This window comes from Molothrus aeneus, chromosome 3 (genome assembly GCF_037042795.1).
Source record: "Molothrus aeneus isolate 106 chromosome 3, BPBGC_Maene_1.0, whole genome shotgun sequence".
NCBI lineage: Eukaryota > Metazoa > Chordata > Aves > Passeriformes > Icteridae > Molothrus > Molothrus aeneus.
Genome location: NC_089648.1, coordinates 93,822,986 through 93,895,074, shown reverse-complemented (window position 1 = coordinate 93,895,074; position 72,089 = coordinate 93,822,986).

Here is a 72,089-nt window from a genome sequence, read left to right as displayed (position 1 = left end):
TTTTAAGTCATCAGAGTATTTATGCAGACACTTAAGTCCATTCCTGCTTAGTGAAGCATATGAGTATTTTAGAGTTTTATTTCTACTTTTCTATTCATGCTGGCAATATGAGAAGTGGGCCTGGATGTTAACACAAGAAGGAAACAAGTTTCAGAATTTTCCGTTGTGGAAGCAGAACATCTGACAAGTTAATGCAAATAGAAATTGGACAAACTAAGAATGCCAGTCCCTCTGAAGTAAGCAATTAGTTCTGGGAGCAGAACTAAAGAAGCTTATAATTTTTAGAACTTGGACACCTAACAAGGTAGAGGTTTGTATGGGTGATACAGAAGTGCAATTCCAAGATCCACTTCAGTAAGAATAATAGTAAAAAAAAAAAATTGCTAGAACTTCCAGTACTCTGCCTCCTGAATATAGCCTCTCAAAAGAAAACTACAAAGGATTTCCTAATATTTTGGTGAAATCTCCCTGAATAACTAACTATGACTTGTCCTAGGGAACTCTGTAGAGCTCTTTAAAATATTCCTTATTTTAGTCTTCTGTATATAATCCAGTGAAAGCAATTCCTTCTGTGTATCACAGCTGACCTACAGTACCACTTCAGTTTGGGAGCAATGCAATAAAAACAGCTAAAGAATGTGCTGATGAGAAAAGTTATTGAGGGAAGTGTCATGAGGTTTATAGCACCTTCTTAGTTTCCTGGTGCTTAAAATCAGCTGAGCTAGCAAAGCAGAGAACTGCAGCTGGGAATCAAAACCAGCTTTCAAATGCAAGTGTTACTGATATTACAGAGGAATACATCTGAAGAGAAAAGCAGAATATGCCTCTCCAGCACCAAAAATCTGTTCATCATATTATTTTGCCTATACCTAGGCTTTCTGTGCTCCAATTGAAGTATTTGAAGGGATTACAACAACTATATATTTATATACACATATATATACCTATATACAGTCAGGGGTATATATAGATATATATGCAGGTATATTTCAGGTTAAGAAGAACTTATTTTTAAAAATTCCATATTGTGTTCAGTGTGAAATGGCTGAACTACTTTGATTTCAAGAAATTAAAAGGAATCTTGCAATGAATTTGTGGCTCTCCACTGAGGTTGCATGCACTTCTATAGTCAACATTTGAATAAGATTTTGCAGCTCACTAAAATGACTGATTCCTCTACCCACATGGCTTTTTTTCCAAATAACTTTCTAGTCAGTGTGTCAACAAGGTTTTCCTGCCATGATTAACAGTGATGAAGAAACAGTTATCTGACAAAGCTATTATATTTTACTGTTTCACGTGGGTCAGAAACACAGAGTTCAGCTGTAAATTTCACTTTCTCACATGTCAGTGGTAAAATCACATTGTCAGTAGAAATAAAGCACCTGAAAAAAGCTTCGAAGATTTCTATTTGTAATGTATACATTGGCATATCAAATACCAATTATGCAAACACTGTCAATTCAGGAGTTTAATAAATTGTGCACTATTAAGGGCACACATTTAAATTATACAAGTAATAGGTACAGTAGAAGGGAAGAAAAAGAGAAATAGGGAAATGATCACAGTAATCACAAAGAATTGCTGGGACCTTTCAAAGAACTGCTAGGAACTTTTCCTGTTATACCATGGTATTTTTGAGATATAGTATTGTAACTGTTTTAGTAATGCAAATAATAAACAAATAAAAGAAAGAGAAGGAAATATTTATTGTGTTCACTTTAGTCACACATGTAGCAGACCATGCAGAGGATCATCATCAGAGAAATTAAGCTTTCCTTCTTCACCTGGGACAGATCTTCTGTGGATCATCCAAGACTTAGTGGATGTCAATGGTTATTTGATCAGTGTCTTTGTTCTGTTATATTGTATTGTTATATAGGAAGTGTACAATATTCTTCTATGCAAAAAAGTTCTTTGAGAACCTCGAGGTTGATTTGCATTGATGAATGAAATTAAATACGTAACTGCAGTTGTAAAAGAAGATTTTAAATACAAATGCACACTAAGGTAAATGCTGTTTTCATCGGCATAATGTTCTGGAGAGCATTCTTTGCACAGAAGACTTTCATTATTTTCCTATAAAAGCTTTTTGTCACTCAGTAACAAATTAAGATTCCTATACTCACTCTATTTTTCTTTCTTTACTGTTATTTTTTTATAGCCTGATGCAGAGGAATTTTTGAATCATAAAGAAAGACAAGAGCTATTGCTTCATAGCTTTGAGAATCTAAAATAGCAAAGATATTTGGATATGCTTCCACTGTACTAAACCCTGGATGACAACATTAGCTCCTTTCTATTGTGAATTCCTTTGTTTGTGTTGCTAAGTATAAATAATGTGAAGGAGTATGACTACAAATAATATAATCATGCATTAGTTCACTGGCAAGAGGAATCATAGGACTGCCTTACTAAGGCTGACATCTCCCCTTTTTCCCTTGGACACCCTCCATTTAACAAAGGGCAAATCCTGTATTTATCTTTCAGACAGCCCTCAGCACAAAGCCCAATGTCTGCAGGAGCTGGCCTTTGGGCTGGAGAGGCCTCTGGGAGTGGGTAGTCTCTGTTTTGAGACAACTTGTTAATGTAATTCTTTTCACACTTTAACAAAATATTTCCCTGTGAGATGTTCAAAACATTCTTAAAAGGAGGTGGAAACTTTCTCTAAAACAGTAGAAACCTGCAGATAAAGGACTGCACATAAATTTTTTGTAAATTGGCTATTTTGCTAAGTTCTTTTTGGTGACTCTGTCACAATGGCAGATATGAGGATGTGAGGCAAAAAGAACTTAAGAAGCAAAAGGCAAACCTTTTTTCACAAGAAATTGTATTACTCCACTGGCCAGCACGAGCTTTCAACACCTCCACACAGAGTTGCAGACATTACTTGATTTAAAGAATTTTGGAATTATCTAGGTTGAAAAAGGCTTTTAGGACCATTGAGTCCAATCATCACCAAACACACCACTAAACCATGTCCCTAAGCACCACATCTACATGATATTAGAACACTTTTAAAGAGCTTGTCAGGACTGCCAGTCTCATACACACTATATGGTTGACAGTGGCCCTGCATTAAGCAAAGTATTGCATAATTTCTGTGCAGAAAAACACACACAAGGGTTACTGAGCCACACCCACCTGTGTCTTCAGGAGGTGGTCACACAATAAGCAGGGTCTGTGTCCAGAGGAACTCCTGGCCCGTCCAGAGCTGTTGTGCCATTTCAATTGCCAGCTACAAAGCAGACAAGAAAGAAAGAAAGAAAAAAGCAAGGTGAGTAAGCATGATGGAGCAGAGATAAAATGGAGTAACAAGTGTACTTGGAGTGTGAGAGGGTGCTCAGTAAGGGAAAGAAAGAAAACCACAAGACAGAAACCTGCACCAATGATCAAGTGGAAAAGCAACACAAAACTGAAAGAATAGCAGAAAAATACTGTTGGGGAAACAAAGCTCAACTGAATTGAGGTACAAAACATTTGAAGAACAACAGCAGCCAAAAAGGAAAATATATATTGTGTGTCCATGATGACATTCACCACCAAACTTTCTCATGACATGACCAATTTCATACTTTTGAACACACTTTTTCGAGTAAATTGTTTTGCCATGTTGCAAATCCCAACAAATTAAAAAAAATTTTAGGGCCATTAAAGATAAAACTAACAATAGAAGTGAGGCTGTCCTGAAGAACAAGCAGTTTCCCTCTGACAGTAAAGCAAAAAAAGTCATGAAGTTTCTTTAAACATTATTCTTCTAAGAAGTTTTACACTAAAAGCATGAAAATACTGTAGTGTATAGGGGGAAAAAGAGTTAACAGATGTTTTTTCCCCACAACAGATAATTCCTGTATTAGAAATAGACAATTTGATATTTAAAGAAAAGTGCCAAGGAAAAGCATTGTGCCTAATCCCATATGGAACCTCATCTCATAAACAATATCCTAATTTATAAATATTGGGAATCTGAGGAGTCCTCCGAGATTTTAACAGGGGAGTTAATTTCTCAAGTATAACCTGCTACAGGGACACAGCCCCAGTTTCCATCAAATATTTTTGATTTTTTTCTCCACTGGTTATAATTATTGTCATTTCCTGCTGGGCACATAGTGCAGTGTGTGTATAAGTGTAGAGTTAGAGGCAGGATGGAAGGAATTAAAACAGAAAAAATAAAGTACACTTGATGCTTTTCCACCTGAAAAAGCCTAGTTACTTGCCTAAACTTTAGGACTCATCTCTTTTAATTTTGCTCCACTGTTCTATTGATGTCCATGGAAATTCTAAGCATGGAATGAAAACAGAATAGAGCTTATTATAATTTGGGAACAAAACAAAATATAAAGCAGCCATTCGTAAAGTATTTCTAATTGCAATCATTGCAGATCACACCATTCATAATATGCTTTCACAAGCATGAAGACAGAAGTCATCCAAGTTGATAAACAGAATTCAATGCAAAATAATATAAATTTGTATTTTCAAGGTTTCAAAAGCTGTATATCTCTTCAGTCTCTTGGCTGTATATCTCTTCTTCACAAGTGGCAGCCAGGAATTGTCAGATGATGCATGTTATCTCTGCTAATGATGTCACCAGTGTACTTTTTTATGTGCAATATAGTAATCATTTTGTTTATAAGCTGACTGTCCAGGAAAAAAAAAGGTCAAGTTGCCTCACTAAAAACCCAAGAAGATAAAACAAATGGACAGAACAGATATTAAACAGTTATTAAAAAAGATCTTATCAGTCATTAATGGGTTTTGGTGGTTTTATCTGATTGCTGTACCAGCTAATATGTCTGGAACTCTTATAGCATAAAAAAAAAAAGAAAAGGGAGAGTTGAATCATTTATATATGTCTATTTCCAGCCAAAACTAATCCAAAATCAAGAAAGGAGGCAGATTTTAACCTGACTTCAAATGCACATGAACTAATTTCTTGGATGTTCTTTTCAATTTTCTTTTTGGTATGAAGCAGAGAAGTGTGGGATGAAAAAAATAGAAAATATTGAACTGCAAATTTGACTAATTTCTTTTGCTTCAGCTTTATTTGTTCAGTGGCATATTGTCTCTTTCAGAAATTTTGTAAACTCTCAATAATTTTTCTCTAAAGACCTGGCAAATATAGCCATGTCTGGTCTTCCAGGTGGGTTGTCCATACTGTCAAATTAAATGGCTTTTGGATATGGAAAATTGTAGCTAATAGTGATCTAGACTGGAATATGGGAGAAGAAAGGACTTTGAGCCAATCTGATGTTGGATACAGCATAAGCAAGATCCAGTGATATGGCACTGGAGAGATTTCTAACCATCATTAGATGATGTAACTCCTGAATAGGCAGTAGTCAGTGAATCTATTAATACTTTTTACTAAGTGTAAAGTTTTTCAGTTGACAGTGTACCTGAGTCTGAGCAGATTTGTTGTTGCTGGCTCTGTCTCACAGCTCTATTTTGCATTCACCACATGCTAGTGAGATTTAATAGCCCATCACTGCATCCACTCAACATCAAGGCAATGATGAACTTGATTACTGAGTGAAGAAGGTACATGCAAATCAATCTTTTCCAAGCATTTGTAATGAAAAAATTTGCTCACAGGCATGGGCCCCAAATAAATTCATTTATTTGGTTACAATGATACCTACAATGGTCCCTGACACCTAGTATTTGTGGTGAGATTTTACACAAATTACCTTTTTTTAACGATTATCTCTGACTGGACAATGTTCTGAGTAACCTGATATATTTTATGAGTCTTTAAGCAGAGCTTTTGACTAGAAATGGACTAGAGGTCCATTTCAATCTCAAGACTTCTTTGATTTTGTGATTCTATTATTATGATTAATTGTGAGAAATTATAATTACATATGTTGATAATTATTAAGGAGGTATATGCAAACATTTAGTGTTCATGGGTGTGTGGATCAGTGTGTGTGCAGGTACAGATGTTTTGTGCATAGACCCCTGAAGAGATTCTGGTCCCCTTCACTGGCATTCCTGAAATGCAGACAGGGATATTGCCATAAAAGTTTGGGTTACCAAAAGGGCTGATGTGGCTGGCGAGACAGACTTGGGGATGAGAAATTAGAGGCTCTCTGTTTTCTGACATTCTGGGAGGAACCTTTCCCTGCAGTTTTCAGGCCAAGCGAGACCAAGTGCCTTGCTGCTGAGACAGTCTCCCCTGTGTGAGGCATAGTCCAGCTTCCCCATCTCCATCAGGCATCATTCCCTCCTTCCTCCTCAATATGTGATGGTGATGGAAACAATGAGGCAATACATAAATACCAGAAGAATTTTTTGTCCAAACCTAAATAAAAATTGACTTAATCTGTCTCCTGTCTGTGTCTCATTATAATTAAGCTGTATTGAAAATTCAAAATGTTTAGCAATGTCAGAGTTTAATTACTATTTAGTGGGAATGAAACTGGGTATAAATGCACAATTTTCAGGGAAAGTCAGCTTTTGGATGGTATGCTAAGGGCTGGGTGATTTTCAGCATTTACTCTGTGGAAAGAGAAATTCATTACAGAATGGAAAATCGAGCATATTTTGAGAATGTGCAAAGGTATACCACTAAGTAGAAAGATACACTGAAAGCAATAATTACACTGAGCTCCAGTTTCTAGCCACAAGTGTGAACTTTCTCCAAAATACTTCCATGGCTGCACAATCCCTAAACCTCAGCATTCCTTTTTTGTTCAGCAAATCACTGTGAAGTCTATTGCCTAATGTACCCTTCATGCTTTTCAAACACTTTGTCCTCATAGGAAATAACTACTTCATCCTTCCAACTGATGAGCTAGACTGGATCATTGTTCCAGCTGAGTTCAAAGAGTAATTACATCCTGAAAAGGAAAAGCTATAAAACATCAGCCCTTTGAAAAAACAGGAAACTTCTCAGTCATCATGTAAGGATGCTCTATGTGCACCATGAATAGGCATCAAGAGTTTTGATGTGATGTGTTTTGATAATTTATGGCAGAATTTTATGTCCCACATACCCGAGCTCCCAAATGTTCACTTCTCACTTTTCCTCAGATGACTTTTGCCTTCAAAGCATCCACTGTTGAAGAAAGAGCTTGTGGCTCAGGTTCATGTGGGGAAACCTGCAGCTGGATTCAAATAAGTCATTTTATCAGTTGTCTTCTTTATCTGCCAACTAATAAAGTACTTTTCTGTTTCAATTTTCTTTTAACATGAGAAAGCAAATCTGTCACTTTAAATAGCTTAAGTAAAGGTGAAATATATGCTATCTGGAAGAACTTAAGTCAAAAATGGGCATGTGCACTACATATGCATTCCAAAAAGAGCGTATGATTTTAAAATCTAGAAGTCACCTAATCTTGGAGTCCTCTGATGGAGGCTTCAAATTAATCTGAGAAAATAATAAATAATATTTAAAATAATTTGAGAAGTCATCTGCTCTGGAATATTTTAGTATTTTCTGTCATTAATTAGAGCAAATTCAAGCATTAATTAACCTGCATTTCCAGAATTATTTTGTCATGTTTTTATATTTCTTTCAGCTTTCTGTAGTTCCTAACCACTGAAAAGTTAAGCATTGAAATTTTCCTTTGCAAATATTGTTCACTATATATCGGGTCCATTATAATAACTGCTCACATTGGGACAGTGATGCAGGTGTGATCATACAACCTACATTCAGATCTCACCTTTGAGAACTAGGCTCCCCGGACAAAATTCAGTGCTACTATCATTCCTTTAGTGGTTTGATATGTTCTGCATTTACTGATATTCAAAGTTCAATGATCACAACATTATATCATCTTCTCAGAGGACATTAAACCAAATGCAAATAGAGTGCAAGTCTGTATGTTTGGTCTGAAAAGATTTTGAATTTTCTTTATGTATTATTCAATAATTGATTCAGGATACTACTTTACTGCTGCAGCTTGTGTCCAAAAAATTGAAAATGCAGATGTACAGAAGTTAGTAGAAATATAAGAAAGAATTGCTTTCAACTCAAGGATTAAATAAGTTAATAACTTTATGTTAAAGAATTTCTGCTACTTCTGGGTTGTGTGAACTCATTCCCTAGGCTAGTTCAGGCCAACAGGTCTTGTTATTTTCACTATATTTCATTATGGAAGCATTTTCAGACACATTATCCATGATCAGTGGACTATATTAGTCTACTGGTTTACTGGTCTACTTTATTAGTCTACTGGTTTATTAGTCTACTAGTTTAGTGGCCCTTGCTTTAAATGATGCGTTGCACGTGAGTATTTCTGTATAAAAGCTACACACAAACAACATTACTGAAGCACTTCCACCTGTGTCTGCAGGATACACCCTCACAACAACCAGTGCCAATGCCCAAAGAGACTCCTGGCTTTCCAGAACTGCTGTGCCTTTTCAGCTCTCAGCTACAAAGAAGGACTCAGATTTCTGTCTTGGCCAAACAGTGCCACGTAATATTATCTTTATCTGTTGCAGAAGATAGAATCAAATCTACCCAAAAGAAAAAGTGAATTGATGGATCCAGAGTCACTGTATTTCCAATGCAGGGCTTACATGGCTTTTCTCACATTAATTTTGTTTGGTAAAATATCTGTTACAGGCCTGGGTTTTAAAAAACTAAATTGGAAAGATATGGATAGGAATCACACAATATATATTTACAATCAGCAGAATAAAAGTTTATTTTATAATAACTATCTGCAAGATGAATATCTTAAAATATTTCCCTTTTTCTGTACAAATAACACTTCTCAGATTTTTCTTAGCTCCCTGAACGTAATTTCCTAGAATCTTAGCCATCTCATAATAACATAAACACAATTTATCCTGTTCTGCCTCAAAATGGGCACTGTACAGTGCTTTCTTAAATGCTCTAAACTTATCCAACTAAAAAAGTCTGAAACCAAAAGGAAATCCTTTACAGTGACACAGAAATTAAAAGAAAATAACTTATTAGGCCTTGGTCCAAACTATCCTAACAACTATACAGACTTTCATTGCACCACTGAGCTTTGCATCCAGTCTTTGGGGCTACAAACAGTAGCAAACTGAAGCAAATCATTACCCCTTGATAGAAATTCACTAATGCTTCCTCTAAACGTCTTAAAATTAAAATTATTATTAAAATTACCAAGCACTATAGTGCTTGCTATTTTGCTCAATCAGAATCCCACCATGAGAATTTTGTGTACTGAGTTTTTTATCAGTACTTTGAAATACTAAAATGCTTTCTGGTATTGAATCTTTTAAAAATTAATTATATTGAAGCATTGTGGAACAAAAGTCAGAAAACTTGATTTTAAAATTGCATGACAAAACAAACCGTGGTATCTATCATAAGCTTGATTTAATAAAATTTTTTCTTCTGTTTTTGTTTTTTTTCCCCAGCATTGTAATAAGCTAGAGAGCTAGCTGTGCTTTTGAGAATTAGGCACATGTGGGTTACTAAAAGGAAAATGGTCAGGGCCTTTCAATTTTGATGAGACAAGAATTAGATATTGTGAAGCTTGTTAAGAGAAATTGCAGAGCATGGCATTTCTGTTTTCCATGATTAGTGAGTTGTCCTGTTGGACATGCTGCAAGAGCACCTTCACGTCCTGTGACACTCTGGTCAGTTATTTCCTTTGGTTTTAATCAAGGTTATTAAAACAAAGCAAACTTTGGATGACTTGCTTTGGATTATATGCCAAGAAATGTACAATTAAAAGAGTTCTGGCCTAATATATATAGAACATATCCTATTTCCCCTGTCTTTTATAAGTTGTCTCAGCTAGGAGAATAGGGAACTTTAAGTTCTCTTGCAAGATACCATATATATTTTGAAGAATGATGATTTTCTTTTTAACTGAGGGTTTAATATATTAAAACACCACACATATTATTCAAGTCACAGCATAAAAATAAATTCAAAAGCAAACTTCAAGGTCAACATGCTAGCATTTCAGGAATTCTGTATTATTCATAGCAACGACAAGAAGGAAATATTTCACTCATTTAAAGTGAGATGTTGGCTTGCTTGAGAATGATATAGAACACTAAAATCCCCTAAAATATATCCACACAGCTCCTGGATCTGCTGTGTAACAGAAAATATTTTTATTAGCACCCATCACACAAAATATACCTTATCCTGTCAGGAAATTAAACCAAATAATGTGATAGAGCTTTTTATTTTTACACTGGCACAAGTTCTGCACAAAGTCTGATTCATTTGGAGTGTAGCAACTTGCAAACATATGGCCCTTTCACCAAAGTAGACACAAGGATGTTTTTAGAGCCATAATGTTCTAAAAGCAAGGCAAATATTCTTTGGAATATATATATAGCAGAAAATCCAACATTGCTACTTCAAATAGTTCTGTCAAGCAAGATGATATTCTTGCCAAAGCAGCACCAATGCTTTTATAAGCACCACCCCAGAACTATCACTGATTTATACAAATGTTGTGTTGTTTATTTGTGTCCTGGTGAACTACCCAGTTCAAGTTGGAAGTAAAAAACATTCACCATTATGTGGACAGAAGGACCCTAATTAGGACCCTAGTTCTACCAGCTCTGCTCTCTTGAAGCTTTGCTCTGTCTTCAGGCTGTAAAATTGGCTTGTGCCTTTCTTTGACCCCCTCTGTTAATCCAGCCAGCTCCCTAGGCCTGAGATCCTCATAAAACATTTACTTATGTCCTAAAAATGCTCTGTATGAGAGAAACCTGCAGCAAAGACTGCAATCCTCTGCCAAAATTCTGTAAGGAGTTAAGAGCTGACTGTGAGGCCTTGTCTGCTTCCAGAGCCAGGAGCAAAATCTTGGTCACAGGAAATAAGAAAATGCATCAACAGCTTAAACTATCTTCCAACAGAAGTGCTTTGCCATAGGGAGGTAATTTATCTTCCAGCAGGAGTGCCTTGCCATGGGGAGATACACTGAATGCCAGACACTGTCACACCAAAATCTGAAGCAATTTCATTGCTAGCTTTTCAATAAGCAAAAATGATATATTCAATCTTTTGTTCAAGTATCTATTTCAGGAGTCCCTCTTAGGGATTTACAGAAAAAGTGGAGTCTGGAATGCTCCTGATTGAGACCACAAGTCTCAAGGGCAAAGAGGTAGCAGGATGTCAGAGAAATAGAATGTCAGTGATGTCACCTGAAGGCTTCTGCTGGCCCCTGGCCATGGCACCAGACCTGTCAGCCCCTGCCCCAGTGATGCCCCAGCAATGCCAGCCTCCAGCTTCACCTCCATTCCTGTAGGCAGGTGACCTCCTGGATGAACCCCCTCCTCCCACAGCGTGTGCTGCAGCTGGTCTCCATCCCTGCCTCTGGCTTCCACTTTTTGTCCTGTGTGGAGCCTGGCCCTTGTTCACTGCTCAGTGTGCCTGGCATGGCTATAGATAGTCATGGCCAAAGGTTAAACCAAGTCTGCAAACAACAGCCTTCTTTCCTTAAAATCATTGTTGCAATGGGTATATTTCAGGACACTCTTTGTGTTTGTCTATTAAGTGGAAGAAGCTTAGAAAACATTTTCCAAAATCATAAGGTGATGTAAAATTATTCAAGGCAACTCTCAGTAAAAATCTCAATGGTTAGTAATAACTTAGACTGCTTATTAGTGCAAGCAAGAAAGACTTCTTTCAGAGGATGAAGGAGAAATTCAACAAAAGCTGACTGATAGTTGAATTAATCTGCCTGTTATATAGTCCTTTGACTCAGATCAACAAATTTCATAGTCAAACTAACAAATGTGTATTTTAGACTGTTTCTTTTTATAGTAGAATAGATAGAAACTGAAGAAGTGGAGTACAAAGGGAGGAGTAGTAGTAAATGAAAAAAAATTGACCTAGAATTAAGTGGTGAGGGGGTGAAGTTGGCACAAACTTTATTAAAAGTTTTTGGAAATTCATAGCAGGAAAAAACTACATAGCATTAAATGCATTGATCATACCAATATAATAGATACCATAACTATTGTACCACAGAAGGGAAAATAATTCAAGGAGGAGAAGTTGGGGCAACAGAGTAATAAATTAATTTAGTGCTACAACTTAAAAACTCAGTTGAAGAAAATTAACCAAGAATGCATTGTGAGGGAGATGAATGGGATGAAATAAGAAGCTAAATAATTAAGAAATTTGATGCTCATGAGAATTCAGCAAAAGCAGTAATAAAGAAAACAAGAAGTTGGTAGAAAGATTAGTCATAAAGGTACTAAGACAACATCTTGGTTTTTATGTGTGTCACAGCTTAGGCTTTGGTTGAAACAGAGAATGTAGGTGTTGATTGATGATCCAGTAAATCACTGGAAATATTCCTTGTGAGTAATAAAGACTTTTGGGACAGGAGTTCAGGTATTGGGCTATGCCCAAATGTCAAAGAAAAGTCTTATTAGGAAAAATGGTTCAAGAATTAAATCAAATGGAAGATAAATAATTGCCCTTCCTAATTACAGATTATGGAGCCTTGAGCAGTGCCACAATTATTGGGTGTTCTAGTGGTAAAACCCAATGTGTAAGGACATGTTCTGGTTAGAGATCAGATTGCATGTTTCTAACCAGAAATGTTTCCATTTAGAAGTGGGAAAAGATGATTACTGCTAAAGTAGAGACTGTCAGTATTAAGTGTTGTGTAAACCAAGACTAGTGCAAATATTAATTCATATAGTCATATATAATTATATGCATAGAGAACAGGTTTCCAGGGGATAGATTTTTCTTTCAATCCAAATAGTTTTCTCTAAAATAAATGGAAAAGTGTTTCTATGAATCTCCATTATATGAGATTCTTTGACTCCCCATTATATAGAGATTACACAGGCTTTTGAAGTTTGCTAAATTCTGCACTTTTCTACTCTTATTGGCTGATAATAGTATTTTTAATTTAACATTGCTTTTTCCAAAAGGGAATATTATTCCCAAGTCCTCTTTTTTTTCCCTGTTAAAAGGATTTGAATGGTATAGGTTTGTTAAGAAAAACATAATGCTAATACATGCATAACTAGTTCATTAGCTATTTTACAGTTCTTTTGGCTTCTTTTAAGGTTCTAGGTTATAATTAAACATCCCCTAGTAAATATTTGGATGTCAGTAGATTATTTATATGTCATTTCAAGTGGTCAGAGTTTTATCACAAGTCTCACAATATGTTGTATGAGAGTCTACTGCTGAGAAAAGTCACTGCACGGAAAAACTGAAAGCTTCAAACTCTTATGAATGTTGAAGATATCTTGAGCTCCTCAGCTGACATCTTCTTCCTCAGAAACCAGCTAATAGGTGAAATAATTCCCCAGTTTCTTTTTAAAAAGCTTGAGCACACATTTTAACACATCTGACCATATGGTATGATTCTGATTTTCCTTGCTGAACGACCTCAATTCAGCAGATAAAAGTATTAGAAAATTGCCAGTGAATATAATTTATTCACTGATTTTCTGAATTCATCTTCCAAGGAATATAACCAAAGTATAGTGAAGCAAAAGTTATCCTGAATCTATGGCTTATTTTCGTAACCACCTAGCTTTATGAAAATTGTACTCATAATTGTACTCTTTTGCAAAGTACAAGCCTAGATTTCTTTTTCTAATAATGGAAAATATTGTCTTTTATTATCAAAATAATATTAGGAATAATCTGGGAAATGTACTATTCTCTTTTGCATGTTTTGTCCTCTTGATGCTTTTACCCTCAAGACCTTTTTTCTACCTGGGTCTCTAATACTATTTTTGCAAGCTCCATATGATAACTAGTTGTTGGGCACTGACACTTTTCCTTTACTCTGATGCCATGTGCAATGATTAATGTAGAACTTTTCTTAAAGTCTTACAAACTGTTTGTTTCTAAGGGCCAGTAGCTGAAGTAAGAGTTTTATCCCTGTATTTTTAACTGTTTGCAAACTTTTTTTCTTGTATGTTTTACCACATTCTCTGCCCAGATAGAACTTGGAATGACCATCCTGCTGGGAACTCAGGTAACTCATTTTCTTCTCTACTACAAAATTAACTGGACTTCTTATTCCTTTCTTTTTTTCTTTCCCACTAACTGTGCTTTTAATATAAAAGTTGCAGCCATTATAGACTTGTGCTGAGGGCAATTCTCTTTTCAGTTTTCTTGCAGTCCAGTAGAACTGCTCCCAGACTCTTGAGAAGTTCAAGTTTCACAGATATTCTCAGTGCCTTGCACCACAGTAGGCACCAAGATGTTGCTCTTGAGCATTGACATAGCCATTCATTCCTTCAGACTGGTTGCAATGGAGAATTACACTATTTTCATTTTTTATATCTGAAAACATGAGAAGAAATATATGTTGAAAACTGCTCATGCAAAAAACCTTGAAATGCAAACCCAACTGGGATTCTGAGCCAGAGAAAATCCTAACAATCCAATCAGTAGTGCTTCCTGTTTTAGAGTGTTACTAAAATGTATTTTATTTACTGTGTAGCTTTATTCAGAGCCCTGTCATCTGAGGTGCACTTTAGCAATGAAATTTGCAAAGATAATTTGCTAGCACATTCCTTACTTAGAACAAGTTCTTCCAAGCAACTGTTAAGCAATTCACCAGTGGGCAGAGAAGCAGATGCTCTGAACTCAGATACCATAAGCATCAGTCCCCATTCTCTAGCTTATGGAATGTTTCTGCCTCATCTTCTGTGTCAGGTCAGGTTATAGAACTTCTGCATCAGGGGACTTGCTTGCTAGATTTTACTTCTGCCAATGAATCTTTATCAGGCAAGTGGTTGTTTCCTGTACAGGTAAGTTTAATTTGCAGCACAAACCAAGATATACAAAGCAGTAGAAGAACATGAAAAACTGCCTGACCACTGAAAGAGGAAAACTTACAGGTCTTTCTGTAAAGGAGATGAATCTTGACTGTGGATCAAAAAAAAAGAAATGTGTGTGGGTAGATTTTAGTGGTGTATGAGCATGAAGACTAGCAATGGGAGATGAATGTGGAAATCTGAAGATGATTACAGAGTAGAGTAGATTATGGATCGTGGAACAGACTGGATTATGGGCAAGAAGGTAGGGAGGGAGCTGTGAGAATTGCACATGGCTCAATTGATGAGAAATAGACTGATGGGATATAAAGTGATAGAAATGGGTACCCTCATATGCTCAGCCCAAACCATGCTTCATCTAAATATGTGGTTGAACTGAGCTGTGCTGGACACTTAGGAAAAGGGTGCAGGTGACATCAGATGACAGGAAGGAAGGCAGATTCAGTGCAGGCTATGCCTCTACTACTGAAATGAATCCACATCCCTGTCATGGCACAGGCTGTGGTGTCTTAGATGACCACCCTCAGTCCTGCACACCTTACACTTCCACTGACAATCTAAGTGCTACGACACAGCCTTTCATCATACACATTCAACTCACAGCCTCCTTCTTCTTCTGCCTTACATCCTTAACCCACAGCTGTCCCAACTCATTCTGCACATAACCCATTTGTTGGGACAATAACCTAGCCCACAAATCTTTGTCCCTTTGGTGTATCTCCCTTCCAACTCTCTTCTTCCCATTCTCACCCTACTGATTCTATAAGATGGATAGGCTGGGAGTACCAGTCTTTTAATATCAGGTGCACTCAAAGTTTCTGAGTGCATAATTCTTAGAAATGAATAGTGGAATTAGAGCTGGGTTATGGTTGATCTGTCAGCATTCATCAAAAAACAGGAAATACCGGCTATACAGAAGACACTGACTGCAACCCTGTAAATCAGATTCAATTTTGTCCTCAGAGTTTGCATGAATTGTTAATATTTGAAACCAATGTAAAATAGAGAGGAAAAAACTCTTCCAGAACGAGTTCAGACCAATAATAGAAATATTTTCAGTGCATTTTTTATATGTTGTGAGAAGCTTGCTTGTAGATCAACCCTCATTATAAAAAGGAGTTGCCACATTTTGTTACCTTTACTAGAGAGAGGCATGTAACATCATTCATTCTATGATTTGTTAAATTTCAGGTTTATTTTGGTTTGCTCAGGCAGTTTCCAACATTTCAGATTATTGCCCGTGACTCTTCATTTTAACATCACTCTGTGGAGCTTGAGAACTGGATTGCTACACATTGCCTGTGACACTCATTAGCCTTCTCAGGGCACTTGGCCCAGTGCCTGTGCATCCTGTGGCTGTGAATCAAACACAGGTCACTGGACTCAGTGTGAATCTGCTGTGTCTTGCTTCAGAATAGCCATGTTGAAATAAACCACTCGCTGATTTTTCTTATCATTTGGAAAGGGAAGACATAGACAGACCAAATAACTTCACGTTTGCTTTTCATCAGTAAGCTTGGTTGGTATAACTTGGTCATGTTAAAAGGCAAAAAATAAAATATTTACAACAAATCTTGGTTGCTTGACTGTGGATATCTGGTAGGAAGTAGTGGGGCATGAAGCGTGGCATAAAGGATCCTGAAATGTTACATGAGGATTGTTTTAAATCACGAACATTAAAAAAAAACCCCAAAAACTAAACACTGGCCACATTATTTTCACACCTTATGAATGAGTGTATTAGAAAAATAGAGAATTAGCTAGCTCAATCACTTTGAATAAGTACTCTTAGCTTCCAGCCAAGGTAATGTATACTATTTTCCTGGATAACTGCCACATGTTCTCACATAATTTTTTAAAAATGGTGATATTTATTTGAATTTCAAGATAGGCTGCGCTGTATTATGAGATTTTATAGAATTTTTAGGATTTAACTTCATATAACATGATTAACAATCAAAATTGAAATGCAATATCAAGAAAAAAGTTTTAGTGAAAAGAGCAAATTTCAGCCTATCAGTAACAAAGGTAATACATGGACAAAGTGTAGCAAAAACTAGACATAGACGACCAGGTAAAATGAAACACAGAACTCTTTCCTGCAGATAGTTAATTTACTGGACTATATTCTCTAAGGGTTGCCAAAAAACCTATGTAGGTTCCTGGACAGGATAGGTTAATATTAATCTTGAGGTCTGGGGTGGGTGAGGTATTAGGAATCTGGGATGATTGGGGTTTCATCCACAGGCTGTATTGGCAGCTGATCATTTCAAGAAACTTCCCACCCACCAAAAAATGAGGAATAACAAAGCCCACAGCTGCATTGGATGATGATATTTCAGTTACTTGTCCTGGGGAAAGCCATTGCTGCATTCAGCTCAGTCAGATTTAAGTACACAATATATGGTTCAAGTATGGCACGGAGCTAATGCAATCTATTTCAGCACATGGCCATTACTATATAACTAGGGAAAAGCTTTGTACTTTTTAAAGTTATGCTAAAACTGAGAGCTAGAACCAAGCATAAAAGCTGTAGCTTGCTTTTTTGTTGTTGCTGTACATGTCTGTATTTCACAAAATCAGAAACACTGGTCCTTTTTTCAGGGATCAATTAAAACCAAAGGAGAAGATTTCTGAGTTTTCTGAATCTCAGTGTGAGAACTGGGACTGTAATAATAGTTTTGCCCTTAAAAAAAAAAAAAATCATCATCTTGCATTTTGTTATCTACACACAGATCTCCTGGCTCATTCTCTGACACAGTATGCTATATTTTCACATGCAACATAGAAGCATATTATTGTAGTATTTAATGGTGGTAAAATATAATATGTAGTTTGAAAGAGGGACAATATTGAATGAAACTCTTTCTTCTGGAAGATACTTGCCAAATTAAAACATTTTATAGTGTGAATGTGAAGAACACTATGCTTACATCAGTTGGAAAAGCACATTCTAATACTGCAATAGTTGACATAATAGCAGACCGTACAAGAAAATGTACAGTCTGGGAGAAAATGTAGTTTAAATTGTTTTAAAAAGATGCTGGCAGCCTTAGGATGCTGACATTAGAAATGAAAGTGCAAAGGCATTGTGGATATAGATAAAGTTGGCTGTTATGCATACAGAAGGTTGACTTATCCCAGTGTCAGATTCCCTGACATGTTAAATCTGTTCCAGTAAAAGGAAAAAAAAAAAAAAGAAGAGCTCACAGCACATAGAAATTATGTTTCTGTGTGGAATAAAGAACTCTATGTACCCTTGCCTATAGCTGTTATTTCACACTATTAAAAAAAAAAAAAGAAACTGAGTTAACTAATGGAATGTTAAAAGGAGGTTAACAACACAGTATTTTTCTAGATGAATAAATTGAGACATCATAATTAAATGACTCATCACAGACTGTGCAAGAAAAAATTTGATTTAATGGAATCTACATCTACACATTTTATTGAATTACAGTGTGAACAGGTAAAAAAATCAAATAATGCTTAATTTAATGCAATTAAATTTGTCTCAGTTATCCATGCAGGTGAATCTCTAATTGTAATTTTCTTCTTATCGATATTTAAGCTATACTGAGAGATTAAATCAGCCTTTTATCAATCAATGTCATTAAGCATAGACATAAGCTGCCTTCACTGAAATTGCATCAGAAATTGTTTTGATTTAGAAATTACTTAGCTCTGTATTGCTTCTGACCAGTTGCTATATATTAATAAAAGTTCTTACTCCAGCAGACTTCACTTGTTAATCATGGGGCTTGTCTATGTAGCTCTGAGCTCCAGTTCATGAGGGCAGGAGGCAGCCCCCTTGAAAGCTCCCCAAGTTACAAAAATGGTACCTGTAGCTCATGCTAATCTTTGTGAGCCATTTTAAAAATAGATTGTAACTAAAAAATGTAATGACACGGTTTTTGCTCTCTGAAGCGGGGAGAGCACGTGTTCCAACAGGTCAGGTTTATAGTTTGCTTTTCTCAGCATTTTCCCTAGAAATGGGGCCAAGTTACATCTTTGAGTTTCAGAAGTGGATAAACTGCCATTTAGTTTCTTCTCTTACACTAAAATTCTTCTTCCTAGTCTCTAGCCTGAACCATCCCTTTTGAATGTTAAGCATGTAGATTCTTGTTGTGCCCATGACTGAAATGAAAAAGGTGGTGCCCCTGCTTTGGCAGAAACTTTGCGAGGCACTCATTTAATTCTCTGCCTTTTAACCCCGATGCTTTGATTTTTCAGTTGTGCTAAATAAGCCATATTTACTATAACTCTGTGGCTTCCTGCTGCTCTTGTCTGGGTTGTTTTTGCTTGACTGGGGTGCAGTTCTCAAACCTGGTTTCATGATCTGTGCAGAGAACCCCAGGAAAGGCACTGCAGATGTTGGGTGTGTAGTATATGGTAGAGATAATTCATGCTATAGAAGTAGATATATATGTGTATAAAATATTGGAAAGATCCAAAGTTATGTTTCTGACCACTCTGGCTGGGAACAGAGTTCTATTCTTATTTTAACCAGTTCTAGGACACTGGTAAGATAATATCAGGTCTGTTAGCGTATGAATGGAATGGTCCCTGGCTGTTATGTGGGGGATTTCCTCTGGCTCCGACATTCTGACATGACATTCCGGAGATAGCATCTGGACCTTCCCGGAAGGAATGTCTTGAGGAGCTCACAAGACATACACCTGGACATCTGGACATTACTTCATCGCGGTACTCAGAAACTAGTGCATGTGAACGCATCTTCTGCCTGGACACTCAGACATTCGTCTGCATCTCTGAGCTTGCCTTTGTCTGTTTCTACATCTGTATGGATTCAACTATACATGAGAAGGAGCACAAAGAAATATGTGGTCATCCCTGCCCCAGGCAGAATAAACTGTATATAAGCTGGCCACTGGAAGCACTCGGGGTGTAGCTCTGGGGAAACGCTGTCTCTCTGTCAGCTGGAGCCCTACGTCACCCAGCGCTGTTCCCGGGACTGACGCTGTCTTGGCTGTGGTAATTTCTCCTTTTTTTCGAGATTTCTATTTTTGGTATTGATCTAATAAATCTTTGTTAAATTTTTCATAAATTTGGCTACAGATTTGATCATTTATAACAGGTGTAAGAGTCACCCTTCTCCTGTCCTGCAGGTTCCATTAATTCTTTTCAGATCCAGATAATCGCAGTTATTTTTCTCCAAGACACTTTGGCATTGTGGGTTGTTATACAATTTGCAAGCCACAATAATCCCTCTTTCCAACCTTGGCCAGGTGGGATGCCTGTAGGCTTGTCACCTACTTGCCTTGATACTAGTTTAAAGCCTTTGTCAAAACCCAGTCAGTAATTTTGAAGAATTTTTAGATCCGTTGGTGAAGAAGTAGAGCTGTGACAATGTTGAAGGAAACCTTCACTTGGATAGAAGTTCACACAGAATTATTAGCAGCTAGGGTGGTGCAAAGCCTTCTCTTGAGCTGTCAAAATTCACTGCTGATTGCAGCCAATGTAAATAAATGGATTGTGCTTTAGATTTTATTAGCTGACCAGTTTAGTGCTCAAATCCCTGTTAGATGTTATTTGAATAATTACAGAACAGTCCTAGAATGTTTTGTAAATAGTGTGTTAGTCTCACTGGGATTATCTGCTTATCACTCCTTAAGGAAATAAGCATTTTAATAAAAAAAAAAACCATTGAAATTCAGAATGTGTTAAAATCCATACTTGGAAAAAGCCATTAGAAAAGAACTTCTCTCACTGTTCATTTTCCACCATTACAAAGTAGTGTGGGCTCAATTGTAAGAGTTGCAGAACCTTTCATATAGTTTTCAACTAAAAGTTAGATGTTTTTGCCATTAATGAGGTTCTCCTAAGTTCTTTATTTTAAATTGTTGTCTCTTAAAATTAGTATTGAAAGGCCTAGGTTGCTGCTAGGACACCAGGCTGTCACACATGATTGCTTCAAATAGGATTATTTTTCACTCTATAAAGATTAAATGGGGCTCCTCAGAGCTTTAGTTTCTTGGAGGGAAAAGGAAACAATTCTTCATTGATACTCATAATATCTCCCAGGCACATGGAAAAATGTGGTATTGGGCAGATCTTAAAGAGAAATTGCTGAGCTTAAGTAGTGTGTGGGCTGGAAAAAGAAAGAAGATGGGTGCAGTGTCACTCATTAATTTTTTTCTGTATGACTGTTCTGTAGCAAGCAGTCCCAGCAGTGCAATAGAGCAACATAAAGGGAAGCTGATTACAAACTAAAACTTCTCTAGTATGTGGTCATATGCAGTTCAGCTTAAACAGCTTTCTAGTGAGAAAATCACTGGAATGGTTTTTATTTTAACTCCCCAAATAATTCCCTGTTGCACAATGGTTCTTCCTCATCTGTCCTGGAAGCCATATTCTGCAAAAGAGTCCACTAAGTTTTTTATCCATTTTTACTCACTTTGCTTAAATAAAAATTAGTTTACTTGCAGGAAAGCAAATTCATAGGAAAAAAAAATCCAGCTGTGCATGCTGACAGATGCTCTTGTTTCCAAGTAAAACACAGAGTGGTGGGATATTTATTCATTGTAGAACATAACATATAATTGAACTTGTCTGAGGTAAGTGAAAGATCTTTCCTTCCATAGGAAGCAATGACTATAGGAAGCATTTACTTATATAATTAAAAATAAAATCATATTGCTTTTTCTCAGATGCAGATCATACAGAAAAAAAAAAAGCAATACATTCCTCTTTCATGAGTACTCTCTTTTAGAAAAAGTATTTCTTAGTTAAAAGGAGGATGGTGTTTTCAGGAGAAGGAAGTGTTTTGGCTTGTATGTAACTCTTTTTGTTTGAAGCATAATCATTACAGATATATGTCCATGTTTGCCTGCCTCACAGGCACAGACCTATTCCTCTGAAATTCAGTGGAAGCATGACTTTTTACATCTATGTTAGCAGGTCTGTTTTTGTCACAGGTGAAGTTCTCAGTGCTGCCAACTAATTGTCCCTTACTTCCTTTATTAGATCCTGCCATTTTTTTTCTGTTATCCTTGAAAACCTAACTGAAAGAGATTGAAATAGTCCTAGCTTGATTATTTTATTAGAAAAAGTAATGAAAAAAAATTAATGTGGGGGAAATTAACTTGTCAAAGAGGCTGAGACTGTGATCCAGAAGAGGAGGGATAGAGATGTGGGGTGAAACTGGGAAACACATTGGTGGCTGGGAAAAGCTTAAATCATTTGAGAAAAATAAGGATTAACTGAAGAGAGAGATACTGGAAAAATGTAATTTAACAATGACATGGGCAGAGACACAGGCTAGAGTCATGTGAATGCTCAGACTGGTTCAAAAAGCAAATGGGCACCAAGAACCATGAAGCAAACAAAATGGAAAAGAAAGATCTGAAGAGGTGCTGTAAGAATGGCAGGCAAATCAGGTGTGGTTTGGGATATGAATTGAATTCAAGGAGACACAGTATGGAAAGAGTGAGAGAGGAAAGGGATAGGAAAGGGATGTAAATGAGGCTAAAACATAAATAAGGTAAGGTGCTGCAGAGGAGTTAATGTATTTAATGAGGGAAAAGTTGCAAATTATTAGCTGGATCTCTGTCACAACTTTGTGTTCACGTGTGCTTCTGTTCTTCTAAAGGTGACATTCAGTATTATTTTTTGATCTGTGACCTTGGGTGTCCATTGATCACAGCAAAGTCCAATTGGGGTGTTTCTTCCTGCTCCAGATATATTGCCTCATTTAGCTACAGCTGGGCTATTCCGTACTATCCAGACATCTATGAAACCCACCACTTCATTTTATCTTTGTGCTGTTGGGATGAATTTAAAGTCTAATCTCATGACCTTTTAGCAGTGACTGTCCATTCCTTGTCCTCCTGGCCACTTTTTCCCAGTTTTTCTGGCAGCTTATTTCTAACATAGCTTTTGGTTCTGCAGCAGCACAAACAATTGTGTCTGCACGTGTGGACCATGTGGAAGGCAGAAATGCCTCAATTAGCACCTCTGTTTAGACAGCCTCAACCCAGCAGAAGTCCTGTGGTATGCCAGTGTACAGATACCAAAGCAGATAAAATGTTTCTAAATATGCTACAGAACATATTACCATTGATTTCAGTGATTTTCCATTGATTAAAAAATTCTATTCCCCATGGGGAATGTGGCCTTGCTGATCAAGCATTTTGGATGTTTCACTGTGCTCTGCTACCAATAAATAATTTTAAAAGGCATTTTCAAAATGCTTAATCACAATTTATATCAAGAATGACATCCTATTAGAGTTGGTATTAATTCTGTTAATACAGGTGGTGAATGGGTTTAATGACTCCACTGAACTTTGATGCCAATAATAAAGGTGCTGATACAGTGCCAAGGGATGGATCTTTTCATATATAACTATGCACACAGTTCCTGAAGAGGAGAAGTTTGTTTATGAAAATGGTGCACAAATGACATGTGTTTTTCCAGACTGAGAAACAGCTGACGACTCTAGTTATTTTAATTTAATCTGAAATGATGGAGGTTGGCATTATTTTCCTTCAACTAATGGGTAACTAATCAATTCTTTCAGCTGGTTACAATTATATTTCACTAAGGCACACTACTTTGCTACAACAAATCTGAACTGAGCTGAACTCTAGCTGTTTAAAATATGACAACTTGTTGCTGAAAGGAAAGATTTGTTTTTATCTTTACATTGTGCTATTTATTTGAGTTGATTTTTCAAGTAGACCAAAATAGAATTTGAAATCTAACTTTGGAATCTTATGTACCCATAGCATATGGTACTAGTTTAAATGTAAAATAGTCTAGACAAATTAACAATGCCAAATGAAAAAAAAAAGAAGAAGAAAGCATTGTGATTATTTTCCTCTGTTTAGCACTTCTAAGTATGCACCTGGAATGTTTCCATTTTCAGGCTTCCCAGTTAGAAACTGGTAAAAATGGTTAGGAGTCTGCAGTACATAGTGCACGAGGAATTGGACTTGTTTTGACTGATCAGGGAGGCTGTAGGGTTTCCATCCATGCAGGCTTTCAGATCTTGACTGAACATTGTCCTGTTCAACATGTCTGTTAAAACATCCCTGCTTTGAAGAGGGGATTCACCTGGGGATCCCTTCCAAACTTAATTATCCTGTCATCATATAATAAAAAAATACTGTAAGGCATAGTTACATCACCATATCTCCCATTTATTAGCTATAATTTTTTTAAATTTGCCTTTAATTATTCAAAAGAGGTCCCATTGCCACTTACAGGAATAAGATTCACATAGTAAATGTTCTTGACTGAACAAAAAACATTGCTTCCTGAAGCCTCTTCTTTATTTCCTCAGCTTTACAGACATGAGAGATTTAATGACAAAGTATCTTATTATAATGCCTCACTTCTACACTTTTCTACCTGTATTATCCTACATACTGAATGCAGTAAGCTGAGCTTTGATAAAACATATATTTTGAAACATGTCAGTTTTGACAATAGCTTGTAAGAGGTAGAAAATCCTATAGTCCTATCTTTCATGTCTTATGATTAGTCATCCTTTCTGCTAAGCATACGAATATAATTTTTAATTGGATGGTTTGGCTTGGACTGTAAAAATATCAGGGTTTCCCTGGCAGTGGGCTACAGGATGCTTTGGGTGGGAAGGGATGAGAGTGCCCACATCCAGCCACAGCAAGGACCACCCCATGCAGGTGCTCTGTCATAACCCCAGACTGCAATTACCTGGGAGGGGTGTGCTGAACCATGGCTCAGACATGTTTAAGGTAATACATGGAGAGAATGTATTTGGAGACAAGATGCTGATACTCTTGGGAGGACATGTGGAGGTGATGCTTTGGAGATGCATGGAAAGGCAGCCTGTAATGGAGAGAGGTGAAACAGCAGGTGTGCTTGCTGGAGAAGGCCTTGGTGTTTGTTTATGTGTTTGTTTGGCTGTTTGCATTTTGTTTTTCCCAATTCACAAATCAGCCATTAGAAGTTAGTGTTAGCTGCCAGCTAAAGAATTAAAAATTCCCCCAGTTGAGACTTTTTCCCTATATTTATCTTCTAGCAGTTGACCCTTACTATTCCCTTCCCTGTGAAACAAAGAATTCTCTAGTATGATATATATTTTCTTTCTAGAAAAGTATGCCTAAGTCACATTCAAACTGACCACAAGTCTTTTAGGTGAATCTATAAATATATTAAACTATTGATGTCTCTGTCACTAGGTCAGCCCTTGAAATTATCAACTGGCCATTGCCTATAGACTTTTCAGTTTCCAGTGGTGGAAAGGTGGATAGAGCATTGCAGTACCTGTCTATGCTGTTATGCAGGACAAAGTAAACTTTTTCCATACTGTTTCCATAGTTATCTAATCTGCCTGCAATAAATTTCGCAGGGATCTCTAACCAAGACCTGATGTTCAGCTCCTAATTCACTACAGTTCCTTCTTCATCTTTTACAGTTAAAACTCCTGTCTCTGTCCTCTGTAGTGCCTGAGCATTTATTTTCCTGAAATTTTGCACTTGTCTGCATTTTTTAAAGCATCACAGTTTCCAAAATGTTCTAAAACACTCCATAGAACTGTCTCATTCTCATTTGCAAATGAAATTTCTCCCTTCTTGACTACTCCCCTCCTTAGTCCTTTCTTCCCCTGGTTACCAGTTTCCTTGAGACCACCAGTTGCCATAAAGAACAAAAGATGACAGTACAAGAGAATGCCAAACAGTCTCAACTTTGCAAAAAAAAAAAAAAGGAGCACTAAGGAATTACACGTTAATCGAATTTGGCCTCATAAACAATGACTGAAGAAATTATAAAGCTATCTCCACAAAAGATAAAGCAAACAGAATGTAAATAGCCAGAAGACAAAAAACCCTCCAACACAATTAGCTGGTGTAGGTTTGCCAAGGACAGGTCATATAAAATAAATGTAATTTTCTTTTATAACTAAATATAATTTTTTCCTTTGACAGGGTAAGTGACTAAATGGGTAATGGGAAGGTACTTGTGCAATGTGCTATAATCTGAGCCTAATAAGGTTTTCATGCTTTTCTGCATGACATTTTCTTAATCTAAGAAAATATGATGCAGTTAAAATGATCATGAGATGAGCACAGATTTGGTGGAAAAATTTTTCTCAGAAAGCAGTTATCATTGTCAATCCAAAAAGATGAAGTCATGTCTACAGAATAATAATATGGATGAGGAAAATAAAATTAAAGGTTTATAATGAAATATAACATCTCTTTAAAATTGCCAATGCAAATTTTTATCTTTACTGGGAGAAGAGAAATGGTTAAAAAAGGTTCTTTATGGGTTAGGCAAAAGCAATATTTAAGACCATATGTCATTCAATTTTCTCTTATTCATCAGATTTGATCAAATTCTTTGCTGCACTTGCCTCTAATATATGGGAGTATCTGCAAATAAAAGAAAAAAATCTCAAGGTAGGAAACTGCAAATAAAATGTCACTGAAACAAAATGTATGTGAAAGAATGCATACTTGAAGGTTTTGCTGTTTTGTGTGCATTAAATCAAATCAAGAAGCAGAAAAAAATTACTCATGATGTAATCATTATCCTCATAATGATTTTAAATACAGTAAGCTCAGCATTTATTGATTTTTTTGGGAATTTTGGCACACCTGTTCCATGAAGGGAAGAAAATAATATTTTTCATTGCTAGAAAAAGGAGAGAGATATACTTAGGCAAAAGTAAACAGAAGCACTCAGTCCTGATGGGAGGAGCAGACATCTGTACTTCATTAGAGGAGAAAACCCTCATAAGAAATGTTTACCTTAGGGAAGAGAACATTCTTTCTAAATAAACATTGCAACAAGATCTGTTCATACCCTGACCCTGGCTGCCAGGGCCACAAGCAGAGGTCTACAAAGAGCCCATTTTGCAGTTACAGTGCTGCTTTCTTGTATTTTCTTACCCATTGAAGGATCCTAAAGACATGGGTCCCAGGAGAGGATGTGAAATGAAATCCTTTTGCTGCCTATAGCTATATAGTATCTCACAATGTTAAAATTTGCAGCTGACAAGACACAAATATTCTCCTTTCTCAACCCTCCCACCTCCCAAAGAAAGAACCCCTAGAAAGCCACCCCAAAATGATGTTAGCGAATTGGAGAGTTTTTCATGCAATTACAAGTAGGATGCCTGATCATTAAGAGCATTTCTTAAAGGAGATAACTTTACATGTATTTAATCTCATTGAATGTGAGGTGTTTAGCGGTTAAACATTCCAAAGCAGTTAGGGGTCTAGGGTCATGCTGTGACCACATCACTGAGTGCTGACCATGTCATATTTCTGCTCTGAATGGGAGACATGTTGAGAATTGATTCGTATTGCATTGGAAAAGATATCTACTGAAAATCCCAGAACCTGAGAAAGATAAGGGATAAAATTATTGAGCAAAGGCTGCCTAAATGAAGGTGGTGACTCCAAACCCATGTTTACTTTCTTCATATACAGTTTTGATTTACTTAACTCTCCTTTTGATCCTTGCAAACTTGTTTTATTGTTTTGCAGTGGTGTGCTGGCAAAATATAGAATACTTCTATGATAGTTCATCTGTTTCCACTTCATGGACAGCCACAGTTGTTTGAGTGGCTAAACATTTCCAGTTTGATTAGGAGTTTCTTTCTTGCTTTTCCTCTACTAACTCAGGTTTTGGGTTTAGATTTTATTTTTATTTTAGTGTCCAGAGCATGGGAATTATATTCATACAAGTATTAGCTGATGCCAGTTGCATCACAGTTGGATGTTTTCCCCTTCTTTTCAACCCACAGCCAATGCTAAATTTACCAAATTTATGTTGAGGGATATAGGTATTATCAGAAGTAATTACTTTAAAATAACAATATATATTTTATTGTATACATCTATATTTATCTATATGGTATAGCAACACAAAGGAATACAATAAAGTAGCTGCCTCAACATATGAATTGATGCTATAGATGTTTATAAACGTTAAGGCAGGGAAGAAGATGGGAAAGTGTCTCATGGTCAGTGGAGATTAATTCAGTTTCCTAGGCTCCTTTCCATGATGAACAAACCAGCTTGGATATTCTTACATTCTTTTCTCCACACTTGCAAGAACTTTTTGAGCTGAGCTGTATAACACAAACAGACAGGATAGAAAGACAGACAGACAAACACACACACATACAATTTTTCGCTTCATGCTGTCACTGTGGGAGCAACTATGTCTTTAAACAATTTTATTTCATCCAGATTCTTAATAGAGAAGTTGGGCTACTCTGGAGTAGTGGTTAGTCCTTCACATGTCTCTTGTTTCAGCCCTGTTGTAAGAAATTCTTGGTTTTCTTCTATCATTGACTGTATCTCTGGTGTTAAAGATTATTAGACTAGATTAGAGCGGAGTAGAACAGAACATTCCAGTTGTAAGGTACCCACTGGGATAATCTAGTCCAACTGTCTGAGCAATTCAGGGCTCAGACAAAGTTAAAGCATGTTATTATAGAACCTTAGAATAATAGAATTTTTAAGGTTGGAGTAGACCTTCAAGATCATCAAATCTCACCCCAATTATGGGCATTTTCCAAATACCTATTAAACACTGACAGGCATAGGGCATTGACTACCACTTAGGAAGCTGTTCCAGTGTTTGACCACTCCCCATGTAAAGTAATGCTTCCTAATATCAAGTTAGAACCTCTCCTGGTACATCTTTGAAACATTCTCACACATCTCATTATTGGACGCCAGGTAGAAGAGGTCAACACCTCCCTCTTTGCTTCCCCTTCTCAGGAGGTTGTATAGAACAAAGAGGTCATCCCTCAGCCTCTCTTTCTCTGGGGATTCTTCTTCAGATATTAACATTTCCCTCTATTTGCTTCCTTGTCCCACCTGTGTGCCAGAGTCCCAGACTTAATTTTTTTATCCCAACAATGATCACTTGATTTGCAGGTTTCAGTGGATGACCTCTTTAGTGGCAATTATCCTGCTACTCATGTGTTTAGCTGGCACTTGTCCTTTACAGTGGTTTACAAGGTGAAACTTTTGTGTCTGCAATGCAAGTCCCAGTTTCCTTATGAATCAGTTATTTCCTTATGAACACCAACATATAAAATTTTTAAATTGCCTGCAGTCTCTTAAGTGGCCTATTTCAAAATGATAGTCATATGTCGACAATATAGTTGTATTCAATCTTTAGAGGGGAAAAAGTGTAAACAACTGACTCTTTTAGTCACTTTAACTGTATCATGTCAGATACAGAGAGATTAACTGGGTCCATGGGCATGCAGAGACTGCAGCAAGAGCTCTCAGGCAAATTCTGCTCACTGCAGTTCTGCCCCTGGAAAAGGTAAAAAAAAAAAACTTGTGAAGAAAAAAAAAAATCCAGAAACTGCAATTTTAGACCACAGCTAGAGGTCTGTAAATGTATATAGCACTCTCTATATATAATATTTATCTACTTATAAATGTATGTAGAGCAATAAACATAGAGCTGAACTGGGAGTGGGGCTGAAATGCTCTTATAGACTCTTTTATACTTTTCCAGCCTGTCCACATTACAGAGCTTGCATCAGTGTCTGTGGAATTCCTCTTCTCATGAGGTTTGTGAGGTGAAGGTGAGGTCCTAGGTGCTGTCTGTTTTCACTGAATATTAATGAGCTTTCTTTTCCAGTGCATTTTAGAAAGTCACATTTTCTCCTCTGTGTTTTGTTTTCACAAGCATCAAAGTGCAATATTTTGTGTGGCATTTGTGAAAAGTTGTTGAAGAAAAAAAAGTTATCCTAAAGGAACAAGATGAAACAAATGTAGAGGTTAAAATTACAGAACACCTGCCTTTTTTGTAAATGTTGGTAAAAGAGGATGTCAGCTGGGACTTTCCCCTGTGAACCAGCATGGGGCAGTGTTATCCACGCAAACTCAGACCACCTTCACTGGCAGAGAAGTCAGCATTAACGTCTTTAAGGTTTAGACATAAACATCTGAACAGACTTGAAACCTCTTGTAAGTAACCGGCTTGGACAAATATAGCTACATAGAAAAGAAAAAAAAAGTTGTCTTCAGCCACAGAAGTGAATGCATTGCTCTGTGTTATACATTTTAGGAAGCAAAGAGTGTGTCATAATAGCCAGGCACAGGCATTCCCAGTTGTAAGGATGATTAGGATGATGATGACAGAGATGATAATTAACACTGTGTAGCTGAGGATCAAGAAATAGTAAAACTAGTTCAAGCATAGTAAAACTATGTTCAAGCTCATACTAAAAAGGTAATTGAGAGAGATGTGGGCTGATGGAAGCACTGGGTTTTACCAGGTTAGTTTGTATGCATCTTTACAAATGAGATCTTTGTGAAAAAATGACAGGATTTTATAAAGGTAGCAAAAGAATTATATAAATGCAACTTTCATAAACTGTCCTTTATCTGCAGCTTTGTTAACTTCTTTTGCTTCTAATTTGTGTTAGGGATCTGTTTAAATACAGCTAAATTTTATCCCTGAATTCAGAAAAGTCTGCTTATTTGAGTATTAAGAGATGGGAGCTAAAGTCTCTTCAGTATTAAGAGATGGCAGCTAAGCCTGTTACTGATGTCATATTTGTAAGCTACTTTCCATAAAAACATCTTCTTGAAAAGCAGCCAAATAAATTCTGCTTTAGAGTTCTATGGACATTGAGGCCCTTATTTTACACACAGGCCAGAATACTCACATGACAACCATGATCACAGCAAAAATGCTAGAAAATATTTTCCCTGAGCCTTGTTGGGCCTTCAGGTGTAGGAGCTCTACAGCTGCTCATCTGTAGCATTTGGGTGACCAATCTTGTTGTTGTTCTAGTTCTAGAGTCCCATATTGTTGTTATCAGATTCCTACAGACCATACCTCCTTGGCATGTTCTTATGGCTGCAGATCTTCACAGCACAGACTCCTTCTTCTGCATGTTGCTCTTTCTCAACTCAGGGCCCCTCCAAGGCTCACCCTGACTGGCTAACCCACCCCCTTTTATCCCAGTTATCTTCATTGGTCACAGCTGCAGCCCAATTAAGGACATCGCAGCTGCAGCCCATCAAGGACAACCGGGACCTCTGGGGCAAAGCCTCTATACAGATATTCAAGTACAATACATGGATTTTGCTAGGACTCAAAGCCTCTACTATACAATCTAACCTGGTGCTTAGGTGGAGTAGGAGTTAACATTCTGCAGTCACTGCTGATCACCAGAGTGACCAGAGGAAAGAGGGAGCCTCCAATGTTGGTGGTGAGGGGGAGCTCCTGAACTCTCCTGTAGGCCTGTTGGATGAGAAAGCTAGAGCAGAGGTGATCCCTGGAAGAAACTGTACAGCCTCACCTGTGAAAGCAGTTGAAAAATTGCGCTTCCATATTGCTTTTTTTGAGTCCTGGCTGTAAAGAGCTATTTGGCTTACAAAAAGAACCATTTAGGACTTAGTGGCACAAGACAAAAAGTAGAGGAACAGAAACCAGTGTTTTGCTGCAGTATTCATTGGATTCATTGGGACTTATGACTTAGTATTTCAGCATTTGCTCTGAAGTTCACGATGTCATTTTCACACTGACATCAACAAACAACGATGCAACTGCATCAACAAACTGATTCAACAAACCAGTTGTTCTGGGCATCAAAGGCACTTGAGTATCTGCTTTGACCAAGGACTTTGTTTTGGCTCTTTACCATGCTATCACAGGTCTCCTTTACAGCCCTGTCACTTCAGGAGTTACTGAGGGGGCATGTACATGTGTACTGGGGGGACTTTGTCTTGGCAGGATGTCCAAAGATTTGTTACCAATATCTCTGTAATGATGAATAATGGGGCCTGAACTTGTTCCTGTTCAGCAGCTGCAAACACAGACCTGGATTCTCCTCTTACCCCCTCTCTACCTGTGACAGATTTTCTGCTCTTCCACATTACTTTCCTTCCTCATGCAGTAAAATCTTTGGAGGAATAGGCAACATATATGCTTTGATTGTACAGACAAATTTTTTGAGCTCAGGTGTAATAGCTCTGAAGTCCAGATTTAGAATACATTTAATTATTAACCATTGCAATTGTTTCATTTGAATATGTTTTTTAGGATTTATTGGATTGCTTGGATTAAATATATTTTTTAGGATTTTTTACTCAATGAAATGTGCCACTTGTGAGGGCGTGCTTCTAAAAACAGAACTAGAAATATTCAGGGATATTTAGCTTAGGTAAAAAAGGTTTTCTCATTAGAAATAAATAAATGTTGATATATATGCTACAGAAGGACTACATATTTTTCAAATCCCCTTCCATCAAATGCATGTCTCTGGATTCTTCTGGTGGCTTTGTGTGTAACTAAAATGTCATAGATGCAGATCTGTCGGACGTGACAGTAGTAGCATCTAGTAGTGCTTGTAGGGTCTTCCCCAGACTACTAAATCAGACTGGGAATCTTCAAGATTACAAAAATTTTAAAAGCAAAATGAGACAGTTTAAACTGGATGGAACTGCTGTGTTTTGAGTAAAATCAAAACTGGGAAAGAATTGTCATTCTGTAGTTGCATGTATTAATATTAAAAATGGTGATAAAATCCTGTGTTATTTTCCTAGTTAAATATTGATATCAAAAATCAGTTTAAAATTAGGAGAAAACATAAACAGATTTTTCCCTCCAAAAAGAAATCAAGCTAGGTGGTGTTGAGGATCCCTTCTTTGATCATTTTGTCTTTGTTCCCTTTTATGATTGGATTTCACTGCTGCTGACAACCTCAGTTAATCTGCTCTGTCTTTTCTTCTTCCCTCCTAACAGCTCTTAAATGGAGACTGTCAGGTATGTCATCACATTTAATTTATCACACATGAAGAAGGTAGTGTTTGCCCAGATGATCTGACAGCGGATTTAGGATGCTGCTAATTTGTGGACTGCTGACAAATTGAGAAGCTGGCAAAGCACTGCTTGGAAAAAAAAAAGGAAAAAAAAAGAGAAGCTAAGCCAGTTTTTTCTTCAAATAAACTGTGGATAATATTGCTGGGCCTGTTTTATATTCCTAAAAATTAACAGGAATGAAAAGTCAGGAAAAGAGAATTATTAAAATTGATACCAAAACATGTTTAGGAACCATCTCTTCTATAAAAATAAATAATAAGGTGGCTCTGTGATTCAACCTATGGTTTTGAAAGACATTTACAAATAGAACTGGTAAGTGAATACTTTTAATAATAATAGCCAGGTTTCTGTGATATAATATCCCTCAGATGAAATTATGTGACTCTGGGAGCAAGAACACAGTGAGGAAACACAATTAAATTTAAGTATTTTCAGAAGAAACTAAGAAATGAGATTTGAGAATAGGAAAAAAAGACTTCAACATTAACAGTACATTTTCTGTAATGTGATACAGAACACAGAAAACCAGACACTTTTTGTCTTGTTCTATCCCAAAATCAAATGGTAATATGAACATAATTTTTTTCACTTACAAAGATATGAAAAGGCATCTGTAGTTTTTGAAATAATTAGGTTCTTATATACTCAACACATTTTTTAAAATAATATTAGCCCACTTAATGAAACTTTTTTCCCTCTGGAATCAATGTTGTGGTGCCATGAAAACAAGAAATAATTAAATGTCCATATTAAAAGTATTTACAAATGCTTTAAACAGAATTGAAGGGAGATAACTTTTAAAAATGAGGTTCTTATGTTAAAAGCAAGGACCTGTCAGAGCAACATACATCAGAGCAACAAAGGGATATAGAAAAACCCATTCTGTCCTGACACCCCTGAGGAACCAGCCCCTGGCAAATTCACACTTGTGGTTTGAACACAACAGAGGTTATGGAATGCAAAGTAGCACAGTACTGCCAACTTCCAGCAAAAAGTCCCAACTAATTGGGCCAGACAGTGAAAAAAGGGGGAAAAAAAAGTGAAAGACTTCACATTGTCAGGGAGGATAATTTGTAGCTGAGTCTCTCAGGTTGGATTGCTTGTGCCGTGTCTGTGGTACATATTTTCAGCCCAGCCTGAATTACTTTTGCAGAATTGCCCTGGACAATCCATTTGTTTAAAAGTACGGAGTCTTAAGTGTTCTTTAGAAGAATGAACAGACGGTGCAGTTTGAAGGAATGTTATTTAAAAATGCTTTTGGCTGGGCCTGGTGCCTCAGTGTTTAGTCACAGCAAGTTGTATTTGATTGTTGCACTGAAATTATGCTAAAATCCCTCTGGTGAAGAGGCATTTGTGTTGCTTAGGGAGAAAGCCTGGGTAGAACTGGACTTACAATTTCTCCTTTGGTCTTGCCCTTGGAGAAGAATTCTTTGCTACAGCACTTTACCAAACCCTGGAGCTAACCTCAGACTTCACTGACCTTCTATTGCCTTCCACCATCTCCTTGTTCTGCCACCCTGGCAGGAGCTAAGGGTTTTGCCATCCTTTTCCTCAGGCTAAAGATCTGTGTCTCAAGAACCCTCTTGAGTCACACAGGGTACTGGGAGGGCCCAGCACTGGGGCCACATAACTGCATGTGCCATCTACTGAGTAGGATAGGAATCAGGAGTGTGTGCAGTGCTTGTTTACACTGATACATTCTGTGATCTTTACATGATCATATTCTGTCTGCTCTTTGAAAATGGCAAAATTCTTTGTAATTTTTCATGTAGAGCATACTAGGAGTAATGTAACAACAGTAAATTGCATAAAGTAAACAGCAAATAAAAATTAAAAACTATATGCCATTTGTGTAGCTTGACAACTGATGAAATCCATTTTGTATAGCACTTTCTAAAATTGCTTTGTCACATGTCAAAATCAGAAAAGGATACATAGTGCTATGCACAAACCTGGCGGCACCACTAGTTCAAAGTGAATTGTATCAAAAATAAATAATCCCTTACAAAACAATCAGGACAACTGTTACACAGAAGAAAATAAAGCTAAGTATCCCAAATCAGTTTTTATAAACTTTTTCAAACCATAGACACTGAATCTACATATGCAAAATTTAAATTTGACTTCTGAACAATTCTTTCCTAACAAGTAAACTATGTCCTCTTCTGAGCATAATTTAAATTTTGAATGGCTTTGGTACTATTAGCTATTATTGCAACAGAAAGGAAAGTTTAAGGGAGATTGTGTAAGAGTCACACATGAGTTAAAAGTTTGCAGCTTTGGAATTTTGTTAATATGGGGGGTCTGCTTTAGAACATTCTAAAATAATGCTTTTCATCTTTTAAACATATGAAATGAAGCATTATAATGCTTTTCATCTTTTAAACATATGAAATGAACGTCCTAGGACACCTAGGTGGACAAAACTTCAGGATGAAACTCATTTTATGGATGACATTTCCATGAGTATTGCTAGAAAAATCCCCAACTTATGAAATAGATCTTCTCTAAAATAGGGAAAAAATCATTATGAGAGAGGACAGAAATTAGAGGGAAATTAAAATAAAAAACCTCCCTCCTAATATTATGCTCCCAGCTGAGCTCTTGGAGGCTTAATTTCAGTCCAGCAACTGAAACCAGCTTCTTTAATTGCATCAAGCCCTTCCCAGCCTCCGTGGGTCTCTGGGGCTGGTGTCTCCTTGCAGCACTTCTGAAGCCTGGCTGTGCATCATCTCCCTCCTCAGGCTCTGCTTGTGTTTGATGGTTTGTTTCCCCTTGCTCAGCCTTTTCCCCTGCCAGCCCACCCTGCCTGCTGGATGAACATTTCAGCATTTCTTGATGTAATGCTGTTTCCAGTCTGGTCCATTGGGTGGGACAGACCATACCTTCCTTTCCACTGTCTTACATGATTAGAGATTGTTTTTTCTTTATTACATTGAGCAATCTCAGTTAATTCAGTCTCTTTTTGAACCTTCTAAGTTGCTGGTCATTGATAATTTTTACAGCCTGTTCCCTGGACTTTCCACAGTCTGTCCAAGTTCTGCTTAAAGCAAAAGTGCCTTAAGCACAAGAAAAGATCTAGAGCTGAAATGTATAAGGCAATGGCAAAGCAGATTTCTAAAATGCCACTTCTTTATTCTTTCTGGAAGATTCTCTGGGGTTTCCTGTAGGTGTAATTTCCCTGTGAAGTGCCTATCTTGACATGCATCACTGTCTCTTCTTGTGGTGTAATGAAACAGCTGCATCTTAGGAGCTTCAGACAAGAAATGGAATATAGGATAGATGAAGTGCAACTCCCAAGATACATTGAATTGAAATATTCTAATTTTGGCTCCACCATTTTTTTTTACATCAGATTAATGCTTTTACAGCTTTGTCACAAGTCTTGCTTCTTAAACTGAAGGTTTAATTGTAAAATTTTATTTTCAGCATAGTTTTTCAAAGAAGTTCACACTTCCCATACTTGAACACATTGGAAAATGATTTCTTTGGTATCCTAGCACTGTGCCCTAAAAATACCTTTCCCAAGTAAAAACCCCTGCCTTTGAGAGACAGGAAATTTTACTCTAGGTTTAAAGCAGTGCTAATACTTCCCTATTTCTTCCAAAGGGTGCTGGACACATTTATATGGGGTGTGAACAGAAGGAGATTACATCTTCTGAAGTCTGTGTGGATAAGTTGTGTGGAGTACTGAAATACACCCAAACTCCAAAGTATTTACAAGGCATAATTCTTTTGTAGCCTGTCTGTATGGAAGCAATTGTGAGGACTACTAGATGCCCACATAGCTCTGGCTTTTTCAGCCCACAGAGAATTTAAGTTCTTGGGTGTACATGCCATAGTATGAAAGCTAACATACAGCCAGAGCCTTGCCAACCTTATACTTTAAAATTGGTGAGTCATGGTCTCAAGGCATGAAAGAGCTTTGTGTGATGGGATCCCCAGTCAAGCCGGTGCCTTCAGCTGGAGCTGCTCCACCCCTAAAATGGAGCAGCTCTCTGAAGCTAAGCCTATGCCAAAAGACACTGAACATTTCCAATGCCTAGAGGTGTATTTCAATAAAATCCAAAAATAGTAAGGTGAAACATGGCAATTCTTTCCAGAGAGAAAACTCAAGATTGCTGGTGAAATTGGCTAAAAATGAATGTTGAAAACACATTGCTTTTCTCACTTGCATCCTGGCAGTTTAGGATTTTTTTTTGCTTTCCTTTCAGTCCAGCAACCTTTGGTAGTTTCCTGAGTTGCAGAAAGCATACACTGACCCTCTGAGATCTCCAGGAATGCATTCTGGAGGAGTCCTGTGGTGCCTCTTGATTCCTTGGTTGCTCCATGCATGCCTATCCATTGGTCTGCTCTTGCAGTTGGACACATCTGGCTGCAGATGTTCCCTTTTCCATTGAAAGAGAAGGAATCTCCTCTACCTCCTGAGAACTTCTACTGATCCAGAGGGCAGCAGCCAGGAAGCAGCATGTGGTCATCGTTCTCCCAGACTCTTTAGCAGAATGTACAGTATGTGGTGACCTGAAAACAAAGTAATTAAACTGCCATACCCATCTGTCATCACTTTTAAAGTGAGATGAGATTTAAGGAAAACTTTTTTCTGAGCAGTGAAATCAATGATATCTGATTTTCTGAAGATTTATTTCCCTCTTTGCAATCCCACACATTTCAGTAATCCTATTTTTCCTGTTAGAGCCCCAAGGTAAGCACTATTCCTGATTTGGAGCTGTGTGCCTGTTGATCTGTCTCGCCAGCAAGCACACACTGTTTGTCCAACAGGAAGTTGCAAAAAATTCAATGTATAAATATAGAGATTTGCTTTATTTTCCACATATATCAGGTAGTTTTCTCTAAACCAAGCTGATTTTCATGACACTTATGGGATTATCTGTTGGGAACTTCAACTTTTTTTTCATATACATAAAACTGGCTAATAGTTTCCAAAATTACTAGAAAGGGAGGGGCAGATAGTTGGACAGAAATATACACTGAAAGACAACAAGATGTGATATGCATATTAAACCAATTTCTAGATGGCACTGAATTAAAATACTGAACAGCTTACAGTATTTTTATGTCTTCCTTAATAACCCTTTATTGTTCACTTTGCTCCCTCTTAAAAATTTTGATGTATTTTCTTTTAGTGAAAGCTGAACTTTATCATTGCATTGAAATACTGCACTGCTGTCTATAACTTAAAACAAACAAATGTAAAAGTTGTGACAAGATAATGAGATCTGGCAGGACTTTTTCTCTGAAGTTCTGCTCACAAGGAATAAAGGCTATCAAGAAAGGCATGTCTTGTTTGGTCCCTACTTTTTTCTCCTTTCCATTTGAACAGACACATTACTATAGTATCCAGAGCTCAGACAGTTGCAAAAATTTATGTAGTGTTTGTAACATGTGTTACATTTATTGTTTTTGTAATTCAATTAAAAGACTTTACAACCAAAATTCAGAAATTCCTGGAACTCTATTTTCTGTAGTGTTAGCATTCTCACAGAATGTTTAATGTTTGCACAATGATTAGAGAAATAAAAAATGTGTTAGTTATGTGTTACTGTACTTACTATTCTGCTTAGAGATTTGGGACTCTTGCAAAATAAAAGAGCATATCACTTTTCTCCTCTAAATAATAAAAAAGGGTATATTTTAAAAATAGAAAGTGAATATAATGTCCAGCTAGAAAAAAATCTCAGCGAATTAGGGGGATTGAATACGGGAGGGAGGGGAGGAGGGAAGGAAGGAAGGAAGGAAGGAAGGAAGGAAGGAAGGAAGGAAGGAAGGAAGGAAGGAAGGAAGGAAGGAAGGAAGGAAGGAAGGAAGACATAAAAAAGGGGGTTTTATATAAAAGGGTTTTTAAAAGCTCCTGAAGAAGTCAGTGTAATAGGTTCCACTACATTCTTGTATTTGTCCTTGTAGTGCTTCTGCAATTTTTTTTCTTGACTGTAATATCAATTAGTAGCTTGTTTCTCTACTTAAAATTTGCATAGAGATCTGAAGTAAGGCAGAATGCAAATGTTGGATTTAAGGCCAGAGTAAATTCAAATGTCAAGGGTTATTTGAAAACTAAGTGGAAACTGACTGCCTGAAAAAAGTTTAATATGAAATGTATTCTCTTCCCTTCAGTGCCTGTAATGTGTATATATATGCTTACATTTGTATTATGGGGAACATTATATTATGTTTGCCACTTTTACAAGATGTGGCAAACACAATATAATGTAAGAAGCAAAGTCCTATCAGCTGTTCTTCATTATTCTGAATAACCCTGGCAATACAAAGAAATCTATTACAGTTCTCACCAGTGCCAGTGAGGTCTTAAGTAAGTTTCATTGGAATCAATATATTCTTCCTAAAAAGCTCATGTATTTTCTTTTAAGATGCTCTTTTAAAGATGATCTTTTTAAAGGTCATCACCTTTTTATAGACGACCTTTTTTAGTTTACTTGTTGTAGAGAAGATAAATTGGACAGAAAAATATTACATGAAGAAGTGATATAGTAAAAGTTCCATGCTATGTGTTTTGGGTGAAGTAATAAAGCTTGAACCACCCAAGGTTACCCTTTGACAGACATATGTTTTGTGAGTTTGTGTGCTGACTGAAAGGCCATCGTGGTTTGGGAATGGTATTCCTTAATTTAGTGCTCCCACTAAAATGAAGGACTGCCTGCTCCTCTCCCCCAGCCACCTCTGATGAGAGAGTAAAAAGGCAGAGATCCTGAGTTAAGAACAATTTACAGAAAATAGCAATGAGATAAGAAAGAGAACAGTAATGACAACAATATTCATAAAAAAAGTGTACAAAAAGATTATTTACATGTGAGAATGCTCACTGACCGACCAGTCTGGCAACACATGACCCTCAAGATAAGGACAAAGGTGGCAGACCATCTGCACATCACTATTTTCTTCCTGACCTGCTCCTTCTTGGAAATGAGAATCCCTTACTTTGTCCTTACATTGGTGACATAAGGTGGTATAAAACAGTAACCTAGACATGCTCACACAGGTCCACACTCTATCTCTTCAAGGCTACTGCAAAAAATGGACTCTGTCCTTCCACACTGGGAGCACAGACTAAAAAACTGACACTTTTGAGGCATGGAGCACATGAGGGTGCTAACCAAGATCAAACATTAGCATTATTTTAATGGCACTCAATACAGGTCATATATTGATAGCAAGGCTACCAAGAGCTAGCAAAACAAACATCTGCTCTTCTTTGAAATGTGCTCCAGGTTTTTCCCCCATATTTTCAATCTTGTCTGTCTTTGAGTTGGTTTTGAATGCTGCCTAGTAATATCTTGTTTTAGCATTAGAAGCATGCATAGTCATGCTGTATTTCTTTCATGCTAGAGACAAACCACAACATCAAACAGTAAGTCCAAATGCTACTGTAAGCACTAATACAGAAAGGGAAGAACCCATGCTCATAAGAGCTGTTCATCAAGTAGTTAAAACAAAGACAACAACAAATAAGTGTTGAAAGGGTTAAAAATATGAACTAGAAATACAGAAAATCTCGAACTTTTCTCTATGTCATGTGGTGAAATCAAGCTGAGTCAAGAGTATAAAGTGTCTGTGAGACAAAAGAGCATTTCTGGAGTGAGATGCAAAACCTCCAAAGATATATGAGGAAATAGGATAAACCAGAATGTACAAATCATTTGAACACTTGCTGACTAAAGTAAGAATCAGTGATGAATAGTGCAGAACTTGCTCAGCTACTTAAAAATTTATTAATTTATAATTCTTTCCTGAGACTAGGAATTTGATGAGCTGGCCAGTGACTAGTGCTGGTAATTTCTGCTTGTATAGCTACTAGTATAAGGTGATAAAGGTACACTTTTTTTTATACTTTTATTCTGTACAGTCTCATCTTGAAACTTTGGAAATTCATTTCAAAGAATAATGAAAAGTGTACTTTATGGTAAATTGCTACAAAATACAACACAGACTGAGAACCCAAACGAATGCCGCTGTAGTCAAGCAAATATAAAATAGTGTATGTTGAAACATAATATTCTCATGCCAAACCAATGAATGCCACAACTTTCTTGTGTAAAATCTTGTGATGAAACAACTATCAAAGAAAGGTAGGTAGACTACATAAACATATTACTTGTTATAGGAAATAATGTATTTATATTACTGTAAACTATACATTGGATGATATGTATTTATATTACTTTATAATATACATTGCCTAGGTAAGAAATGTTCAAATAAGATGAATTTCAGGACGTACAATATGCTTATCTGTACATTAATATTGTTCCAGCTGAAGATAAAACAGGGGAAGATGCAATATTTGTGTTGCACATTACCCTTCATTATTATGTTTTTGTTATTATATTATTTGTACATGCTGTTTTTAAGTACATTTCACCTAAGCCTCTAGAATGCTTAGAAAGATGCTTCCTGACATTATTCTCTAAATCCAAAGAATTAAAGTGACAAAGATACAATTTGTATTTTGGAGACATAGAAAATAACTTTGGAAATAGAACACATTTTCCATTTTGGAGTAGGCAATAGTTGAAATAAGAAACCTGAGTAACTTGTTTTGTGTTCAAGTTCTTGCAAAACTGAGATATACTATAAATTGAACCCAAAACTTATAGGTCAGAAACTTTCTTCCCTGCTGATTTTAGAGGAAGGAAAAGCAGAAATTCTCACCAGGTTCTACAAAGTGATAAAGGTGAGATGTGCCTCAGGAGAGGCTGGGCTTATGTGCAGGAGAGGCCTGAGTGGTAGAAACATGATGAGCTCCATTAGGCTAGAAGTCAAGGTGAGAAAAGAGCCAGAGCTCCAGTCCTGCAAATCTGACTTGTGGTGGTAAAGGAGTGCAGAACTGGAGGCAATCCTGACCTCTTCCATCAAACACTGAGATCTGCAGCATCCTCTTTCTTCATGGGAAACCAGCATAAGCTTCACACAATTCCACTCACAATCCAGGAGGTCTCTGGTCTTCGTGGAAGCTCAGAATATTCTGCTTTGGTGTGGTGAGATGTTTCTGTCCTGTGAATGCACTGATAGTGATGCAGCAAGGGCTTGGCTTCTACTGGCTATTGCCATTGCCAGACTGGATATGTGGCTAGCTAAGCCTTAGTGTGAGCCAATGCAGCTGTTATCTTTACCTTACTAAGTGCAACTCTTTATCCATAGCTAACACGAAATATAAGGGGTGCATGAATACATTAATTAGGGCACATGTAGACAAATCCTCAAGATGTATAAACTGGTCCTGCTCCAACCTCTCTGTGAATTTGCACCTGATTAAGAACTAATCAGAGTGTTTAATTCTCTGTTGAAAACAGTGCAACACAGAGGCACAGTTCTATAAAATATGAATATAAATGTTAAATTTTCTGAGGTGTCTGGTTTTATGACTAGTCAGTCTTGAAATATCCAAATGAAGTCAGATTTCATGACAGCAGAGCATGAAACATTTAGGCAAATTTCAAGAAACATATGATTAATAACTAATTAAATTTCTATTACATATTGTAAGAAAACTCATGTGAGGGGTTTCCAATGAAATATGGATATAGATGAAGTTCAGATGTAAGAATATTTTGTTATGGACATAAGACTTGGCCCATATTTTTTAAGTTTTGCAAATAGAGTTCCAGCAGAGACAATATAAACCAGTTTCTGGCTCAAGTGAGAAAAGAAGTAGAAATTCACCTGAAAATTTTTCTCCTGATTTCAGAAATAAGGTCCTGAGAGACAAGATTATGTAAAGCAAGAGTAAGGAAATTTTGACTAGAAATTAGTGAAACCTGACAATTTGTATCCAAATGCTTTCCTGTATGGGACTGACTGAGCTGTGCAGATGTCAAAACCTGCGTTTAAAATAATACACAACTTGTGTTTTGAATTGGGGCAGAATTACAATGGGAAGGGAGAACTCAAGAAGTTTAAATATAATTAGTATCTGTCTCATGCATGGATTCATGAATTTTAAAACAAACAAACAAAAAGTTTTTATGAGAATAGCTAATCTTAGGAGAATTCTACACATAAGCTTTCAAAACTCTCAAGGAGTATGTAACACTTTGGTGTTTTTAAACATTCAGAGTAATTTTGCCTTCCTGAAACGACTGCTGTGCACCACGTAGTGCACAAACCAGAACTGTTCCAAGAAATGATGGTAGTGTTCTTGGAAGAAAAAGAATTACGAGCAAGTGTAGATGTGTAAGAAGTTATTGGAGGAAAGCCAGTGGAGTGAAGGGTGTGAGGCAAGAGTCTTCTGAAGGTAGTGGACCACTCGAGCTGAAACAAACATCAAGGAAGCCAAAAAAGCTAATAATTTCTGGAGGCACTACTCAAAGCTCTGAGACTTGCACGTCTCTTCCTTTCAGTTCTTTTTTTAGAACTTTCAAAATCTGATACCCACAAATACCATTCCTAAACATTGTTGGCAGACCTTGAATTCTTTTAGAGGTAAATATGTTTTATTTGTGTAACATTTGCTTTCTGACAGACAAAATAGCAGTTATATCGCTTTAATTTAATTATTTTGATATAAGTAACAGGTTTGGAAAGGACAGACAGATGTCTAGTTTGTCTGGAGGGTGGACACCAATCCAGATGGAGGAAGGAAGTAATAGTTATCAAGCTTGGATGAGCTCTTTTCCTTCAGTGTACTTTAACAATTTCAGAAGATTTGATCTCCAATAATCTAAAACCTCGTTCTATGTGATATTTGTCTAAAGCAGACATGACCAGAAACAGATGTTGTTGGCTTTTTCTCTCTGCATGGAAGGAATAGAATTTCTCTAGAATAAAAGATACGGAATCCAAGAGGAAACTTATTTTCTCGGTCCACACATTTTCTACACTTGATCTACTAAAATGCAATTTTGTGATTTCCAGATGTGTCCACCTTGAAATAGTAGATATGGAATAAAATAGCCATGGTGGGAAAACATTTGATGGTGGCATCAAATACAATCTGATTTATATACTGTTGAAATTCCACAAAAAATTGAAGTATGCAGGTATTTCAATTGTTTTTATGTATAAATAGGCTATGTTTTAATGGTATCCATTTAGAAATGTGTAAATAAGTACTCAACTTAAAAAATGTAAAACTTTGTAGATAAAAATAATAAGAGAATAATGGTCAAGAAATAGGCAAATTGGGAAAATAATGCTTCACAAGTATTTTAGATTCTCTTCAAGATCAATAATACTTTTAAAAGAGGCCTAAAACTTGCTGAGAATGTAGTAACATGTTCATATTTCTTTAAGATTAGGTACTTCATGGTTGCGTGGAACTCCACTTGGCTCTATTTAAATTTATTAGTCAGTTATATATGTGAATAGAAACTCTAAAGAATTGGACATATTATGACAGAAAGCTTAACAGTATGAGTGGAAGAGAGTGCTTGCCACTTGAAAGCATAAAAGCAAGATATTTGGTGAAACTAATTCAGCACTTGGAACATGGATAGCCAGTGACATACAACACAGAGATGCCAAAACAAAATGGCAGCATGAATGGCTGACTTGTAGGGTTAATGTGGCAGCAATGGAATTCTTGTTTTGTTTGTTGACCCTGGAATGTGGCAGCAAACAAAATCAGCAACATTCTGGTTTAAGACATAATAAAAAAATTTAAAAAATCATGTCGTAGTGCAGGAGACGAAACTTTGTATAGCACCTAGGTAATATCTGGTCTGCTCCACAAGTCCCAGCATCTCACCACTGGAAACACATTAAAAAAATGGATGCAGCTCTGGAAGAGGCCACAAAAGTAATATTGTATTTGTGAGAAAATTTAAAAATAGCTAGATGAAACATAACTGTTAAAACACAGACAATTGAGACAGACACAGTAACTGAAAGGTTTTAAAGTTTTTAAATGTTTTCTTCAATTATGTGTGGCTATGAACAATAATAGGAAAGAAAATTTTAGGCCATTTGAAGAAAAATTATTTCAAGAATAAAATGTAATTGGTGTATGAAAACCATATGGGAAGAGACTTGTACAGTTGAAACAACAGAAAAGTTACTAAATGTAGAAAACAAATCCATAATTACAGATGGACTAAACGGACTTAACAAGAATTTCTTTACTTCTGACTTTATGACACTTGTATTTGTCTCTGAAAAGGACATTTTAACATTTTCTGGAAAATAAAGTGTTTCAGTTGTTCCTTTTGTTTTAACCTAGGGATAGCTACTTAAACATGTTACAGCTGTTCAGAAAGAAATCAGCTGTTCTAAGTTTTTCTGTTCATGCTTATCTTGATAAGGCCTATGTTATGAACACAGAGTAGAGATTGGAGGAAAAAAATCAGTCTTGGCTGATGGCCACAGTAAACATGCAGCAAACCGATAAGGATGACCCGAAAGCAAACATGTAAGGATAAAAAAGGGAAATTTTTTTCCAAGGTTTATAGGACAAAAGATTTGTACCTTTAGGTCTACAATCTATAGCACAGACTATATGTCTTTTCCTTCTGGGAACTTTACAGGTCATGGACGTTCATAATTATCCAGAATTATCCTTGAAGTAGATCACTGACTGCTGGCACTGTGGTCCATGGTAGCAATTCTTTGGACTGGTCTCTCAAAGAACAATCTTCAGTTTGTGTCTGACTTGGAGACTGATAAAAGGAATTCTCAAGAAGTGTAAGGCGGAACTGAATAAATGAGGTTGATACTTTGATATCTATTTTCACTTCTGGACTAAGCTCCCTATGCAGCTCCTTACAGCCCAAGCCCACTCTTTGTCATGGCAGAGTGGATGAAATGCACAACAGGGAGTTTGAGTGCAGTTGCAGGCAGGCAGAACAAGATGTGGTACTTGGGAAAGCACTCTGGACCCTTTAGTTTAAGCAGGGCCATAAAGTGTGATGTTTGCTTGGAAGGAAAAAGTATGGGCTCTCCTCTGGGCATGTTAAATGGCTTGTTTAAGAGGACTGGTGTAGACATGGTTTGGCTGATATTTACATTGTTTGTTTGTAAGCTCCAGTGTGGCATCTCTGCCATTTCCATCTATAGCTAGCTGCAAATGGACTCAATGATCCAGTTCAGGGTACTTCTGAATTTAAAAGGGCAGAGTTAAATACTTTTTTTCCCCTGTGATTTCTTCATGCTTTTCTGTCCAGAATGAAATTTAATTGTTTTTCCAATGAAATCCTGACACAGTAATTTAAAATCTTATATTAAATTAAAAGTTAAATATATACAACCTGGTTTTGCACATCAGCCTTGGTCTACTTGTATTTGTCGTGTACAAGAATCTGAGAATAATTACTAATTTTTATGGAACAGAATGTTCATATTTTAAAACAATAAATCTGTTCACTCTAAAGCCTTAAATAATTTTATCTTGGATTTATACCCTGTTTCAATAGTCTGAAGAGAAACTGTGAATTCCTACTCCCACGGAAAGAGATAGAATAGGTCTACGTTTTTTACAGCTCTCAGATTTATGTCAGAAAACACAGGAAGGATCTGTGACTGTAAATCAGAAAGGTTAGGACTCACATTGATTTAGATATGGGTTGCAAGGTCAGGTGGGATAATATTGTTTGTACTAATGTATTTTATCTTTTGTTGAATACTGAGGAGTTATGAAGCAATTATTTACAGAAAGTATTGTTGGTATGTCTCAGAAGTGCAATATATTTCCTCCTAAATTCCCAGGTCAAAACATTTTTCTCATGTCAGAAAAGCAATGACATTTAATATTTGTAGCTCTTGCAGCATAAGTAACAGAAGTTTACCTTTTTCAATTTTTCATTTATAATTGTGTGATTTAGAGCTCTCTGGAAATTAGTCTGGCACTAATTGTACTTCCATGACCAGATAAAAGATGCAAGAGTAGTAGAAAGAGGAGATGTCACTTTTCAAAGCATTATAATAATTCAACTGAAAGGCTGAATTATTATAATGAACTGAAAGCATTATAATAATTCAACTTCCAAGGTTCCATGTTTCAAATAAACATTTAGTGACAATATTCATAATGTATCAGAAAAACAAAATAAAGGTATAACTTCCATACTTTTTAACATTACTTTCTGAGATAAAATTAAACCATGACATGCTGTTAATAGAAGACAATGCAAATGAGGCCTCTTAATGCTTGAAGCCTTTTCTGTGGTCTTGGTGCTTTTTCTGCAGGAGCCACCATTGGCTATAGTCATTAACCACTCACCTTTCTGGTCTGTTGAATTCATCAAAGTTGTGCTAAGAAATCCTGCTCTTTTTGATGAAAACCTGTTTGGATTGTCCTTTGTCATTTGCTTCTTTTTGATATGAAAAAAAATCACATCATTAATTTATAAGGCATTTAAACTGGCAGCTTTAAATTATATTATTTTCTGTAGACCAAATCTATCCAAGTTGCAGAAAGTTTCCTGAAATATCTGTGACCAACTTACTGGAAAAAAAACAACCTAAACCATGCCAAGAAACCCTACTAAAATGTATTATCATCCCTGAAGTTATTTGGTGTCTTTTCATTTATCCCAAATAGGAATGACCTGTCACAGAAAGCTTTGGGTGCCTGTGATTTGTTGGCCTAATTGAGAAAGCAGCTGAACATCACTTGAAAGACAGCAAAAGCTGTTTCTGAAGGCTTATGGGGAGCCAGCATTTCTGAGGAGGTATAGTTTAAAATCAGATCAAAATGAACTTCAGCACCGATCTATTGAGTTTTGTCTTATGCAATGCCTTGGTTAGTGCTCAAATTAATGAGAATCTGCATGCAATTGGCTGCTATTAATTTTACAGCCAAGTTTGAATGTCACTGTTGTAGAATTGATTTTAGGCTAAGTAAATCTAGAAGAGAAGATTAAGAGCCTTAAAAGAATGAAGGTGAAGAAAGGTGCTTTGATGTTTTTATTATATATATAATCTCCGAATTAATCAGTGTCATATTTGCTGTGATGTAAAGCCAAAAGAAAGTAATTTTAGGGCACTCCTTTCATTTAGGAACATTGTTACTTCAACAAATAGGAAGTTCTAGTGAGTGTTCTACAAAAGGGGCAAAAATCACTATATAAGTTCCCTTTTACTGTCGTTTAAGATAAGTGCAATGTCTGCGGCGTATTTCCCACACTGTCATATCTGAGACAAATTATTTTGATGCTGGATAAGTTCTCTTTATGTATAAGATTAATCTCACAATGAAAAATGCCAATTTACTGCTAATAATGTAAAATTTTCCAGAGAAGCCAAGGCTAAAGCTGGTTACAATCAGTACTGCTCTTATTTCACACTTCTGATCAGGGTTAAGTACCCAAATCAGAAAACACTGCTCTGAATCTGAGGCTTGCCTCCAGTCATTATCAGGTTTCTTTCAAAACTGAAATATACTGGTATTAATTGCAATATTTTTCTTTTCAGAGCACCATTACTCAGGCTGTGGATGTAATAGCAATAGATGTTCTAATGAAAGTGGTTGATTAAAAAGGCTGAACCCCCCCTCCAGCCCCTGGGCTTGCTTGGGCTGCATCCTCCATATGACTACAAGGAGAGACAAAAGAAGAGGCAAATGAGATCTAGGAGGTGTATTTTAGCCACTCGTTCTGGGATGTGGTAAATGAGATTTTAAATGCTCACAATTCCCTATTGTTTATAGGGAGAATGCTTGTGGTTAATTACTTCCTCCTCTGTAATCACAAGCAGTTAAAAGCTGGCATAAATTTTCAAAGTACGTGTACATCCATTAAAAACTGCTAAACAAAATACCTGAACATCATCTAAATGCAAATCTTTTTCATAAATTATTTGTGTTCAAATCTATAATGTCAAATATGTTTCTTTAAAGCTTGAGATCACTCTTCCAAAATAATTGGTACTAACACAACACTTTAGATTGAAAGAAATTTTACAAAGCAAGGTATTTATGTATTCACTAAATAAGAAACATATATACAAAAATTTATCTAAATAAAATTATACTTTTAATATTTTAGTATTTTACTTTATGTTCATCTACAATATTTTACTTCTGAATTTTCTTTGAACTGAGGACTGTGAACTACGCCAAGCTGTTATTTGACTTTGATACAGAAATAAATGTACAATAGGCACGTATAATCACAAGAGTGAAACTCACAAAGAAAATTTGGTGTTAGTGCTAAACCCAAAATCATTGTCAATACTGAAAATCAAGGAATTCTCAGCTGTTTTTAAGGTATACTATTGCTTTGTTCATTTTTAAATAAATCCTCTCCTTACTGATGTTGTGCTACCACTTACTACTTCAACAGTCATTATTCTACTTGGATATATCCTAATATGTCACAAGTTGAATATATTTTGATGAGAGAACATGCAGTTTTTCTTTTGGTGTGCATCAGGTCTTTGGGGAGCACAGTCCCTTGTTCTAAGTGGACTGGAATAAGACAGTTCATGTGGAGGAAGATCCATATTAAAACTTGTAAACAATCACAGCATCTGTCCTTACTGGCAAGACTTTGGACACTTCACAGGGCAACTGATCTGTCTGTCAGTTCCACAATGAGCCACTAGAAGGTCTGTGCACTTGTTCCGTGATCTTCTCAGATCATTATTGGCTCATTTCCCAGTATTTTATGGTGTGTCTTCTTAACTGATTAGTGTTGAAGTGCAATTCCTCTCTGATTTCCTCATGGTTCTTTAAGGCTCAGCTTTCTCACCTTGAGATCTCCAACCCCTTTTCAGAGAGGAAAAAAAATGGACAATGAATGACAGTTACCAAGAAGATAAGTTCCAAAGCCTCCATTAGCCCATATATTATGTGCTGGAAGTTATAACCTGAGTTGAAAGTTCTGTTTGTGTTGTTGAGGAACTTCCTAATGATTGCCAAAGAACTGATTGATCCCCCAGCTCTGTAGCACAATATGCCTACTCATTCTTTTCATGTCCTTTGGAGATGCTCAGTCATAACGTGCTCTAGTAACCAAATATCTGAGGTAGTAAGGGCTGTTCTTTGTGCTGCTACAGTTTCTAGGAGTTTACAGTGAAAGAAAGACAGGGCCGTATATGACAGGGCCATATATGCAAGGGGAGATGGTCCCTGACACTGCCTGGTAAGGGAGCAGGTTTGGGGGCCTTCAGTGCAAGTTCCTCTCAGGTGGTATGGATGAAATGGCAAGAAATAGTTCCAGTTGTTTTGAGAACCACAAACCAGGCTTGTGGCTTCCCAGGGGCTCTGCAATTCCTGGTGTTAGTACAGCAAGTCCTCTGGCTGCAACACCAACTATTCTACAGAGCTTTCCAAGAAGTAACCTGTGGTTTTCTGTGGCTGCAGCTTTTGCTGCTGGGCACAACTGTAATGCACAACTTGTTAGAACAAAATCTGGTTTGGATTGTAGCTGGCCTGTTAGTTTGAGAAGATTTCTCCTTCAGCAGATGGTAATAGTTTTTTACCAAACATTACAGAATTAGACATTTACTGAAAGACACATGCTCACTGCATGGTAGCCATGTGCATCTCTTGCTTGACTAGCACTGACAAAATCTTACACTCTCCTGGTTTGCATATGCCTCAACTTTTGGTTGAGAACACAACACAGAGTGGGGCTTGCACAGATTTCTGGTAGTAAACTTGACATTGCACAGATTTAAAACCCTGGATGCTCAAGTCTAAGCAGAAAATACTGTAAAACTCTTTCCTCAGATCAGTTCACCAATGACAGCCAAAATTGCTCATTTTTCAACTGGGAGATGTCCCTGAATTCAAGAAATTGCACAAAGCACTATGAATCTCTTTCTGGAATTGCAAACTTTATGCTTTTTATTGTAGGACTTTTGAATCCTTTCCAAGTCCTGATGTTGAGTGCAATGTTGCTGTCAGGCATGGCCTGCCAAGGAAACAATGCTAAATGTTTTCTGCATACCACGTATACAATCTTATAGACCATGACCCCAGCCTTAGAAATCAAGCCATAGACAAACAGAAAAGACAGGAAAAAGTTACATGGGCTTTAAGACGCTAAAATTTACAAAATTAACCTGATGTAGAGAATTTCTTGTCAGAGAAAAAAAAGATACTAACTAAATAAGTGTCTGATTTGAATTATGTAATACTGATAGCAAAATATAAGAATAAACAAACCTCAGGACTTTAAATTTACTCCATCTCTTATTTCTTTAAATTATTTAGCACACTACAATAAAGGATGAAAATTTAAAAAAATGAAGAAGAAAACTGCCAGATGAAGAAAACAACAAGGAAGATCACTTCAGCAGATGGCTGCTATTTAGTTAAAAACTTTCCTTCCCTTATACCTAGAAATGAGTGTTTCTTTTGCAGAAAACCTATACAGCATTTAGGTCAAGTTAAATGATAACAACTGTGTTCTGTACACTTTGTACTTGTTTCATAGAAAAAAAATGTCAGCACTATTTGTCAGCAATTTGGTGATGGATGAGGCTGAGTCCTAAAGCATAAAAATCACAAGCTGGAGATGAAAAGCATCATATAAAACTGATGACCATGTAAATACTTACATGCTAACGCATAGCAGTTTGTAAAGAATTTTGGCAACTGCTTATTAAAGAAATGGACAGGAGTGTCATTCCTTTGTGCTTTAGGATCCATGTTGTGCTTGAATTAAGAATGTGTGGGGGAAGAAGAGCATTCCAGGGAGGAGCCAATTATGGGGATGAAAGAAATATGTGCTGGGAAGATCCACATGAGAGCAGGGTTGGAGGGAGGGATTAATTGACACTTGGTGGAGTGAAAGCCTTTTTCACATATTTTTGTTTTGTACATCCTCCTACACTGCTGAACGTGTTCCTGCTTGTGGCTGTCTCTGCCTTTTTCCTGAACAGAACAAATGATGTGAGCAAGCTTGCAAAAGAAAATGCAATATTAAGGTGGAACCACTAAGTAATGCAGCTGTGGAATTCTGTACACAAATGTTCTTGCAGAGTTTCAATGCAAAAGTAACTTCTCTGTATTTTCATAAAGGTTTCCTGTTTTAAGATAAGGAAATTGATTGAGCTAAGCCACAAATGTGTGCAGGGGAATGATCAAACCCTTCAGAGAGAGACTCTACTAAAAAATGAATGAATGAATGAATGAATGAATGAATGAATGAATGAATGAATGAATGAATGAATGAAGCCATGCTTCATAAGCTAAGCACCCTGATTTTGAGAAAAACATACCTGCAAGTATGAAACTGTATTAAAAAATGGGTGGTGGTGGGAGAAATAGGCTCCTTATTCTTTGAAAGAAAGTATTTCACTTCAATGACTGAGTCTGATGCATCAGCCTCAGGGTGGGAATTTGTCCCATGGAGAACCAGAACCAAGAACACCCAGATCCATATGGAAATTTGGGACAGAAAGCAAAGGTAACCTAGACAGACACAACTGCCTTGGAGGGACAATTTGTTGCTCAAACAGTGTGAGCTTAAGACTGAATGCTGAATGAATAAGAAAAAATAATAACCATTCAGATATGTCTTACCTTACTTTTTAATAAAAACAAATTTCTAATTTATTTGAAAGGATTTTCTTTATTTGAAGAAATAAGTAAATAAAACCCAGGCAAAATATTAAAATATATTGGGGGAAACAAACTTTAATAGTTCCACATGTTTTTAAGATATTACTAAAAGATGCCAAATCTGTTCAAACACAGTGAAAGATTTTTTTGTGTATTGTGCATTGCTCAATACTTCAGATAATTCAGAGTGGTCAGGTGTTTTAATGACAGACAGGTTTGATTAAATGATAAGAGGATGCAAATGTCATTGGTAGGTACTTATAATATTCCTTTAAACAATCATACCAACACACATATTTTATTTTATTTTGTTTAAAAACAATATCCAATATTGTTCTGAGTGAGCAGACATCTTGAGAAGGGTTCAACATATTTATATTGATATTATATTTAATTTATATCACTATTTACTTTTTCTTACTGTTATAAAGGTTCTAGATATATAGCATATTTGAAAACCAAACAATTTTTGGTACCTAAATTTAGAAAATGATGTTTTGTCATTTTACATGTTGTTTCATTTCACAGTAAGGTAAAGTAATAAAAAGGTCACAATATAAATATAGGATTTAATATACAGCATTTAGCTCTTCATTTTTACATATATTTCTCTTACACTCCATTGACCTTTCTGTTGGATTTCAGTACTTTGCAACTTAACACCCAACTTGTCATTCTGTGATAACACAGCAATGACTGGAAAGAGTTGAGACTTTCCCTGTTTATTATAAGCAAAGAACAAAAAAAGTAAAAGGCATATATAAGCATTTATAAATTGATACATTTAACTAGGACACATTTTTTTAGGTCTATCCCTTCTCTCAATAAAATGTGCTTCTTCATTAAATTCTGCACAGCCTCATCCAAAAGTCCAGAGAGGAATGTGCTTAGAAGAAAATCATTCCAGTATAGGAACAAGTAATTTGGAGCTACTTGGAGAAAACAAGAGAAAAAGGAGAGATATTTCACATCTTTGCAAAGCTCCTAGCACAGTGGTTATGTGAGTTTTAGCTGCTGCCCTTGGCACTGCCATGCTGAAAAGTGCCTGATGAAGACTCTTGTATGGAGAAATGCCTGATTGGACATCTTGCAATGTCCTCATGTCTCACACAGCTGCTCACCAGAACAACTGGACTCAGCCTGGTCTGTGGCTGAGCCAACATGGTGAACTCGCAACCCTTAGTGCATGCTCTGCCCTAACTAAAAGAAGATTTTCAAACAGTTTCTACCACTACATCCAAAGCCTATACTGGCCACACAGTCAGTAGAAATGCTTCTCTCAGCCATTTCCAATCTTATCTTGATAGAAAAGTGGTTTAGTGCACTTTTAAAAGCAAATTTTCTGGGAGGGGGGTATTTACAAAGCACCTTACTTTTAGAGATGTCAGTTAAGTATCATTATCAGTCTATAACACATTAAATGTGTCTTCAGGGACAAAAATGAAACTTGTAACAATTACAGGGTTGGTCACAATTTAAAGATACCCTGTAATCTCAATTGACTGTTTAATTTGACATGAGGGTGATAAAATATTGCGGTTTTTTTAATCTTGAGTTTACGGTATTTCTATTCCTAGATAGACACTAAAACCATGGTAGTGCAGATGAGGAATTTTTACTGATACAGTGCTAATTATAGCTTCCTGTGGGAACATCTGTACTTCCCATATGGAGGATCAATGTGGAAGGAGAGCTGTGTATTTACAGACATTTATTCAATTGTCCTCTAGCCACAATTCTGGGAGGACTTGATATGTTTATATAATCCTAAAGGCTCAATCCAACAGTTCTTATACTGACAGCTTCTGCTGTATAAACAAAAGTGTCTATGTCCAGTCAATATGTGCAATAGAACTGCAAGAAACAAGAGTTGAGTTAGAATGTCTCAGTTATGTTATTTCCTTCCATTATATTTTAAAATTGGGCTTGCATCTTTTCACAATTCCTGTGCCAGCGCACCCCACTGGATAATGGGGTTATCCCACAGTCAAAAACAACTTTAAAGGCATTGCTTTTTTGAACATTTAAAAGATGACTGATAGTTTTCTTAATATTCTTAAATGATTATGCACATTGACAGAGAAGCTACTCATCTGAACTGTAAGGAAGTGAGACTGGCAATATACTGAAGGGAACTCTGTGCTAAAAAACACTAGAAGCAGATTTGTCTGCATATGAAAAGTAGAGATAAGGGGCACATGAAGGTAATTAATTAATCTCTTAACACTGCCCAAAAGACAGAAGAATGTATCAGGCAAACAACATGCAGGAAGACAGAGAGGATGCGTAGCTGAGAGGAGGAAGGTGGCTTACCTTAAGTATGGTTACCTACACTCTGTCCAAAAACTCTGCAAACCCTTGGAAAGGTTCCTGCTGACTTTTGGATGGTCTTTTTTAATGATTTTTTTAACCAATTGGGATCACTTGCTTTCACAGTAAGATGGATGCTAAGCCAGGTCACAGTGTCCCCATGTACCTTGAATCATCTGGCCAGTGCATGTGGTTTACTCCTTGGGACAGCGAGGAGCTGTAGGATATTTTCTATCTGCTGGGCAAAGGTTTATAGTGTTTTTCTGTGCTTACTCCTCTTCTTTTTAACTCCACAGTATAGCTGAGGGACTAATAATATCTGAGCTGTGGTTTTCACCATTTGATTATTGGAAAAAATGTAAACACTTCTGACTGCTGCCTAAAACCAGAGTGAAAGGGCGATGTTCAATAATTTGTTGAAGTTTGACTTCAGCTTGGGAGACCTTTTCTCTGCCAGTGGGCACAGGCTGTCACACCGCACAGGTGGCTTCAGGAGGCACTCCCTTACTCCTTTAAGGCAAGCAGCTGTCAGTTTTGAAATTCTGTGCTAGTGGACTAAAAATATACACGTTTAAATTATTTCAAATGAGAACTGTAATACAATATTTGTATGAAAATAGCTCTAAAAGCACCAAAACCCCTAGTTTTCAATAATTTCCAGTATCTGGAAGTTAACCAGACTTTCTGTTATGCAAAACCATACTGAGCCATTTGGCTTCCTCTGTCTTCTTAAAGCCCTTGAAGCTCAAGCCCTACCTATATATAGGTATAATAACTTTGATTTTACTGAACCTATGCTACCTAACTGTGATGTGCATTAGGAGTTCCTAAGACAATACTTAGAGGAAAGTTATAGACAGTTTGTTAGAAAAATTTCTTTTTGTCTTGGAACTGCCCATTGTAATTTTATCCTTCCTACAACTGCCTAATGGTGTATTCAAAGATCATGCTTTATTAAATACCATTTGTAATTTTTCCACTTGAGTCTTTAACTTTGTTCATTCCATCTATGACTTCTATTGGATTTTGCTTCAAAGAAAGTGTCTTGTCTGTAGTTAGTCCAATGATAAGGCAGGAGGCAGTAAATGTACAAGTAAAAAAAAATCTTGGAAGTAAAAAAAAAAAAATTTAAAGTGAGGATCTGCTGGAGAGCTCTAATATGACCAGGAAAAGAACTGCTGGAAAAAATTCAGGGAAGGAGAAATAGGGACTGGTGCCAGGTACTGTAAGTGCAAAGACTTGGGATAGATGTGCAGCCAGTGAAGTGTCAGTGCCATTGGTGTGGAAAGCAGCCACTTAAAGCTGTGATGTGGCAGGGGATCAGAGACTGCTGCTGCAGCTCCATGCAGGGAAGAAGCTACATCACACAACAGTTGGACTCTGTCACACAGCCTTGAAGACTTGCCCGGGTTATCAATCAACCTTGCAAAAAAATGCTCTGCTGCTAGATGACTGTACTCTACTCTCTTTAAAATCTGGGGACATTTTTGAGAGATAACTCTGCCCTGTCACCCTTCTTGCCTCTACCTTACCAAAAAAAAAAAAAACCCAAAAAAGAAAAGGGAAAGCAGGAATGATATTTCCATTTGAGTTTTCCCAAAAATATTAATTTTGTTTTGATTGGATCATCAAAGAAGAGATGTTGTTTATGTGTATTTTAAAATGTGCATAGTTTTGTGTGGATTAGTGGAGCCCAGATGATGAAAATGTCTATTTGCATAGGCTTCCAGATAACAGGATCTTTGTCCAGATTTGTTTATGGTAATCATTTCTGCTGACCTGTGGATTTGTATGCTTGAGCTTTTATTTAAAAGCCAAAGGCAGAAGATGACTTTGTTACCTTGCACAGTTGATGGAAACCATGACTTTTGCTTTCATAGGCAAACATCTTCTCCGATGCCTCTCTTATCTTCATTTGGGACTGGATTTCATTCTTCTGTCATTAAATGCCATGGAGAGGGCCAGCAGGGACGGAGAAATGACTATACCTATCATTTCATTGCTTTCTTTATGAAATTATTCAAGACTGATTCAGATTGTTAAGGTTTTAAGGACTTGAACACACAAGATCATCGTTGCTTATTTTCCACTGAGGCCTATGGGCACTTACAGAGGGTGCCAGATTTCAGCTTTTGCCCTAAGCAAGGATGGTGATATGATTTCAAACCTACCCATCAGCATATGACAAAAGAAGTATGTCAAACATATTCAATACTGATATTGTACAGGAATAAACATTTCAGTTTATGAATAAGAGTGACCACAAAATCCAGACCTAAATTCAGATATTGGAAAGCAATATGAGGTTTGTGCATCTCTGGAAATAATCAAGAAATCAACTGAAATGCTTTTGTGAAAAAAATCTGTTAGAATTTAAAGGATTTAGAAAAGACCTTAAGGTTTTTGAAAGCCTGACTGAAAAAGTGACTGACTAGAAGAATTCAACTTATTTAGTTTATCCAGAACAAGGTTGAAAAGTTCAGCAGAGATCTCTTGCAAAATATAATACATGAATCATAAATCTAAGAGAAAAAGGAAAATAGAGTTAAATTAACTCTCACTTACAAAAAAAAGGTTATCAGCAGTTTTAAAATTTAGCATTCACTATTTAACTGGTGTTGGTTAAAAGTTGATACTAGATACTGTTCAGACATTATAGATATATAATATATAAATATACAAAAAAATTAAGTAATTTTTTGTAAAGAAGTATACATAAATATGTTGATACATATCTGTATACCTAAACATTTAGTCTTTGACTGATAATGCTGCAAACTTGTGGTGTTTATGTGACATTTTCTCTGGAAAAATTATAGGCTGCATTGGCCTTAGCACTCAACAAAAGTAGTAGAGGTAAACATATAGGTGAGATACTATTATTATATTAATATTCCTGCTTAGGACAGGTAACAGGCAAAATTAGTGAGTATGAACTAGTAGAACATGGGACTGCAGATGCTGTTTTCTTAGAAAGATAGCTGAAAAATTACCACTATCTAAGAAATTTGTTTTAGATATATTTTGCACTATAAAATCAAAATCTATCTGCAGAAGATAATGTTTGATCATTGTATACAGTATTTTTCAGCTTAATTATTGGCAGCCCATATTTACCAAGTTTGCCCCATGTTTATCAAGTTTCAAACTGATGAGGAAGGGATCATCCAATGCACATGACAAAACTCTATTTTCCAACGCAATAAAAGGGGAGAGAAAGGAAAATATTGATTTCTGAGCATTTTTCCTATATTTTCACTGCCAGATTATTGTGACGGGGCTCCATACACTTTTCTTTGTATCTTGACATTTGAGTTCAGAGCTGGTTGCATACTTGAACACCAAGAGCCAATAAAAACAACTAAATCTGGGATGCATTAGGACTGTAAAGGCACATGTACTAGATAAGCTGCAGCCATTGTGCATAGCCATGATCAACTGTAGCCTCAGGTTTGGTTGTAAAATATTATGTTTATCATGAAGGGTATTATGCTAGTCACTATAATCCTGATAATTTATCAAATTGATTCAAAATATATTCATAACTTATACTAGAGAGAAGAGATTTTGTAATATTTTTTCCTTAAATGGGAACCAGATGAATTAATATTGCAATATTGATGTAGCTTCTCTGAGATGACACATTGCTTTAACACTTCAGAATATTTATTTATTTTATTTTTCCCTAAAATTCCAGAAAAATTTTCTATTCCTTTAATATCTATAATTGAGTATCTATTAAGGAGGAATTTCATTAAAGTGTTATTTTCTTTTACTACAATACTGGCCATGGTTTAATAATTTTTTTAAAATATCTGCTTTGTTTATGGTAGTATGCATTTGTGTCATTTATGCATGCAATGAAACTCTTTAAAAGAACATTTCTGATTGTGTTAGTAAACTTGCCAAGTAGTTCAGTCTGGACAGCATTAAAAAGCTCAAACAAACAAAATTGAAAACCAAAACAGACAATTTCTAAACAAAAAACCAAAAACCACAACTCCAAAACAAAAAAACAAAAATCACACGTTCCCCCAAAAAAAAACCAACTCCCAATGCTGTAGCTCAGTCTTGTCCTTAACAGAAATTCTGCCTATGCAGCATTAACAATGCAACCCAAAACCTGTAGAAAACTGCTGCTAACTCTGCAGCAAAACCGTCTCTGAGTCCTGAGACTCGGTGATGTGTCATGAAGAGGACAGAAAATGCAAAAGGAGCTTCACAGAGATTAAATAATTGTATCTGGAATAAAAAAAATCAGGTTACAAATGAGGCTGTTAGCGTATTGTGTAACTCTCATTACTGTTCCTCCAGAGTGCCTTCAGAAATCAGTGTGCAATCAACACACCAAGCCTCTTGGTCAATTCCATAGGGAATTCCTGTCTTCTCCCTGACAGTGTAAGAACCTGGGTAACTCTAGGGAGGTGTCTTAGACCCTTGCAAATTTTTGGACATCTAAACAATTCTCTTGCTTGGTTACGCTGGTCTGGGTATTGTACACGTTGCACAATTAGCTGCACAAAGCCAAAGCAAACAGGTAATTAAAATACGTTGAGCAGCTGGGAACAAGGACAGGGGAAAAAAGAAGGGTTCAATCAAGGAATGTTGCATAGCATCATGTTATTATAAAGGACAGATAATAGCTAGATATATAATAGCTATTTGCTATAACCAGGAACATGTAGTTTTAGAGTCTACAATCCAAAACCAAATTAACATTTTACTGGAAACCATAGTTGTGTCTATGCACTGCTAAGGTGTTTAGAAAACTGAACAACTTCCTCAACAGCTATATTAAAAAAGCGGAACTTCAGGTATCTTTGCCCACCTGTTATGATGAATGAAAGGAAATGGAATGTCTCTGCTAGGAGCTTATGCTGTCAAGGAGCTGTAGCATCACAATGCTGGATAACTACATCCATTTAAGAAACAAGAAGCAATAGATTAATGATGACCAGAGTGTTTGTTCTCCAAGAAGAAACTGGCTAAAACACTACTCATCTGTGCCTTTAATGATTTTCTTTGACAGAATTTTTACAGATATTTGGGAAAAAAATGCCTTCCCAACACTTAATCCTCCCAGAAAAAGAAAAAAACCCCTTGCTATTAAATCAACACCCTCTTGAACACTGAACCTCTCCTTGTCTGCAGCAGAATTTCATCATTTGGGAGCAGTAGAAAAAGCTTCCCTTAACTTTACACTGTGTGTATTAAAGTCAGTGATGAATTAATTTAATGTCAGACAAATCTTCAAAAGCAAAAGCATTCTTTTGTTTTTAATTAGAACTTGCCTTTTATAGATATTAAAATTTAGATCCTTCAGCTTTCTCTAATTTACCACAGTATTTTTGGAAGTGTATTTCTAAGCATTTGCCAGTACATATATGGTTATGTCACTACCCTTCCTGGATTTGACATCTGTTTATATCACAGACTGTATGTTGCAGTCTTGTTATACTGGATAAAAAAGATTTTTAACAAATTGACTTATTTCAGCTATTCTACTGCCTGTTTTTTCTTTATACAAGAACCCTGAAGTACAGTACATGGATTTAAACAATACATGGGTTTAGTCCTTCTAGTCTAGTTCCAGCTGAATAATCCATAAGAAAAAAAATTGGTTTACATTGTCTCAAGGATGTTTAAATAAGTAAGTCTATTGTGATTTGCATTTAATATCAGGGATATATAAAAAAATTAGATACAGTTTTTTCACTTGTGAATAGCATATCAGAAAATTTTTTCTACAGTGAGGCTGAGATTCAGAAAGATATTTGGGCATATAATGCTTATTTCATAACCACAGGTTTACATCTATCAAGCACTTCAAGAGTTCTGGCTACTATTCACTCTTAGTTACCCAGGACCTTGGTACCTGTTTGGCATTTCAACTATTCCTCTTTCTAGTCTCCCATTTTCCTTTACAACTGGTCTCAACTGAAACTTCAGTATTGGTTTATTTCCCGAGACAGAGAAGTGCTCCTTTTGTCCATAACTTCTAGTTTGAGTTGTAGTCTTGACTCGCAGAGAAAAAATATGAAGTTATAAGTAATAATAACCAATACACATTACTGGGAAAGTCCAAAGAAATGAAAACCTTTCAACATTTTTTAATTTCAAGAAAAGAAGATTTTTATGGTCCACTGTTGATTGTGTGCAAAATCACAAAGACACAGGCTTTTCTATCTGGGTAATTGAATAGCTTCATGTACAAAACTTTGTGATGTACTATCAATGTTTAAAGAAAACTTTTAGAAATGCATTTATATCTATTATTGCTTTTTAGAAATACCTTTAAATAAAACGTATAATTACTAGATGTAACAACTGCAATAGGCATTTCATACTGCTCACTCAAAAAGTATTCACTCAAGTCCAATTGAATTTTGCACCATGAGACTTAGGCCAAAAGAATACTAGGTTCTAAGTTTTACAGAAAAACATAAAACATAGTTTTGCATGCCTAAGTCTACTACATAATGAATCATCTAAGTAATTACATATCTAATGGAAAAAACATTTTATATAGAGCAGGGGGATATCTATTGAAACACCATTGCTTTTGTAGCATTTTTGATTATAGATTTATTTGGGTCTTTATGAAATTTTATCTCTCAATTCAATTAGATCCACATGCCTATTATCCCTTCTGTTTCTTTGTTTTCTGTTGTACACTTTTCTAAGGATCAAGTTACTTGAGAGTGCAAGCTCAGTGATGATCTCATGTTAAAGATGAGTACTTTTAAAGCAGTGTGGAGTACCTGTTGTAGGAATTGCTGTGTGGATCATTATACTGAAACAAGAGAGGAATATTGTACTGGAAAACAAAGCTTTCCACATGTAAGCAACGTTCAGAGGGCCAAGCATAAAAAATATTTTGTGACCAGCTCCTCTTTTTTTCTAATGCTGGCCCCAATGGTTTTCATTTCTTTGGACATTCCCAGTTTCTTTGGGAATCACTGTCAGCCCTAGTGTTAACAATACTTTAAACTGTACTTATTTTCTAAACTCAAATTGCATCTAGAAAAAGATCATTCACAACCACAGCTGTATGCAGAAACATACAATTGATCCTGAAGTAAAAATTTTATAGAGGCATTGGGTGCTGGATCCAGTTCCCATAACTCTGCCTTGTAACTATTGTCAACTATCAAGCAAGGAGTGGGGGAGGAGATCTTGCAGGGCAAAGCTCCTCCATGAGTTCTGACTTGTGTTTCTGACCATTCACTCTGCAATGCTGTGTGATATTCCATACTTGCTGGAACTCTACCATTTCCATGACCTTAACAACCCTGCAGACTTAATGAGCTCTGTGTTTCTCTGAGAACAGCCCAAAGAAATAAAGCCATGAACAAAACCCACAAACTTGATTCTTGACTTTTAAGGAGGAAAAAGAAACCCCAACCAACCCCTGCCAAAATCCCCAAACCATCAAAAAGGTATAGGGATGTCAAGCAACATAGAAAAGTAGGTTTATTCTATATCTAGGATACATAGAGCGTAACATGAATAATATATTCATTTTCATGTATGTAGCAAACTAAGCTACAGTTTTTGCAAGTCTTGCTGCTGACAATCCTTCTGCACAAGCATGGCAAGAATTACAGAATTATTGTAGTTTGAGAGGATGTCTGGACATCATCTTGTTCACCCTCCCTGCTGAAGCAGGGACACCTAAACCTGATTGCCCTGGACCATGTCTAGGACATGGACAAGGAGGGTGTCCATATTCAGTTGAAGTGCACCATGGTCATGTTCCTTAGTGGGAGGTGTCCTTGCCTATGGCAGAGGGGATTGAGACGAGATGATCTTTAGGGTCCTTTCCAACGTTTAACATTCTATGATTAATTCCATGATTGTGGCAATACAGTTGTGTAATACTTACTAAATACTTAGGAACACCATAAACATTAATTTCATGTTATCATTCATCCAAACCTAGGATTAGGGTGATCCAAAACAGATGAATGAGGAAAACAGCTACTGTTTTAAATAGCTCAATTGTACATTTTCTGGGCAGAAGACAAACTAGCTTTAAATCACAGTTGGTCAGTTTAACGTGGCCTTCGTGGTCTCATCAGAGTAAAACCAAACTCTGGAATCATTAGAACATAATAACATTTTCCATGGGTGTGGTGTTAACCCAGCCACAGGAATGGAGAAGCATACTCTAGATGCAACTTTAAGTATCATTGCAGATGATTTCCATGTTTATTAGAATGTGAAGTAGATGATTAGTTAGAAAGGTGATGATTGCTTCATGTTGAAAAGGACTTAATAAAATAGATATACCCCACATCATTAAGCATTGTATTCTAACATGTACTCTGTGGCTGTTTTGGAATGAACGTGGTTGTTTTCATGCAGTTGATACCAGAAAACTAATGAAATTCATTCTACTCTCATTGCTGTTAATTTTATATTATTCTAGTTATTCCACATTACCAAGAGATGAAGATATTTTCCACACAAAACCCACTTATCTTTATTCATTAATAGTTCATACACTTTCCTTAGGACCTAAAAGAATAATTTATTAATCAATTAATTGATTTGCTTTAATACACACCAGTGAAACTCTTTTAAATTTTTTACATCTTTTCTCATCAAAGCAAAATCAGAATGCTGGTAATATAAATTTATATAAAAACATTGTATTTTCAGTATTATCCTCCGACACATCCTTATCGTGGACCAGTATTTTAATTGGCTTTGGAGAGGCTCAGACTAGATCTCCAGTGATTTTATAGGAGTATCAAAATTCTGTTTTTATAATAGCTTCACCTTTTTGTTCACTGTTTCATAAAGTTTTTTTTTATTTCCTACAATCTATGTGTAGGAAATAGCACATAAATCCCCAAGCCACTGAGAGAGGCAGAGAAAATTAATGGAAGTGTTGCCTGTTTCAGCTATTAACTAATTTTGTAGCTTGATCTTTTAAAAAGTAAAGTAAAAATTGCACAGATTAATCCATAAGAAGGCAGACATCCCAGTGTGGATGCCCTTGAAGCTATTTTTTCTCCATCTGCTTTTTTCCAAGGTAAGTTTATGACCTGAATGCATGTTGCATGACTGTGGCACTTGGCAAAGCTTTCTTTCGCCTTGTTTTCCCCCCTCCTTTGTTCAGCTGCACTGTCCATTTCCTTCAGAACACTTTCTATCCAGAAAGAGCTTAGACATTGTCATCAACATTGGCCAAGAAAAAGCCAAAAATGAAGAAAAAATAATTTCTTGGTCTCAGTAGTGTTGTAGTAACTCTCATAGTTGTTCTGTGGTTTTTCCCCATAAACCTGCAGATCATAAAGAAAGCTGCTACATTACATAGCCAAAAAAATAATCCATTGTAAATATATGTACTCTATCAACCAAATTTGCTTTTATGCTCACACTAGGAATAGTAATGTAAAAAAACAAAACTGCTGGAAAGCACAATTCTCTTGGAGATTCCCTCCTAAATCCTATAGCAACCACTGAAGGCTTTGTATCAGGATGCGTTTATGTCAGGAAATTGACATCAGATTTCCCCACATGTTCTAAGAAATAATATTCTTTGCTTGCCCCAAAGCTAACCAGAAAAATGTGCCTAACTGCACTGTCATCCTTCATAAATTATATTCAGGAACATGTCCTTTGTTCATAGGAGCTTCTTTTACAACTCTGGAGAAAACTGTAGGTCCAGTAAATTCAATACGAGCTTGCCATTGACTTTTATTGAGCTAAGATTTCACCCCCTGCATCAGACTTTTGCCTGTCAGGAAGGTCCTTTCAGATTTCTCTGGTATTGTAAAAGGGCTAAAAGTGAAGACTGTGTTGTTTACACACGGTCAGAGTGCTGTCAAGGGGTTCTAACTTGTATGATGATTAGACCCTTAAAAACAGAATATAAAGGGGTTAAATTTTGTGTCTGTATCCTCAGTTGTGAAAATTCCTTGTAGGTGTGTATATTTAACCTCATGAAGATTCCCTAACACCAGCTGAGGATTCAGAAAAAGTATATTTAGATAGTATTATTTGCTTAAGATTTTCTTATTTTTTAAAGCAGATTAATAAATGGTAAGATATGAATATTATTATTTAATTTTGAAAAATTAAACCCCAAACTCTTTAAATATAGTACTGTAAGTCAGGGAGTTGATTCACAGATAAAACTGGTTTTGTCAGCTTTGTAAAACCTATAGCAAAATGAGGAAGAGGGGTTTTTTAGGTTAAAGTTCTGAGGATATTTTCTTTGCAATATGTAATTACAAGTTTTTAAGTAATTTAATTCTATGCATGGTTTTGTTTAGTTTGTTTTGGTTTTTATTCCTAGTGGTAGAACAGTGTGATAATGCAGTTAATGCTCCTTAATATGAGTAAATGTCAGCTCATTCTCACATACAATTATATTTACCCATCAAGTGGAGCAAGAAATCTTCTACTTCCTTTTGGTATTCACACTAAGGGAGTTAAACAAATGAATCGTATGTCTAGAAGAATAAACTGGAGTAATTTCCATAACATAAACAAATAGTAAGTGCAATATAAAAGGTATGAGTTATTATTTTATGTGTAATAGCTAAACAAAGCTTACATGAAGTCAAGTCCTTGGACAAGTATATATTTTGGATTGCTATTTTTAAAAAAGTTGGTTTTATAAAGATGAAATAGAAACTGTTGTATGTTTACTAGGTAATGAGAACTTTTTGCAGATACAAAGTCTAACATTTAAAGAGCATAACTTAACTATAAAGAATTTACTGTATTATGCTGCTTTTTTTCTCCTGGATTTTTTTTTAGACCAAAAAGTTCTATCATTGCATTTTATAGAACTGTTGATGACACTTTTGCATAGAAGAAAATGAATTTCAGGTTTACATGAGGAGAGAATAATCTATGATATTCCACATTTCTAAATGAACTAAAGCCACAAATTAAAAAATAAATAAATCCTGTAATATTGAAAGCAGATGTTAAATTGATGTGGATGGATGATAAAGAACATCTAGGGCTCAATCAGCTCCAGAGTAATTTTTTATGCCGTTGGGAATACAAAATGCATGCAAGTGGAAAAAGAAGATTAATTTTAACACATGAAATTTAAAGGAAAAGAAAATAAACGTAGCCCATTTAAACAAAATTACAGGCATGTTTTTGACAGATTTAATATACTATTTCTTTTATAGAAGTGGAAATTTTAATTTGATGGGGTAATGAACTTTTAGAAAAATATTAGATATAGTTCATACCCTGTATTGGGATAAATGAGTTAGAATTATTTACAGTCTTTATGAATTTCATATGTAGTCCTTCAATATTCCAGAAGGGGGCCACTATGAATGATCTTTTATTATGTCTGTCTTGTCTTAAATAAACTTAAACTTCGACTATTGTAGCTACTTCCTGTTACAGTTTGCACCTGTTATCTAAGTACCTGCATCCTTCTGGAGAGACATAACATTTACTGGCAATATTTGCATTTCCCATTAATACAGACATTAAGTGTGGGTTTGGGGATGGAAGTTTTCAGGAAGTTTTACTTCAGGCTAGTTCCAGTTCAGTCTAGTGGCAAACATGTCCATCAATGGTGGGAGCTCATTTTCCTGTTACCGAACTGAGTCTTATGGGACACCAACTTGGTTTTGGAAACTCTACTGACTGCTATTAGGTTGACTAAAGAAGAAAATTGAATGATGAGCTTTTAATGATGGTGTTTTTACACATCCCCAAGAATATATGGTCCTGTGTTTTTCATTACATTATTTCCCACTGAGATCAATTTACACCTTAATTTTAGGTCACATTCCATCACCTCAAATGAATAGTTATTTATTCAGGTGAAATGTCGAGTTAATACTTTTAAGTGGTATTTTCAAGTTATTATTTTGCACATAAGTCATCATTAACACATAATTCTAGTTATTAAGGGTTTATTCAAGGGTTTTGTTCATTTTTTTCTTTTAAGTCTTTTTGTTAATTATATGACATCTCACTGATATATTTGTATAAATGCAGGTTAGGCTAAAAACTACTCCTTAAACTTCCTCAAGAAAAAACTTTACTCATATGCATTCCATGCACCTGTGATATTCCAGTATGTTTTCCATAAGGACCCGTACCCACACCTACCTCTCAACATACATGCTGAATTTACTAGACTATCACATTGCTGGAAAAGAGGTTAGAATCCATCACCAGGAGCAGGAGTTACCGACACATTAGCAGGATCTGTGATATGTCCTTACATAATCACCAGAAACTGTCAGACTGAACAGATTTCTAGTCAGTGAGAGTTACTACTCCAGGGTAGACTGCTGTTGTCCTTGGCTGTGAGCATGGATTCCTGTACCACTAATCCTTTTCCTTCATGCCCCTCACTGAGATTTGGCAGGAGGCTTGGCATAGACTGCATACTCCTGACATTTTCAGTTATTGTTTTCCAAAATCATCCTAGTGTTAATCCTAACTCTGACCTCTGCCCAACAAGGAATGGCCAACACTGAGCCCACCTCTCTCTGTATGATACAGGGTGAAACTGCACAGCAGTTAAGGACCATTGCCACTTGCCTCCTAGGGTCAGCCAGTTGAGGGAATGTTTTCAGCCAATTTCCTCATTGATTCCCAGGGAAGGTGGAAATTAGCTCCCTGCAGTGAGGATGAATAAATATTCAAACGTATCATGACACTCAGAAAACATCACAATGTGCTAGGTCAGTAGCTATTGAAAATATCTAAGTAAACTGCAAATTAACAAACCCATGGTTAAGTGAGATTTCATTAGATCTTGTCACTCCAGCAGAGTCCAGGTTCCTCTGCTGCTGCATAGTTTATTTCGTGGTCAGGTCAATTATTTCTTAGCTCTTTTCGTATAAACTTAGTGCTCCAAGTAGTGTTCAGAGTCATCTTACTACAGGAGTAATGGTGTCTCCCACTGATCCTGTAAAATACATTTGTAGTTTAAGGTGTATTTCAAAATATTTTAATATTTAAAGAATCTCTGGCTAGAGGACCATAGAGCAAAACCATCACAAATCCTCAACTAATTCATAGGTTTAACTCAAATATGCCTATTTCTCCAACGTAAGTCATTATCATTTATTTCCAAAAAATACACCCCATCCTAAACTTGGGCTGGTGTTGACTGTGATCAGAAATTTATGTTTTCTTACTGGGAGAAAGGGTCCTGTCCTCTGCAATCAGAGTTAGGATTAGATTGGAATTAAATATTGGCAATATAAAATCTTGAAGAAACAAGTTAATTCTTTTCTGCCTGCAAGAGTTTGGAAAAGAGCTGTCGTCAATCCTTTTTTTTTACTGTGTGTGTAGTTCCTATTATAATTAATCTTATGTTGAGGATTGCAAATCAAAAAATTAAGTCTAGTTTTTCTCTGAGACTGAGCAGCCTTCAGAGAGAAGACTGAAGAGAAGTCTGGAGTCAATTGTGGTCAACAGCTTATGCTCCCTTCACTGGATGGGTGGTTCCCTTGGCTAGCATTGTTTTTGAGGTTAAGGTTATTTGGGGGAATGCAATAACTGAATAACCCATTTCAACATCTGGTGCCTTGCCCTCAGAAAAAGGAAAAATAGTTGTTTTAGGACAATACTTTGTGCTCTTTTTTTTTTATATGTTCCGTGACCTTGGTTAAGTTCAGCTCTTATGTTTGGGAATGTACAGATTGAAGAAGGCTACATGTCTCAAGATTTAAGAGGAGTGGTGTTAAGGACAACTGTTGCTTTTTGTCTATTCTGTTTGCTGAGGAGCTGCAATCCCTGACCATTGCTAGGTTTAGAGTTACGGCTGGATTCATGGTTTGAGAGTTGGAAAGAGAAGAGCTCCTTTTATTTCTTGAAGCTGCACACTCTTCAGCATTATGCAAAGGAATTGTAATGTTTGTGTATTGTGTCTTTTTAAAATATTTTTTCAGTCTTCTTTTCTTGTTGTTTTTCATTCCTGGGCAACAACAGTTAAGTTAGATTCAGGAAAGGGTACCTTGAGGTGAATATTCATTGTCTGGCTTGTATTTGACTCAGTTTGAGGCCAGAGTATTTTGGAAATTTAAATGTTGAATATCTCATTTTGTTACTAAAGGATTTGGGAAAATTAGGGATCAGAAAGCGACTTGTTTGTTTGGGATCTCAATGTTTTGTTCTCTTGCTTTCAGTGAATAACAGCCAGGGTAAAACTAGGTTTAGACTGGATAACCTAAGGACTGAAATTGCTGCTCAGATGGTGTGGTCCTAATAGCTGGGCATGGGCTAGAATTTTTAGGGTTAGGGTGGACAGCCTAAATCACAAAGAGCCATACTGCTTATGATATAACATAGGACCTTGGGAAATTAGTATATATTGTTACCAAGAGATTTTCTTTGTTGTAGTTAAATATGGTTTCATTTAAATTTAGGCATAAAATCTGAATAGAGCTCTGGTGACTCTCCTGTCTCATGACACATGGAAGTCCATGAGTTTTATCCTCTTTCTCACCAGCAGAGATTAATTCCCTGAGTTACTAAAAGGTAGTTGTCTGGTACTGCTACTTTTGTATTTGTATGATGTAAATAAAGATATGATTTGCCAAGCAAAAGCAGTTTCCTTTGTATCCTGCACATATATTAATTGACTTGTGCGATCCTTTTGGGAGGTGAGCTTACCATGTCTCTTTGAAGAGAGTTCAGTTCAAAGATACCTATCTCTACAATTAGATAATTATCTTACAACTTGTTAAAGATAGGTAAATTTGTGCAAGATTTGCCTCCTGCTGTTCTACACATCCTTCAGATTTCCTCATGAATGCTTCAGCTCTTGAGACAAAAATTCTTACTGTTCTAGAAAAAGCGGTGCTTTCCTCACCACACTGCAGGGCTCATTTTATTTCCTTCTTCCCTTCCTTTGCAGTCTTATTCCCTCTGGTGCCCACGCACAGGGATAGATACCCAGAGACACGTCTAGCACTGGAGACTTCATTAAAAAATTAATAAATAAATGCTAAAGAAATATCATAGAATCATAAAATGGTAAGGGGTTGGAATGGACCTTAAAGATCATCTAGTCCCACCCTCCCTTGCCATAGGCAGAGATACCTCTCACTAGACCAGGTTGCTCAAGGCTTTATCCAGCCTTTGAACATTGTCAAGGTTGGGATGCCCACAATTTCTCTGGGCAACCTGTTCCAGTGTCTCACCATCCTTGCAGTAAAGAATTTGCTCCTAATATCTAACCTAAATTTCCTCTTTCAAGTTTTATCCATTACTCTTTGTCCTGTCATCTCTGCAGTTCCTGACAGAGCCCCTCTCTGTCTTCTCTGCAAGCCCCCTTCAGACACTGGAAGGTTGCTGTGAGGTCTTCACACAACCTTCTCTTCTCCAGGTGAACAGTCTCAACTTTCTTAGCTTGTCTTCAATATATCTTTGTGTTACGTGACTTCCCATTCTGTATAATCCTTGTTGACTGTCTGGAGTGTTCTTGATTGGTTCCTTTCATGCAGTGCCCCTACATCCAGAGCTATGTTTATGAGTAAATGTCTTTCTTTCTGTCTTCCACTGCAAGTTGCACAGCACCAATTACAGTCACAGGATTAAGTCTTCCCACTCCTGTTGCCCCACAGGGTAAGGCAGCAGTGCCTGTCCCACATTAACCTCTGAGCTGTACTCACACATTGTTTGCAAGAACAGGGGAGGCACTGCAGGCAAAGTCCATTCCTGCTAAGTACCACACAAAATGGACAATTTCATGCATGCACCCATGCCTTATCCTTTCTTATTAGCATAGACACAGCCCAGATGTCTTTTTTTCCACCAGAAAAAACCTGGTTTCCTCTTTCCATTACTCACTGGAAATCTGTCAGCGGAAATAGACATCATGTACAAAGTTGTGATAATTGCTTTAAGAAATAGCTAAAATAAAAACAAGAACTTAAAAATGGAATTTAGAAGGGGAAAGAATCCTTTCAACAGAAGATACAGACAGTGGCGTAAGTGCTAAGGCTGTCAGGAATTTCAACTCCCAGAACAAACTAGTCCATGATCCATGAATTGTACTCAAGATGAATCAAAATGACCCATGCAGGCAAAGGAGAGCTTCGGTTTATTTTACTGCAAGTTAAACAAGGTCTCCAAATTAGTAACAAAGGATGCAAATGCTTTTTTGGAATGGTTTCAAGCATTAAAAACAAAGCAAAGCTTGGATCCAGGAGTCTATCCGTGATGAGAGTGATCAGATTACTAAAGGCAATCTCTTGCTCTGCTCTCTGATAAAACATGTTGTGAGGAGTTGTTTTGATTTGAAAACAGCAGATGTTTATCAGCTGAACTCCAAATGCAGACTTTCAAAATGTCAGGAGCCACATGTAGTCTTTGGAGAGATTAGTGTAGTATATATGGTGTAACAGGGAAGTTTATTTTGCCACTCCATTTTTTTGATCTTGCGAGTGCTTTCACAACCCCTTTTCTCCTTTTGTTTCTTTCAGTCGCAAGGCCGTAAACCCAGATTTATGATGGTATTAGTGTTTTGCCACAGAATGATTGGTATGTCCCAGATTCAGCCTTGTGGGATAAACATGAGCGACTAGGAAAAAAATTGTCTGAAATGAATGTAATCTTTTAAAAAAGAAAAATATTTTAAATAATATTTAAATGGGAAAAAATCAAATCAAGCTATGTAAATATTAATTGTGGGATGTTTGAAAATACAATTTATATTGAATGTCATAATTTTTTTAAAAAGGATTATTCTGCAAGATTATTAATTCTTCATTCTGCTATTTCTGAAATATTTTATTGAAAATATAGAAAACTTGAGAAATTTATAAAAGACGACAGCAATGAAGCCTCACTTATATTAACCATATTGTTATTCATGTATCTTTATGTTCAGTGATCATGTTGTTTGTAGATACCAAAATCTGAGTCCTCAAAAAAAAAAAAAAAGGATTTTTGGAATTATAATGGAATGTTTGAAAATTTGTGTTCCCGTGAACAATATGTAACATTTTCAAATTCAGATTCTGTGATGTGGTAAAAAGCCTTTTTGTTACAAAAGCCTTTTCAATTGATTTGGGACAGAAAACCAAATCTCTGGAATAAGGTACAAGAATTATGCTGGATTATAGTATAGGGAACTCTGCTTTCTTTGAGTAGAGATGACAACATGTATATAAAAAATTGATTAATAAGTCAATCTGAATGAACCCTTGAGTGTCTTTCAAAAGTGAGAAATATTGCTAATAAAGTTTCTTGCAGTGAACTTAGCATTACATTTATATTTACACTTAAATCCAAAATATAAATATTTATGTTTAATATTTAATAATGTCTTATTTTATAAATGTCTTTTTGTTTCCTGTGATGTCTGAAAAATATGTGGCTTGCACTCTGATTCAAAACAGTATTTGTTTTTGAAGTTTTTTTTTTTTTACTTCATTGCAGAAGATAAATTCCAAATCCAATGCTGTAATAATGTTTTTTCCCCTTCTCTCAGATATGCTTTACTTTTGGCTCATCTGCTCCCCTTACAGTATTAATGAAATCAAAGAAAATTATAGATGTTTCATATTCTTTGTCTTGAATTCCTAGCAGTTACACACATATGAAAAGACTGATGATGGCTATGAAATCAGGAACAAGATTTTTATTTTTCCAAGAGTCATTTGCCAAAGAGAACACTCAAAGATCTCTCTCCAGAATGAGAATGGTACTAGATCAGGAAATGAAATGTAAGAATTTTTTAAAGAGAAAATAAATGGATTCCATACACTCTTTGGACTTGTACAAAGTG